The 72,089-nt window shown below is 40.8% G+C and overlaps 4 protein-coding genes and 1 pseudogene across 5 annotated transcripts; 1 reads left to right on the forward strand and 4 right to left on the reverse strand.

The window, feature by feature from the left end:
- Positions 1 to 2,867: 2,867 nt before the first annotated feature.
- Positions 2,868 to 4,091, reverse strand: LOC132212817 (olfactory receptor 1J4-like). Its single transcript, XM_059658807.1, has one exon. The coding sequence runs from the start codon at positions 4,089 to 4,091 to the stop codon at positions 3,156 to 3,158; it is 936 nt and encodes a 311-aa protein (XP_059514790.1). The 3' UTR covers positions 2,868 to 3,155.
- A 10,075-nt stretch (positions 4,092 to 14,166) lies between these two features.
- LOC132211730 (olfactory receptor 1J4-like) lies at positions 14,167 to 14,928 on the reverse strand. Its single transcript, XM_059656228.1, has one exon. It carries the CDS (start codon positions 14,926 to 14,928, stop codon positions 14,167 to 14,169), a length of 762 nt encoding a protein of 253 aa, XP_059512211.1.
- A 12,861-nt stretch (positions 14,929 to 27,789) lies between these two features.
- LOC132212818 (olfactory receptor 1J4-like) lies at positions 27,790 to 35,970 on the reverse strand. Of its 2 annotated transcripts, XM_059658808.1 has the most exons (2): positions 35,080 to 35,970; positions 27,790 to 27,876 (listed from the first exon to the last, which is right to left on the reverse strand). In XM_059658808.1, the coding sequence occupies exons 1-2, from the start codon at positions 35,968 to 35,970 to the stop codon at positions 27,790 to 27,792; spliced, it is 978 nt and encodes a 325-aa protein (XP_059514791.1). The 2 variants fall into 2 exon arrangements, with proteins under 2 accessions (XP_059514791.1, XP_059514792.1); XM_059658809.1 differs by lacking the exon at positions 27,790 to 27,876 and having other exon boundaries at positions 35,035 to 35,970.
- A 9,890-nt stretch (positions 35,971 to 45,860) lies between these two features.
- Positions 45,861 to 54,718, reverse strand: LOC132212819 (olfactory receptor 1J1-like). Its single transcript, XM_059658810.1, has 2 exons — positions 54,222 to 54,718; positions 45,861 to 46,212 (listed from the first exon to the last, which is right to left on the reverse strand). Exons 1-2 carry the CDS (start codon positions 54,716 to 54,718, stop codon positions 45,861 to 45,863), a joined length of 849 nt encoding a protein of 282 aa, XP_059514793.1.
- Positions 54,719 to 67,247: 12,529 nt separating this feature from the next.
- Positions 67,248 to 68,124, forward strand: LOC132212297 (ADP-ribosylation factor 1-like; annotated as a pseudogene).
- Positions 68,125 to 72,089: the final 3,965 nt, after the last annotated feature.

The raw sequence follows: 72,089 nt of genomic DNA on the forward strand, positions 1-72,089 counted from the left end.
GGTGGTCAGGGTGCTCTCACATGGGAGGAGCTCTGCTCAGCCACAAGCCAGGCTGATGGCTGCCAGTACAGCGGTGGTGGTGGGAGCCTCTCTTGCCTCCTCAGCAGTGCAAACGATGTCCGACTGCAGTTTAGGCCTGCTCCCCGCTGGCAAGTGGACATCCCCCGAGGGCTGCCTGGCTGCTAGAGGGATGTTTGATTGCCATCTTAGGCCCAATATCCCGGGGAGCGGGCCTAAGCCAGCAGGTGGTCATCCCCTGAGGCATCCCAGACTGCAAGAGTGCACAGGCCGGGCTGAGGGCCCCCCTTAACCCCCGAGTGCACAAATTTTTGTGCACCGGGACTCTAGTCATACTAATAAAAGGCCAAGAGGTGTCACGACCAAAACAACCAAACAACCGGTCACCATGAGGTGCATGGAGCACCTCTGGGGCCCAGCGCCCCGCAGGGTGCCTCATCATGCAGCTGGAAACAGGAGGCGGGAGGTGGGGCACCTTCTCACAGTGGTAGGAGGCGGGAGGCAGGGCGTCTCCTTACAACTGCAGGAGGCGGGAGGTGGGGCACCTCCTTGAGCGATTTCAATTGCTTGCTGGGCCTCTAGTTGTTTAATAAAACCATACAGATGTCAAGTGTACAGCTAAATAAAACAATGCCTGCATACTGCATTGTGCACTTACCACCCAAACTCATATCTCTTTCCCTGTCCTTTGATCCTCCCTTTGTTCACTTCCACCTCCTCCCAAAAACCCCTTTTCCTCTGGCACTCACCATACAGCTTTTCATGTCTAGATGTGATATATATTTTTTCTTGCTTTATTCCTTCACCATTTTTTCGCCCAGCCCTCCTTAACACCTCCCCTCTGACAGCTGTCAGTTTACTCTATGTATCTGCTTCTGTTTTAATTTTTTTTCATTATTTTGACCATTAGATTACACATATAAGTGAGATTCTATGGTATTTGTCTTTCTCTGACTAGCATTTTTCACTTAGCATAATAATTTCCAGGTCCATCCATGCTATCTCAAAAGCACGTTTTTCCTTTTTTTTTGGCCAAGTAGTATTCCATTGTATAAATGTCCCTTAGGTTTTTTCATTCCTAATCTACTGGTGGGCACGTGGGCTGTTTCCAGATGTTAACTACTTCCTGTGTTTCATTATATTTAAATGGACATTATATGAATATTTTACTTCCCTTTCATTTTTACATGACATGTAGCATGGTATAAATGCTCTTTTACACAGTGCTTTTTATTTATTTATTTTAAAATATATTTCTTTATTGATTTCAGAGAGGAAGGGAGAAGGAGAGAGAGATAGAAACATCAATGATGAGAGAATCATTGATTGGCTGCTTCCTGCACGCCCCTACTGGAGATTGAGCCCGCAACCCAAGCATATGCCCTTGGCCGGAAGCAAACCTGGGACCCTTCAGCCTGCAGGCTGACACTCTTTCCACTAAGCCAAGCCAGCTAGGGCACATTGCTTTTTAAAATTTAACAATATATCCTATTTCTCCATATTGATTCATAAATATCTCTGTTCTTATATTTTTCCCAGTAGCAAAATACTAAATTTCATTGATACTCCATAGAGTTTTCTTTACTGGTCCTAGTATGAGATATTGGTGTTGAGTGTCCTAAATGCCACCCAATTGTATACCTCCAATGGCTAACATGATACATTTTGTCTTGTATATTAAAATATAATTAAAAATTAAAGAGTAAGTAAGAGGTAATCTCTATATATAGCATATAAAAGAATTACAACAACAACAAAAACATAATAATAAGTGATTAATATGTAAATAAGGAGGAATGGAATAAAAATATATATTTGATTAATCAAAAGGGAGGAAGATAAGAGACAATAACTGTAAAGCAGGTATATCAAATAAAATCAGTAATATGCAAAATATAAATTTAGATATATTATGATTATATTAGACTAGAGGCCCAGTGCACAAAATTCTTGCACGAGGGGGCTGGTCCCTCAGCATAGCCTGCGCCCTCTCGCAGTCCAGGACCCATTGGGGGATGACAGCTGCTGGCTTAGGCCCGATCCCTTTGCTTCACTCTCCAGCGGTGAGTCCGGCTTCTGGCTGAGCAGCACTTGCCCTGTGAGAGTGCACTGAACACCTGGGGGCAGCTCCTGCATTGAGCCAGTGCCCATCATTGCAACTAGTCATTCAGCCGGTTGTTCCACTGTTTGGCTTTTGCATATTAGGGTTTTGTTATATAGGATATCAATAGATAAAATTCTACACAAATATAATAATCGTTGCCTTACATAAAAAGAGCAAATCCAACTTTACACGGTTAGTGATGGACACCTCACAGATATAAAGATGTAGCAAACTTTAAAGTGTTAGAAATAATACCATGTAAACACTAACCATGAGTAAGGGGCATCTTTACTACCAATGCTATGCTAGTATCTATATCTCTATCTGTATTTTTATCTGTACCTGTATATATGTGTGTGTGTGTATATATATATATATAGATAGATAGATAGATAGATAGATAGATATAGATATAGATATAGATATAGATTAGATATAGATATAGATAGATAGATTTAGTTATAATATATATGTACTAATATCAGAAGTAGAGGAGGTGTTAAGGTAGGACCCATTGCTAGATGTGTGCTATTAACTTCATTTTAAAAATGCATTTATAAAGTTTTGCTTTGTAGCACATGCTAATTTTCATGGTGTAATTATTCTCATGACTGACTAAAGTCTACCAACATCATATTATTGAATGTGAGTTGGAAAAGATGTGCACAATCAGCTTGAAGCCAATGGGAGATAGCACACAATAATCAGTTTTTTTTAAAAAAGTTCATCAGGAATGGATCATGATGGTAAATCAGTGAGTCTTCAATAACATAGTCTAGAAATATAAACACACAATTATAATTGTGTAACGTATTTTGCAAAAAATTTTGCATAGGTCTTATAAGAGATTATGAACAAGGGAATAAAGAATTAGTAACAACCCAACTAGCAAATTTGACCAAGTTGAATATTAACAGCACTTATACATAACAAGAGAATGCTTATTCTAAGATTATATGAAGATGTCGACCGTACAATAATTATAGAAGATCTGTCTCACTGTGCTCCTGACTGCAACAAGAGGATTTAGTGATTACCAGTTAAAGAACTTAACCCTATTGACACACATCTCTAAGGCCTGTTTTATATCTCTGTTCCTCAGGCTGTAGATGAAGGGGTTCAGCATGGGGGTAACTACCGTATACATGACTGAAGCAATTATGTCTTTAGAACCCCATGATGAGGAGGAAAAATAAACACTTGCAGCTGTCCCATAGTATAAAAACACCACAGAGAGATGGGAGCCACAGGTAGAAAAGGCTTTATAGAGTCTCTTAGTGGAGGGCACCCTCAGGATGATGGTCCCTATACGGATATAAGAGCTCAAAATTATACCAAAAGGCAGGAAGAAAATCATTCCTCCCTCGGTCAAGATGACCAGCTCATTGAGGGAGATGTCTGAGCAGCTCAGCTTCAGGAGAGCAGCCAAGTCACACAAGAAGTGGGAGATGATATTATTGGCACCAAAGGACAGTCGGACCAATAAGAGAGTGTGCAACAAATCATGGAGACAGGAGAGAATCCAGGAGCCAACCACCAGCAGCACACAAAGCCCCTCCCTCATGATGGTGGTGTAGTGTAGAGGGTGACAGATGGCCACGTACCTGTCATATGCCATCACAGCCAGAAGATAATTGTCAAGACCAACAAAAAGTATGTAAAAATACAACTGAGAAATGCACCCCATGTAGGAGATGGATTGTTGCTGAGTCTGCATGTTCATGAGCATCTTTGGGACAATAACAGAGGAGAGAGAGATGTCAGAGAAGGCCAAGTGACTGAGGAAGAAGTACATGGGCGTGTGCAGGCGAGAGTCCAGCCTGATGAGCAGGATGATGAGCAGGTTGCCCAGCACTGTGGTCAGGTACATGCCCAGGAACAGGGTGAAGAACACGCCCTGCTGCCCTGGTGGGATGGGGAGCCCCAGGAGGAGGAACTGGGACACGCTGCTCTGGTTCTCAGGCCTCATGCTGCTCTTCTGTCTGCTGGGGATGAAGAAGGTGTGGGAATCTCACGAACCTAAGAAGGTTAACCGGAATCAGCACATCTCATGATGTCATTCTCTTGGAAAACCATTCATTTTTATATACTTTCATATTTATTTCTCACACCTGTGGATGTATGCATCTTTCCTCTCTCCTAATCTGACTCCAGGAAAACACTGAACCCCAAAGTGGTCAACAAGACCTCATCACACAGTAGCAAGAAGGAGTTCTTTGTTTTGTTCAACCATTACATTTAACATCAAGTCTGTGTTGAGACCTCTTCTAAGGACTGAGATACTTTCTGTACCAGGCCAGAGCGAAATCCTAAAAATTCACTGTGGAAAAAACAGAAGATGAGCCCCAGAAACTCGTATCAGTTGTTAGTTCCTTAACATAACGTGAGACTCCCGGGCTGAGTTGGGCTTCTTGGAGCATTTTCACACTCCTCCTGTGAATCTGCTGGGGTCACTGACCCACAGCTTTAAACTCAGGGAGACTCTCAAATGGTGGCCATTTAAAACCACTTGATGCCAGAACAGCTCCAAAAGCAAAATAGTGCAGAAACTATCTTTCATAATATGGTTGAACATTTAGTACAACTTTTGCATATTGGCCTAAGGACGTACCTACATTTCCTTATTAAATTCAGACGTCAAACTTACATTCCCAGATTTTAAAACCTTGTCACAGCTGCACTAAGAATTTGTGTTCTTTCACCTTTTTTAGTTTTTAAGAAATAGAAACATAAATGATACACCTTCTCCAGACACACAGTAATGCAGTAGGGACTAGAAGGACACACACACATGTGTATGTCTGTAAGTATAATGGATGTAATATGTAATGTATAAAACTTGATATATGTATTATCATTTTTTACATAATAAATAACACTGAGTATTAGCTACTTCATAGGGTTCTATCTAATGTATATTTGTGATCAGCATCCACATGCTCTTAACTATTACACAGGGAAACATCCTCTTTCTTACTTAGAGGAGGCCAGCTGTGAGGACTCAAAGTTGTCCAAAATTCTGAAACCTCTTACTAGATAATTTCATTCACATATATATCTTCCATTGACAATAAAGTCTCAAATATATTAACTGTATTTTGCGCAGTAACTGTTTAATGAGAGCCTCTGTAAGTTTCCCAATAGAAGTGTAATTCTTTTCATTTATAGATGGGGAAACTAAGACCAAAATTTTAGTAACTTTCCCAAGATCTCACCACTATTCGATGGTGAATCAGGCCAAGAACCTCACACAGCCTGCAGGTGATTTTCCCGGGACATTTAATAAAAGTAAAGAGGTGGAAAGGGAAATTTTAAAAAATGACCAAAAAACCTAGAGAAAAGCATTTAAAAAAGAAAAGAAAATGTAAAGAAGAAGTTGCAAAATCTGAGGGGCTCTCACACTCGGATACATGGAAAGGAGAGCAGATTTGTTTCAAGAAACCGGGAGTTGCTTAGCATGTGGCTATCTCAGCTAATGGTGCCAGAGGGGGGACAGGTAAGGACATACTTGAGTTCTGACACCCATAAACACACACACACACACACACACACACACACACACACACTGCTGTGTTGAGGATTCCAGTCACCTGTGACCACGTTCCCGTCCTCAGGGAAGAATAGCCAATATGTGTTTCAACTCAAAAACACTTGTCTACATAAATACAAATCATAAGTAACACACTAAGTGAGACATACACAACACACAATGATGGGAGCACTCACCCACAATAATACTAACACACCTGACTTATGGACTCAGCTGGTATCACTCAACTCACCACATATACATAACTCAAGCACTGTACACACATTACCAAAAGCACACAAGACCACTATTAGAACATCTACATGAGCCTAGTTTGTGTTTCTCAGTGGATGAGTGTCGACCTATCAACTAGGAGGTCATGGTTCAATTCTGATCAGGGTACATGCCTGGTCTGTGGGTTCAATCCCTAGTGGGGTGTGTGCAGGAGGCAGCTGATCAATGATTCTGTCTCATCAAACATAGAGACATATGTTTCTATGTCTCTCTCCCCCTCCCTTCTTCTCTGAAATCAATAAAAAATATTTTTATAAAAAGTCACAAGAAACACATACCACAGCACAAATGCACACCCAGCCACACACTCACCACAACAAGTAGCACACACCCTCCTATTACTGAGAGGCAGGCCTCCAACTTTCTGACCATCCCCTTTCAGGGACAGGTGTCTACTTGGTGCAGTTAAGCCTGTTCAGTCACAGGCAGTCATTAACCAGCAACAACACCCAATCACCTGGTCACATACACATGATAACATACACACAGAGAAAAATCGAACAACACCCGTTCAAGCTCTCCCACACGAGTGTGTCACCCACAGCACAGTGCCCATGTGCACCAGTACGTGCTGCTGAGCAGAGATGTGAGCCCTCTCTGACCTGACCTTGGTTCCTGGTGAGGTTGGGCATCTTCTTGTCCAGCAGCAGAGACAATAGTCTCACTCTTGATGCTCAGCTGTGATGCCAGTGTTTATGCTGACAGGCATGAATCAGGAGTCCCTCACCACACACCAAGAAGTGATAATTGGTTCTACATGCATGAAAACAGGACTTCGAGTCAGATACATAGCTCACACAGACATACACACTTACACATGCAGCTAATAAATACCAAGTACACAAGCATATACAATACATGCAGACACACACACAAATTCATGGACTCAGAGCCTCAGACATGAACCCACTAGCAAACAGGCAGATTCATCACCAAGTGCAGATTTCCAGGTCCTCTCACCTGGGCTCATCATTGGTGAGATCAGACACCTTCTGCTCCAGACTGTTGCCTACCTCCTCAGGTTTTCTATAGGAGACCTAATATGTAGACACAGAGAAGAAATATCTGGAGACTTGACACTTCTACACACTTTCCTTTTCCTTAACTAGCTCTAGAGAAATGAGTCAAATGATAACACTTAATTATTAATGAGAGACTGCCACAGAGTCCAAGTCCACAAGTTTCTGCCTAATTTCTGACTGCCCATTGGAGAGCCGTGTGTCCAAGAGCCTGAGGGACGGGAGCCCTAGGGGACAGTGTCCCTGATTCCACTCATGCCCTGACGCCTTTCTTCTTGGGCATTATTCCAGCTGGGACAAAGGATTTTTCAACTTAACATTTTAAATTATTTTAAACATACACAAAAATTGTAAAATGTCATATAGGGTTGGAAAAAAGGTTTCCAGTTGTGAGTGCACAAAACACAGAGTTTATTCACATATTATTATTTATTATTATTGTATTACTTTCCATGGTAACAAACACACAGAGAAAACCAAACACACTCTCCATCTCTCTAAAGATACTTTTGCCCTAACCTATAATTTGCTAATGTAGTGTCTTCCAGGTTATCTACTGGATAGTTACTATTTTTTATTTTATTTTTATTTTTTTTTGTTTTGTTTTTAATTTTTTTATTGATTAAGTTATTACATATGTGTCCTTATCCCCACATTACCCTCCATTATCCCCACTTATGCCCTCACCTTACTGTTGTCTGTGTCCATTGGTTAGGCCTATATGCTAGTATATAAGTCCTTTGGTTGGTCTCTCCCCCTTACCCCCACCCTCCCCTACCTTCCCTCTGAGGTTTGATGGTCTGATTGATGCTTCTCTGTCTCTGGATCTGTTTTTGTTCATCAGTTTATGTTGTTCATTACATTTCACAAAGGAGTAAGATCATGTGATATTTATCTTTCTCTGACTGGCTTATTTCACTTAGCATAGTGCTATCCGGTTCGATCCATGCTGTTGCAAATGGTAAGAACTCCTTCTTTTTTACCGCCACGTAGTATTCCATTGTGTAGATGTACCACAGTTTTCTAATCCATTCATCTATTGATGGGCACTTAGGCTATTTCCAGATCTTAGCTATGGTGAATTGTGCTGCTATGAACATAGGGGTGCATATATCCTCTCTGATTGGTGTTTCTAGCTTCTTGGGATATATTCCTAGAAGTGGGATTACTGGGTCAAATGGGAGTTCCATTTTTAGTTTTTTGAGGAAACTCCATACTGTTCCCCACAGTGGCTACACCAGTCCGCATTCCTACCAGCAGTTCAGGAGGGTTCCTTTTTCTCCACATCCTCGCCAGCACTTGTTGTTTGTTGATTTGTTGATGATAGCCATTCTGACAGGTGTGAGATGGTACCACATTGTTGTTTTGATTTGCATCTCTTGGATGATTAGTGACTTTGAACATGTTTTCATATGTCTTTTGGCCTTTCTTCTATCTTCTTTGGAAAAGTATCTATTTAGATCCGTTGCCCATTTTTTGACTGGATTGTTTATCTTCCTTTTGTTAAGTTGTATGAGTAGTTACTATTTTTTTAAGTTACTATTCTTACCTTGTAATTAATAGGTATCATTTGGGTAGATATTTTGACACTATACAAACATAACATTTTCTTTACTAAAATTTCCACTCACTATATTTGACATCCATTGGTGATTCTCAATGTAGAAAATTGCAAATGTTGTTAACAAATTGTGATATTACAATTTCACTAGTGGCGGCCAGCTACCAGCCTGGTACTACCTCCTTTTCCCCATCTGCTTTTTGCCACTGCCACTGTCACCAGCCGGAGCTTCCCTCCCTTCCCCTGGTGGCCTGCAGCGGCTGGGGCCCCCTCCCTTCCCCATTGCTTGCTGCTGCCACCGCTGGGCAGGGCTTCCCTCCCTTCCTCTGGCTGGCCCTGCCCCCTGGTCGAACTCCTGGACAAACAATCGGTTGAGGGGACAGTTTGCATTCTGCACTGTTATTATATAGGACTAGAGGCCCGGTGCACAAAAATTTGTGCACTCGGGGGGAGGGCGGGTCCCTCAGCCCGGCCTGTGCCCTCTTGCAGTCTGGGACCCCTTGGGAGATAACAACCTGCTGGCTTAGGCCGTCTCCCGGGTGGCAGAGGGCAGGCCCAATCCCTAGGTGCAGCCCCTGGTCGGGCTCAGAGCAGGGCCGATTGGGGAGTTGGGGCGCCGCCCCCTGTCATGCACAGAGCAGGGTCGATGGGGAGGTTGCAGCACCACCCACTGTCACACAGAGCAGGGCCAATCAGGGAGTTGGGGTGCTGCCCCCTTTCATGCACACAGCAGGGCCCATCAGGGGGGTTGGGGCTCCATACCCTGTCATGCACAGAGCAGGGCCGATCAGGGGGTTGAGGAGCTCCCCCCTGTCACTCACAGAGTAGGGCCGATAGGGGAGTTGTCACACCGCCCCCTGTCACACACAGCAGGGCGGATCAGCGGGTTGGGGCACCACCCTCTATCACCCACAGAGCAGGGCTGATCAGGGGGTTGGGATGCCACCATTCTCACACTCAGGGCAGGGACAATGGGGAGGTTATGGCTCTACCCCATCACACACAGAGCAGGGCCCGTGGGGGGCAGGGTTGGGGTGCCTCACCCTGTCACACACAGAGCAGGGCCGATCAGGGGGTTGGGGCGCCACACCCTGTCACACACAGAGCTGCAGGGCCATCAGGGGGTTTGGGCGCTGCCCCCTGTCACACTGATCCCAGTGCCGGGAGGCCTCGTGGCTCCGCTGATCCCAGTGCTGGGAGGCATATTACCCTTTTACTATATAGGATAGCGGCCTGGTGCATGGGTGGGGCTGGCTGGTTTGCCCTGAAGGGTGTCCTGGATCAGGGTGGGGGTCTCCACTGGGGTGCCTGGCAAGCCTGGGTGAGGGTATGATGGCTTTTTGCAGCTGGTCACAAACCCTTCAGGGTGGGGGTCCCCACTGGGGTGCATGACCAGTCTGGGTGAGCAGCTGAGGGCTGTTTTCTGGCTGGGGGTGACTGAAGCTCCAAACCGCTCCTTTTTTCCTTTTTTTAAAATTCTGGGCCAGCTTTAGCTTGAGGCTTGGCTCCAGCTCTTAGGCCTCTGCAGATGAAAGTAGGTTTCTGGCCTTTGCTTACAATGTTGAGATCCTGCTGGCTGAAGTCCGGCAGTATTTGTTACATAGTTTCTTAAACTGCAGGCTCAGAGGCCTGCAGCCGCAGGCGGGGAACGTTGGTTTCCTCCGTCACTGAGGCAAGCAAGCCTCATGTTAGTTTCAAGCTGCCTGGCTGCCGGATGCCATCTTGGCAGTTATTTAATTTGCATATCTCGCTGATTAGCCAATGGGAAGGGTAGCGGTCGTATGCCAATTACCATGTTTCTCTTTTATTAGTGTAGATTATTTCTTCCAGATTTATTATGTGTACTCTCTTATAAGAAGAAAATTACTCTTTCACCCCAATCATTAGTTTTTTATTTATTCATTTATTAGAGGCCTGGTGCACAAAAACTTGTAGACTGGGGGTAGGGGGTCCCTTAGCCTGGCCTGCACCCTCTGGCAGCCTGGGAGCCCTCGGGTGATGTCCATCTGCCAGCAGTTGGACATCCTTAGTGCTGCTGAGGAGGCAGGAGAGGCTCCTGCCACCACCACTGCTCTTGCAGCCATCAGCCCAGCTTGTGGCTAGGTGGAGCTCCCCCTGTGGAAGCACACTGACCACCAGGGGGAAGCTCCTGCATTGAGTGTCTAACCCCTGATGGTCATTGTGTATCATAGCGACCAGTCGTTCTGCTGTTAGGGTTAATTTGCATATTACCCTTTTATTATATAGGATGTAATGGACTCATAGATTCTTATTCTCTGAGTTATAATCATTTTTCATTTATTATTCATTTTGAAACTTTATTTGTGCTTATTGCCTACAAAGATTCTAAATGCTCTCAGAGAAGCCAACTGAAAAATATATATAAAAGAAACACAAGAAGCAGAAACTAGAAACTGAGTAGCTAAAGGAATGTTTAACCACAAAGGGATGGGTCAGGAGTGGGACAGGAAGAATGGGAGATGGAAACAGCATAGATGTTGATATATGACCTATAAATTGCAATCTATTTATACATTTTAAAGCCCATGATTCCTACTTGATATCTCCAATTCTAGTTTGACACCATAGAGATTTTTCCAGCCTCTCCTTTTTCATATACATAGCTCCCTAGACAGACAGAGAGAGAGAGAGAGAGAGAGAGAGAGAGAGAGAGAGAGAGAGAGAGAGAGAGAGAGAGACTCCCTTTCCCTCAATGTTTACTTATTTGCTGAGTCTTTGGATATATGGTGAGTTGTTTCAGAATCTAGACTCACACCACTGTCAGTGACACACTAAGTACAGCTTAAAACTTTTTTGTAAGGTTTGTTTTTATATTGTGAGAGTATATAGTCAAAATTCTGGATTCAAGAATCACTTAGGGTAGTCATTTCATTTTCCTCTTTGGTGTAATTACAGTGTATAATGGGATTATAGTTAGGTTCACTTATATTGTTTTATTATATTTTCCTTTATTCACCACCTTTTCTATTTATTTTTAGTGGAAAAAGACAACATAGTCAAAAGGACACAAATAATTCTATCCACTCCCCACTGACAGCTGTCAGTCTACTGTAGATTACAATATCATTTATTGACATTGTTTAATAAAACCATACAGATGTCAAGTGTACAGCCAAATAAAACAACACCTGCATACCACATTGTGCACTCACCACCCAAAATCATCTCTCTTTCCCTCTCCTTTGATCCTCCCTTTGTTCACTTTCACCTCCTCCCAAAAACCCGTTTTTCTCTGGCACTCACCATGCTGTTTTCCATGTCTATATGTGATATATATTTTTTCTTGCTTTATTCCTTCACCATTTTTTCGCCCAGCCCTCCTTAACACCTACCCTCTGACAACTGTCAGTCTACTCTATGTATCTATGCTTCTGTTTCTATTTTGTTTTTCATAATTTTGACCATTAGACTAGACAAATAAATGAGATTCTATGGTATTTGTCTTTCTCTGAATAGCATTTTTCACTTGGCACCGTGGTCGGCAAACTGTGGCTCGCAAGCCACATGCGGCTCTTTGCCCCCTTGAGTGTGGCTCTTCCTAAGCCTTAGGAGTACCCTAATTAAGTTAATAACAATGTACCTGCCTATATAGTTTACGTTTAAAAAAGTTTCCTCTCAAAAGAAATTTCAATCATTGTACTGTTGATATTTGGCTCTGTTGACTAATGAGTTTGCTGACCACTGACTTAGCATAATAAATTCCACGTCAATCCATGCTGTCTCAAAAAGGAGATTTTCCTTTTTTTCAGCCAAGTAGTATTCCATTGTGTAAATGTACCATGGGTTTTTTTATTCCTCATCTACTGATGGGCACTTGGGCTGTTTCCAGATCTTAACTACTTCATGTGTTTCTTTATGTTTAAATGGGCATATATATGAATATTTTACTTCCCCTTCATTTTCACATGTCATGTAGAAGGCTATAAATGCTCTTTTACACATTGCTTTTAAAAATTTAACAATGTATCCTATTTCTCCATATTGATTCATAAATATCTCTTTTATTATATTTTTCCCAGTTGCAAAATACTAAATTTCATTGATGTTTTATAGAATTTTCTTTGCTGGTCTTAGTATGAGATATTGGTGTTGAGTGTCCTAAATGCCACCCAATTGTATACCTCCAATGGCTAACATGATAAATTTTATGTTTTGTATATTAAACTATAATAAAAATTAAAGAGTAGATAAGAGGTAATCTCTATATACTGGTATAGCACATAAAAGAATTACAACATAATAATAATAATATATGATCAATATGTAAATAAGGGGGAATGGAATAAAAACATATATTTGATTAATCAAAAGGGAGTAAGATAAGAGACAATAAATGTGAAGCAGGTGTATCAAATAAAAATCAGTAATATGCAAAATATAAATTTAGATATATTAGGATTATATTAGACTAGAGGCTTGATGCATGAAATTCATGCACTGATATGGGGGAATCCCTCAGGCCTGCCTGCACCCTATCAGAGTCCGGGACCCCTTGGGGGATGTCTGCCTGCTGGCTTAGGCCCAATCCCCCCAGATTTTCAGAAGTCAGACATCCCTCTTGCAGTCTCGGCTCTCACAGTATGGCACCCCTCGCTCCTGACTGCTTAATTGGAGCGGAGGCAGGAGAGGCTCCTGCTACTGCCCCTGTGCTTGCCACCCTTGCTCGCCATGTGGGAGCACACTGACCGCCAGGGGGCAGCTCTTGTGTTGAGCATCAGGCCCCTGGTGGTCAGTGTGCATCATAGCGACTATTCCTTCTGCCAGTTGTTCCACCATTCGGTCGATTTGCATATTAGGGTTTAGTATGTAGGATATCAATAGGTAAAATTCCCCACAAATATAATAATTGTTGCTTTACATAAAAAGAGCAAATCCAACTTTACACTGTTAGTGACGGACACCTCGCAGATATAAAGACATAGCAAACCTTAAAATGATGGGAATAATACCATTTAAACACTAACAATGAGTAAGGGGCATCTTTACTACCACTGCAGTACTAGTATCTATTTCTCTATCTGTATCTTTATCTGTTCCTTTATATGTATCTATATCGATAGATGTAGTTGTAATATATCTGTACTAATATCAGAAGTAGACAAGGTGTTAAGGTAGGACCCATTGGTAGATGTGTGCTGTTAAATTCATTTTAAAAATGTATTTATAAGTTAATTTTCATGGTATAATTGTTTTTATCATGGCTGACTGAAGTCTACCAACATGATGTCATTGAAGGTGAGTTGGAAGAGATGTGCACAATTAGCTTTAAGCCAATGGGAGAGGGCAAACAATAATCAGTTTTTTTTAAAAAGTTCATCAGGAATGGATCATGATGGTAAATCAGTGAGTCCTCAATAACATAGTCTAAAAATACAAACTCACAATTATAATTGTGTAACATATTTTACAAAATATTTTGCATAGGTCTTATAAGAGATTATGAACAAGGGAATAAAGAATTAGTAACAACCAAAGTAGCAAACTTGACCAAGTTGAATATCAACAGCACTTGCACATAACAACAGAATGCATATTCTAAGATTATATGGAAATGTCGACTGTACAATAATTTATAGATCTGTCTCACTGTGCTCCTGACTACAACCAGAGGATTTAATGATTACCAGTTAAAGAACTTAACCCTATTGACACACATCTCTAAGGCCTGTTTGATATCTCTGTTCCTCAGGCTGTAGATGAAGGGGTTCAGCATGGGCGTAACTACTGTATAAATGATTGAAGCAATTATGTCTTCTGAACCCCATGATGAGGAGAAAAAGTAAACAGCTGCAGCTGTCCCATAGTATAAAAACACCACAGAGAGATGGGAGCCACAGGTGGAAAAGGCTTTAAAGAGTCTCTTAGTGGAGGGCACCCTCAGGATGATGGTCCCTATACGGATATAGGAGCCTAAAATAACACACAAAAGCAGGAAGAAAAGCATTCCTGCCTCAGTGAATAGGACCAGCTCATTGAGGGAGATGTCAGAGCAGCTCAGCTTCAGCAGCACAGTGAGATCACAGAAGAAGTGGGTGATGATATTGTGGGCACCGAAGGACAGGCGGACCATGAGGAGGGTATGAAAAAGTGCATGGACACAGGCAACCATATAAGACCCAGCCACCAGCAACACGCACAGCCCATTCCTCATGATGGTGGTATAGCGCAGAGGGTGACAGATGGCCACATACCTGTCATATGCCATCCCTGCCAGAAGGAAATTGTTAACACTAGCAAAAAGTATGAAGAAATACAACTGAGAAATGCACCCCACATAGGGGATGGATTGTTGCCGAGTCTGAATGTCCGTGAGCATCTTAGGGACAGTGACAGATGAAAAGCAGACATCAGTGAAGGCCAAGTGACTGAGGAAGAAGTACATGGGCGTGTGCAGGCGAGAGTCCAGCCTGATGAGCAGGATGATGAGCAGGTTGCCCAGCACCGTGGTCAGGTACATGCCCAGGAACAGGGTGAAGAACACGCCCTGCTGCCCTGGCGGGATGGGGAGCCCCAGGAGGAGGAACTGGGACACGCTGCTCTGGTTCTCAGGCCTCATGCTGCTCTTCTGTCTGCTGGGGAGGAAGAAGGCTTGGGATTCTCAGGAACCTAGAAAGGAAGATCAAAACCATCACATCTCATATCATCATTTTTTCTGGGAAAACCATTCATTTTGTAAAGCTTTCCTATTAATTTCTCACACCTGTGGATGTATGCATCTTTCCTCTATTCCAGTCTGGCTCCAGGAAAACAGTGGAACCCCAAGTAGTGAACAAGACCTCATTACAAAGAAGCAAGAGTGTGTGCACTGTGTCATTCACCATGATTTATTGAACATGGAGTCAGTGTCGGGACCTCTATTAAGGACAGAGATGCAGCAGTGAACATGAGAAGCAAGGTCCCACTTCTATGAGTTTAGGTCTTGATGAGCATGGAGGGATCATTTCTACACCAAGCCCACAGCGAAAGCATAATAATTCAGCCTGGCAGAACTAGAAGGTGAGCCCCTGAGAAACTGTCAGTTCTTTCTGCTTTAAATTGCTGAGTGGGCGTTTGTGGAGCATTATCCCATTGAACCTCAGCTGTAAACACAGGGACAAGCTAGAAATGGGTGGCCATTGAAACCACTAGATGCCCGAAAATCTCCAAAACAGTCCATGAACTATGTTTCATAATAATACTGAGAATTTTGGTGGCATAAACACTCTGCTGAACACGAGGTTAAAGGCCTTATCAATTTTCCTAAGTAAATCTAACATCAGCTTTACATTCCCAGGTTAAAAATCTTCACAGGTGCATGAAGAATTCTGTTAGGAAATAGAAATATAAGGGATATAAGTTTTACACCATTTTTGTAGATCAGAAAGTACCAAATATTCTTTCATGGATTTAGTAGTATTGTAATTACTTCGTATGGTGACTTGACTGTTACAAGACCATCACATCTTATACCATGATTTTCTGGGCAAACCATTCATTTTTTAAAACTTTCATATTAATTTCTCTCACATGTGGATGTATGTATCTTTCCTCTATTCTAGTCTGGCTCCTGGAAAACATTGTGACCCTAAGGAGTCAACAAGACCTCATTACAAAGAAGCAAGAGTGTGTTCACTGTGTCATTTACTATTATTTATTGAACATGGAGTCAGTATCAGGACCTCTACTAAGGACTGAGATGCAGCAGTGAACAAGAGAAGCAAGGTCCCCACTTCTATGAGTTTAGGTCTTGATGTGCATAGAGGGATAATTTCTACACCAGGGCAGAGCCAAACCATAATAATTCACTCTGGCAAAAGTAGTTGAGCCCTGAAAAATTGTCAGTTCTTTCTGATTTAATGTAATGTGAGACGCCAGTGCTGAATGGGCGTTTGTGGAGCATTGTCCCATTGAACCTCAGCTGTAAACAGAGGGACAAGCTAGAAATGGGTGGCCATTGAAAATCACCAAAACAGTTCACGAACTATGTTTCATAATAATACTGAGCATTTTGGTGGCATAAACACTGTGCTGAACACGAGGTTAAAGGCTTTTTCTAGTTTCCTAAGTAAATCTAACATCAGCCTTACCTTCCCAGATTAAAAATCTTCACAGGTGCACCAAGAATTCTGTTAGGAAATAGAAATATAAGGGATATAAGTTTTACACCATTTTTAGGTTACAAAGTACCACATGTTCTTTAATGGAGTTAGTAGTATTGTAATAACTTTGTATGGTGACTTGACTGTTACAAGACTTATTGTGGTGATGGGTATATAATTGGTAAATCACCATACTGTACACACCTGAATCTAATATATTGTATGTCCACTTTAAAATAATTGTAAAGGAGGAAAATGATCAAATATTGACTACTTTGTGCAGTTTAGTCTAATATGTCTGCATGATGAGAACCTGTGCTCTTACCCACTCCCCATGAAACTTCCCTCTTCATTGGGAACACCCTTTGATAATTTAGGGTTGACAGTACTTCAGAATTTTCTTAGATCCCTACCTAGAGAGTTCCCTTCATTTATAATGGTCTGTTTTTCAATTAACAAAACAGCCTTACATTCATTATCATTTGCTACAAATACATGTTAGCTGAGGACCTGTGTTTTATGTTTCACTTTGTAGATTGAAAACAGAGGCCAGTGAGTTACACTGAGTGGCCAGATTATTATGACCACCTCATCAGTACAATGAAGTGAATTAATTATGCAAATAATAATAATAATAAAACCTTGAGAGTGTTTGCTTAGGAAGTTTTCAATATTCAGAAATTTTGAAAGTGTCAATGAAATACTGATGGGGTGGTCATAATAACCTGACCACTCAGTGTAAGTGACTTTCTCAAGGTTCACCACACCAATGGGTGGCATTCCTGCACTCTGACTTCACACAGCATGACACCTAATGTTTCTTTGCCTGGACATTAAGTGAAAATGTTACCAAACTCTGAGTGACAAAGTCACACTCAGGTATGTGAGAAGCACAGCAGATCCATTTCAGACACCTGAGTTCTTTGGTGCTGGTTTAGTTCAGCCAATGGGGCCCCAGGAGAAGGTTTCTGAAGGAAATATTTGAGGTCATAGGGGCAAGTTGGAAGTCCCAGACACACATTCAAATCACACACACACACACACACACACACACACACACACACACACTGCCGATTTGAGAATTTCAATGAACTGTGATCATGTTCCTATCCTAAGGGAAGGATAGCCAGTACAGGGTTCAGCTCATAAATACACATAGACACACATACAAGTCATAATAAGCACACAAAGCGAGACATACACACCACTCAGTGATTGACCACTCATGCACAAACACTCTCAATGCACATCAACACACCTGGCTCATGGCACATCTGGCAAAGCCTTCATCCCCACATATACATAGGTCATGCACTATACACATACATCACCAAAATCACACAAAAGCACAAACAATTCAAAAATACCACAGGAAACACACCAACAATACATATGCCCACCCAGCCACACTCATTGCATTAAGCAGCACACACCCTCCTATTAATGAGAGGTATCCTTCCCCCAGTTCTGTCCCATCCCATTCCTGGGGAGGGCAGTCAGCATGGGGCAGTTAAGCGTATTCTGTCACAGGCACCATCATTAAACTACAACCAACACCCCATGCACGTGGTCACATACACAAGGTCAGAGAAAACCCAACGACATAACTTTTTGCTCTCACACACGTGTGTCACCCACAGACAAAACTAGCATGTGCACCAGCACATGCTGTGAGCAAAGGTCTGAGCGACCTCTGATCTGACCTTGGTTCCTGGTGAGGTGGGCATCTTCCTGTCCAGCAGCAGAGACAACAGTCTCACTCCTAATGCTCAGCTGTGATGCCAGTGTTTACTATCACAGACATGAATCAGGAGTCCCTAACCACACGCCAGGAGGCTGGTGACTGGATCTACACGCACTAAAACAGGGCCCAGGTTAGTCTGACTCAGGAAAAGAGTCAGATACATAGTGCATGCACACACACAACTATCAAACAGCACGTACACAAGTGTACATAGTATATTCAGACAGACACACAGACTGACACACACAGTCATGAACACCAAGTCTCACACATGAACCCACTAGCACACAGGCAGGTCCATTGGCAAGGGCAGATTTCCAGCTCCTCTCCCCTGGGCTCGTCATTGGTGAGGTCAGACACCTTCTGCTCCAGACTGTTGCCCATCTCCTCAGCTGTTCTTCAGGAGACCTAACATCAGACACACAGAAGCAATATCTGGGGCCTTGGCACTTCTACAGACTTTCCTTTTCCTTAAGCAGCTCCAGAGAAATGAGTGCAAAGATAGCAGTTAACTGCTAATGAGAGACTGCAACCAAGTCCCCAAGCTTGTGGCTGATTCATGACTGCCCTTTGGGAGCTGTGTGTCCAAGAGCCAGAGGGACTGGAGTCCTAGGGGACAGTGTCCCTGGTTCCAGTCATGCCCTGGACGCCTTTCTTCTTGGGCATTGTTCCAGCTGGGAGAATGGATTTTTCCAATTTATATTTTGAAATTATTTTAAAGATATAGGAAGTTGTAAAAATGATATTAAGAATTTGGACAGGCTTCAAGCAGATTCCCCAATGGTTAACATTTTACTATGTTTACCATATGCTTGTATGTATGTATATTTCAGGCTTAGATTTTCAGCAGATGTACTACAGAGTATATTATAGAATTTATGTTAATTTTTCAAATTACTAGTGTTTTACCCTTATCAGTTGGCTAAGGTGGCGTGTGCCAGGTTCTCTACTGTAAAGTTATCATTTTTTAAAGTTACTATTTTAACCTGGTTATTAATAGGTTTCATTTGGATACATATTCTGAAATAATATAAACATATATGTTTATTAAAATTGCATTGACTTCATTTAACATTCATTGATGATTCTTATATGACAGAATTATTGGAAATGTTGTAGCCAAATGGTGATTTTTCTTTTTTTTTATTGCTTAAAGTATTACAAAGGGTATTACATATGTATCCATTTTATCCCCCCGCCCTAGACAGTCCCCTAGCCTCCCCTATCACCCAGTGTCTTATGTCCATTGGTTATGCTTATATGCATGCATACAAGTCCTTTAGTTGATCTCTTACCCCCCTACCTCCTGCCCCCCAATCCTCCCCGGCCTTCCCGCTGCAGTTTGACAATCTGTTTGAGGCAGCTCTGCCTCTGTATCTATTATTTTTTTATTATTATTGCTTAAAGTATTACAAAGGGTATTACATATGTATCCATTTTATCCCCGCGCCCTAGACAGTCCCCTAGCCTCCCCTATCACCCAGTGTCTTATGTCCATTGGTTATGCTTATATGCATGCATACAAGTCCTTTAGTTGATCTCTTACCCCCCTGCCTCCTGCCCCCCAACCCTCCCCGGCCTTCCCGCTGCAGCTCGACAATCTGTTTGAGGCAGCTCTGCCTCTGTATCTATTATTGTTCAAAAGTTTATAATGGTCTCTATTGTCCATGAATGAATGAGATCATGTGGTATTTTTCCTTTATTGACTGGCTTATTTCACTTAGCATAATGCTCTCCAGTTCCATCCATGCCGTTGCAAATGGTAAGAGTTCCTTCCTTTTTACAGCAGCATAGTATTCCATCGTGTAGATGTACCACAGTTTTCTAATCCATTCATCTACTGATGGGCACTTAGGCTGTTTCCAGATCTTAGCTATGGTGAATTGTGCTGCTATGAACATAGGGGTGCATATATCCTTTCTGATTGGTGTTTCTGGTTTCTTGGGATATATTCCTAGAAGTGGGATCACAGGGTCAAATGGGAGTTCCATTTTCAGTTTTTTAAGGAAACTCCATACTGTCTTCCATAGTGGCTGTACCAGTCTGCATTCCCACCAGCAGTGCACAAGTGTTCCTTTTTCTCCACATCCTCTCCAGCACTTGTCGTTTGTTGATTTGTTGATGATAGCCAGTCTGACAGGTGTGAGATGGTACCTCATTGCTGTTTTGATTTGCATCTCTCGGATGATTAGTGACTTTGAGCATGTTTTCATATGTCTCTTGGCTTTCTGGATGTCCTCTTTTGAAAGGTGTCTATTTAGGTCCTTTGCCCATTTTTTGATTGGATTGTTTATCTTTCTTTTGTTAAGTTGTATGAGTTCCCTATAAATTTTGGAGATTAGGCCCTTATCAGATATGTCATTGGCAAATATGTTTTCCCACACAGTGGGTTTTCTCGTTGTTTTGTTGATGGTTTCTTTTGCTGTGCAGAAGCTTTTTATTTTGATGTAGTCCCATTTGTTCATTTTTTCTTTAGTTTCAAGTGCCCTAGGAGCTGTATCAGTGAAGAAATTGCTTCGGCATATGTCTGAGATTTTGTTGCCTTTGGATTCTTCTAGAATTTTTATGGTTTCCCGTCGTACATTTAAGTCCTTTATCCATTTTGAGTTTATTTTTGTGTATGGTGTAAGTTGGTGGTCTAGTTTCATTTTCTTGCATATATCTGTCCAATTTTCCCAGCACCATTTATTGAAGAGACTATCTTGGCTCCATTGTATGTTCTTGCCTCCTTTGTCAAATATTAATTGAGCATATTGGTTCGGGCCGATTTCTGGGGTCTCTATTCTATTCCATTGATCTATATGCCTATTCTTGTGCCAGTACCAGGCAGTTTTGAGAACAGTGGCTTTGTAATACAACTTGATATCTGGTATTGAGATCCCACCTACTTTGTTCTTTTTCAGGATTGCTGCAGCTATTCGGGGTCTTTTTTTATTCCAGATGAATTTTTGGAGAGTTCGTTCTAGATCTCTGAAGTATGCCATTGGTATTTTAATGGGAAGTGTGTTGAATTTATAGATTGCTTTGGGTAGTATGGACATTTTAATGATGTTGATTCTACCAATCCATGAACACGGTATGTTCTTCCATCTGTTTATGTCTTCCTCTATATCTTTTTTCAACGTCCTGTAGTTTTCTGAGTAGAGGTCTTTTACCTCTTTAGTTAAGTTTATTCCTAGGTAGCTTAATTTTTTTGGTGCAATGGTAAACGCAAATGGTGATTTTTCTAATTCTATTGTATCTTTTATGTTTATTAGTTGTATTCTCCTATGAGAAGGATCTTATTCTTATTTTTTATTCATATTAATTTATTTATATCATTATGTACTTATGGATTCGTATTCTCTGAGTCATAATCCATTATAGTTGTTATTCATTTTGAAGCTCTAGGTATGTTCATTACTTACAAGGATTCTAAATGATCGCAGCGAAGCCAACTGGGAAGTATGCATAAAAGAAACGCAAGAAGTAAAAACTAGAAATTAAGGAACTAAAGAAAATTTTACCCATAGGAGATGGGTCAAGGTAGGGGTAGAAGAATGTTGGATTGAAAAAGTATAGGTGTTTCTCTATAACCTTTAAATTTCAATCTATTTATATATTTTAAAACCCATGAGTTCCACTCAATACCTCTGATTCCAGTTTGCTATCATGGAGTTCTTCCCAGTCTCTCCTTTTCTATGTACATAGCTCTTTTCCCAGAGACTGAGGAGTCACTCCCCTTCTTCAATGTTTACTTACTTCTTGAATCCTTGGATACATGGTGAGTTGTTTCAGATAATCTTGAGCTCAGACCACACTGTTAATGACACACTAAGTACAGCTTAAAACTTTGTTTCTGCTTTTAATTTATGTGTATTGTTGAAAGTATTACAGATGTCCCTTTGTTTTTTTTCCCCTCATTGACCCCTCTACACCATACCTGCCTCTCCCATGCCTTGACCACACTATTATCTGTTTCCCTGGGCTATGCATATATGCATATGAGTTTACCTGTTAGTTCCTCTCCCCCCTACCACCTTTCCTCTAAAATTTGTCAGTCTGTTCCATGCTTCTATGGCTCTGGATCTGTTTTGTTCATAAGTTTATTTTGTTCATTTCATTCCACATATGAGTGGGATCGTGTGATACTTATCTTTCTCTGACTGGCTTATTTCTCTTAGCATAATACTCTCCAGGTCCATCTATGCTGTTGCAAAGGGTAAGATTTCCTTCTTTTTTACAGCTGTGTAAATGCACAACAGCTTTTTTATCTACTCATCTATGGATGGGCACTTGGGCTGTTTTCAGATGTTAGCTATTGCAGATTGAAGTGCTATCAACATGAGGGTGCATACATTCTTTCTGATTTGAGTTTCAGGTTTCTTAGGATATATGCCTAGAAGTGGGATTACTGGGTCAAATGGTAGTTCCATATTTAATTTTCTGATGAAACTCCATAATGTTTTTCCATAATGGCTGCACAAGTCTGCGTTCCCACCGGCAGTGTTCTATGGTTCTCTTTTCTCCATATCCTCATCAGCACTTGCCATTTGTTGATTTGTTAATGGTAATTATTCTGACAAGTGTGAGGTGATTGCCTCATCGTCATTTTAATTCACATTTCTGATGATCAGTGACTTTGAGCATTTTTTCATGCCATTTGGCCACTTTGGAGAAATGTCTATTCCCTTTGCCGTATTTTGATTGAATTGTTTGTCTTTTGTTAAGTTTTATGAGTTCCTTATATATTTTAGAAATTAACCCCTTATCAGATGTATCATTGGCAAATATGTTCGTCCATGTAGTGGGCTCTCTTTTTATTTAGTTGATGGTTTCTTTTGCTGTGTAGAAGCTTTTTATTTTTATATAGTCCCATTTTTATTGGCTCCTGTACGTATTGAGCATATTAAGCACTCTAAGAGCCAAGGTAGCTTCCTGAAACGTGTGAAGGAAAATTATCAGAAAAAGAAGGAAGCCAAAGAGAAAGGTACCTGGGTTCAACTGAAGCGTCAGCCTGCTCCACCCAGAGAAGCACACTTTGTGAGAACCAATGGAAAGGAGCATGAGCTGCTGGAACCCATTCCCTATGAATTCATGGCATGATAAGTGGGGGGGAAAAAAAAGACTTATGTGTTGATTAAAAAAAAAAAGGCAAGTGTTGATGAAGATATGGAGAAAAGAGAAACATAGGACACTGCCAGTGGGAACGCAGACTTCTGCAGCCATTATGGAAAACATTATGGAGTTTCCTCAGAAAATTAAACATGGAACTAGGACATGTATCGGTAAACATATTGCTATGAGAGCTGTATGAGATTTTGCTGCCTATGATTTCTTCTAAGAGTTTTTATTGTTTTACGACTGACATTTAATTATTTTATCCATTTTGAGTTTATTCTTGTCTGTGGTGTAAGTTGGTGGTATAGTTTCAATTTTTTTTCATGTGCCTGTCCAGTTTTCCCACCATTTGTTGAAGAGACTGTCTTGACTCCATTGTTTGCTCTTGCCTCCTTTGTCAAATACTAATTGAGGGTAATGGCTTGGGTCAATTCAATTTCTGAGTTCTCTGTTCTGATCCATTGATCTATATGCCCGTTCTTGAGAATATATAGACATAATTCTGGCTTCAAGAATTACTTAGGTTACTTATTTTATTTTCCCCTTTAGTCTAATTATGGTGTTAATTTGAAATATAGTTAGGTTCCTTTTTTGTATTATTTTATTTTATTTTGTTCACCACCTCTCCTATTTATTTTTAATGACAAAATCAACATGGTCAAACAATACAAATAATTCTACTCATCGCCTATCTTTTCTGCCCCACTTCTTGTAGGTAAACAATCTTATTAGTTTCTGATTAATTCTGCCTGTGTTTCTTTTTGCTCAAAAGGGAAGACACATGTATATTTTATTTCCCCTTTATTTTTACATAGAAAGTAGCATGCTATAAGTGTACTTTTGCACATTGCTTTTTTCCCATTTACCAATATATCCTCATATAGCTAAGATTTGAAAACAGCCTAAGTGCCCATCAGAAGATGAGTGGATTAAAAAACTGTGGTTCATCTACAGAATGGAATACTACATAGCTATAAAAAAGAAAGAACTCTTAGCATTTGCAACACCATGGATGGAACTGGAGAGTATTATGCTAAGAGAGATAAGCCACTCAGAGAAAGATAAGTATCACATGACTCAAAACTCAAAACCATAAAAATTTTTGAAGAAAACATAGGCAGTAAAGTCTCAGAGATTTCTTGTAGCACTGTATTGTAGATTCACTCATATGTGGAATCTAATGAACAACATAAACTGATGAACAAAAATAGACCTAGAGACATAGAAGCATCGAACAGACTATCAAACCTCAGAGGGAAGGTATGGTAGGGTTGGAGGGGAAGAGATCTACCAATGAACTCATATTTGTATATGAATAACCTATGGACACAGACTATAGGGTGGTGAAGAACAGGGGTGGGGTATGTGGGCAGGATGGGAGAAGTCAATGTGGGGGGAAAGGGGACATATGTAATACTTTCAACAATAAATATTATACATATATATGGTTTTTTTATATATACATTATTTTTTTTAAATTACATAGGAAAAATTTAAACAATGATGTAAAAGACCTGAACTAGGAAACTATAAGACACTGAAGAAAGAAATTGGAGATACAAATATGTGGAAGCATGTACTGTGTTTATGGATAGGAGGAATTACCATCATTAAAAGTTTCATAGTACCTAAAAGTATCTATAGATTCAATGCAATTCTTATCAAGGTACCAATAGCCCATTTCACAGAACTGGAACAAATATTAAAAAAATTTATATGGAACCACAAAAGACCCTGAATAGCCATAGCAAACTTGAGAAAGAAGAACACAGTTTGAGGAATCATACTACCTAATATCAAACTATACTACAAGGTCATAGTAATACAAACAGCATGGTACTGGCATAAAAACAGACATATAAATCCATGGTACAGAATAGAAAGTCCAGAAATAAACCTACTATATGTTCAATTAATATTCAACAAAGGAGGCAAGAATGTACAATGGGGTAAAGACAGTTTATTCAATAAATGGTGTTGGAAAAATTGGACAGATATGTTCAAAAGAATGAAATTAAATGACCCACTTACACAATACACAAGAATAAATTCAAAATGGGATTAAAGACTTAAATGTAAAACTCAAAACCATAAAAATTTTAGAAGAAAACATAGGCAGTAAAATCTCAGTGATTTCTTGTAGCACTGTATTTTCTGATATATCTCCACAAGGGAGGGGGAAAAGGAAACAAATGGGATTATATCCAATAAAAGGTTTTTTTCACAGCAAAGAAAACCATCAGAAAAATGAAAAGACAACCCACTGAATGAGAGTAACACATTCACCAATGCTATATTGATAAGGGGTTAATACCCAAAATGTATAAAGAACTTATATAACTCAACACCAAAAAACACAAAATATACAATTAAAAAATGGAAGAAGGACCTGCTTAGACACTCTGCAAAGAGAACATGTAAATGACTTATAGAAATATGAAAAGGTGGTAAATGTCACTAATCATCAGAGAAATGCAAATGAAAACCATAATGAGAGATCACCTCACACCTACCAGAATGGCTATCATCAATGAATCAACAAAGAAGTGCTGGCAAGGACGTAGAGAAAAGGAACGCTTGTGCACTGTTAGTGGGAATGAAGATTGGTGCAACCACTGTGAAAACCAGTATGGAGTTTCTTTAAAAAATTAAAAATAGAGTGGATAAAAATGCTGTGGTACAAAATTTTCTCTGAGTTCCTTATTTCAGCAAAAAAAGAAAACCTAGTAGACACTGACAATCGTATGGTGATTGCTAGGAGGCAGGCTGCATGGAGGGAAATGGAAGAGGATATAAGAGTGATAAATTGTGATGGAAGGAGACTTGTGTTGGTAAACACACAATAGAGTGTACAGATCATGTATTGTGGAATTGTACATCTGAAACCAGTATAATTTTGTTAAACAGTGTCTCCCCAATAAATTCAATGGAAAAGGAAAGAAAGCCATGGCACATTTATACAAAGGAATACTACTTGGCCATTAAAAATAAGAAAATCTTATCTTTTGCAAATTGCATGGATGGAATTTGTGATTATATTGCAAAGCAAAATACTCCAGTTATAGAAAGACAAATATCATATTATTTCACTTATATGTTGACTTTAATAAACAGAATACAAGCACACTCATAGATACAGAAAACAGACTGACAGCTGTTAGAGGGGAAGGGTGTTGGGGGACTGGGTGAAAAAGGTGAAGGGATTAAGCAACCCCCCCCCACACACACACACAATTCATAGTACAGACAAAAGTATAGTTATTGCCAGAATAAAGGGGCGGGGGGAGTAGAAGAAGGTAAAGGGAAGATAAATGGTAATGGAAGGAGACCTGAATTTGGGTGGTGAACACACAATATAATATATAGATGATGTAGTATACCTGAAATCTATATAATTCTATTAACCAACTAGAGGCCCAGTGCACTGATTTGTGCACCAGTGAGTCCCTCAGCCTGGCCTGTAGGGATCAGGCTGAAACTGGCAGTCTGACATCCCCTTAGGGGTCCTGGATTGCAAGAGGGTGCCAATCAGGCTGAGGGACCCCACCAGAATCCGTGCACTGGGCCCCTAGTATGCATATAAGATCTTTGGTTAATCTCTTCCCATGCTCCCACTTGCCCCCTTCCCTCTGAGATTCATCTGTCTGTTCCATGTTTCCATACCTGTGGTTTCTACTCCTGTGTTGAGCTTCTGCCCCCTGGTGCACATCATACTACTGGACGGTTGGCAGGTCGGCCAGTCAGCCGGTTGGCTGGTCACTTAGGCTTTTATATATATATATATATATATATAGATGTTACCACAATGAATTCAATTGGAAAAAACACACACAAGAAGACATGATAATCCGAAATATATAGGTACCTAATGACAGAGCTTTAAAATGCATAAGCAACAAAATAATGTGGATCCACTTAATGCTGTTGAACTGTACACTGAAAAGTTGTTATAATGCAAATTTATATTGTGTATTTTAACACACAAAAAAATTACTTGAAGAAAAAAAATTACCCTAGGAGGGAATCATGTCACAAAATCAGTGTGTCCTCAGTAACATAGTATAAAAAAATACATAAACATAAAAAATACATAAAAATGACATATCTCAAAGGACAAAGAAAAAGCAAATCCACAGGTATAGTTCGGCAGTGTATTTTGCATATATCTTAGATGATGGACAAGCGAAAAATAATAATGAATTATTAACAATCCAAGTAGCAAATGTGACCTAGTTGACATATTAACAACACTTGTACATGACAACAGAATGTATATTTTATTAATGTTATATGGAGATGTCGACCATACATAATTTTAGATCTATTTCCCTGTGCTCCTGACTGCAACCAGAGGATTTATAGATTGCCACTTTAAAAAGTTAAACCTATTCATACACATCTCTAAGGCCTGTTTTATATCTCCGCTCCTCAGGCTGTAGATAAAGGGGTTCAGCATGGGGGTAACTACTGCATACATGACAGAAGCAATTATGTCTTTGGAACCCCATGATGAGGAGAAAAAGTAAACACCAGCAAGTGTCCCGTAGTATAAAGACACCAAAGAGAGATGAGAGCCACAGGTAGAAAAGGCTTTAGAGAGTCTCATTTGTTTATTCTTTTCTTTGTTTCTATTGCCCTAGGAGATATATCAGCAAAAAATTTGCTATGAGAGATGTGTGAGTTTTTAAAAAAATATATTTTATTGGGTTTTATACAGAGAGGAAGGGAGAGGGATAGAGAGTTAGAAACATCGATGAGAGAGAAATATCCATCAGCTGCCTCCTGCACGCCCCGCACTGGGGATTCACCCGCAACCAAGGTACATGCCCTGGACTGGAATCGAATTTGGGACCCTTGAGTCCGCAGGCCGATGCTCTATGCACTGAGCCAAACTGGTTCGGCGAGATGTGTGAGATTTTATTGTCTATGTTTTCTTCTAGGATTTTTATGGTTTTTGGACTTACATTTAAATCTTTTATCCATTTTGAGTTTGTTGTTGTGTCTGGTGTAAGTTGGTGGTATATTTTCATTTTTTTGCATGTACCTGTCCAGTTTTCCCAAAACTATTTATTGAAGAGACTGTCTTTTTTTAAAAAAAAAAATGTTTTATTGCTTAAAGTATTACAAAGAGTATTACATATGTCTCCTTTCCCACCCCTGCCTTGACATTCGCCCGGCCTCCCCTACCCCCCAGTGGCTTGTGTCCATTGGTTATGCTTATATGCATGCATACAGGTACTTCAGTTGATCTCTTACGTCCCCTCCCGCCCCCCAACCCTCCCCGGCCTTCCCGCTGTAGTTTGACAGTCTGTTCGATGCTGCTCTGCCTCTGTATCTATTTTTGTTCATCAGTTTATAATGGTCTTTATTATCCATAAATGAGGGAGATCAGATGGTATTTTTCTTTCATTGACTGGCTTATTTCACCTTACATAATGCTCTCCAGTTCCATTTATGCTGTTGCAAATGGTAAAAAATCCTTCTTTTTTACAGCAACATAGTATTCAATTGTGTAGATAAACCACAGTTTTCTAATCCATTCATCTGCCGATGGGCACTTAGACTGTTCCAGATCTTTGCTATGGTAAATTGTGCTACTATGAACATAGGGATGCATATATCCTTTCTGATTGGTGTTTCTGGTTTCTTCAGATATATTCCTAGAAGTGGGATCACTGGGTCAAATGGGAGTTCCATTTTTAACTTTTTGAGGAAACTCCATACTGTCTTCCATAGTGGCTGCACCAGTCTGCATTCCCACTAGCAGTGCACGAGTGTTCCCTTTTTTCCACATCCTCGCCAGCACTTGTCGTTTTTTGATTTGTTGATGATAGCCATTCTGACAGGTGTGAGATGATACCTCATTGTTGTTTTGATTTGAGGACATTCAGAAAGCCAAGAGACATATGAAAACATGCTCAAAGTCACTAATCATCTGAGAGATGCAAATCAAAAATGAAGAGACTGTCTTTACTCCATTGTATGCTCTTGCCTCCTTTGTTAAATACTAATTGACCATAAAGACATGGGTCAATTTTTGGACTCTCTGTTCTGTTCCATTGATCTATATGCCTGTTCTTATGCGAGTACAGGCTGCTTTGAATACTATGGCCTTGTAGTATAATTTGATATCCAGAATTATGATACCTCCAACTTTGTTCTTCTTTCTCCAGATTGCAGAGGATATTTGGAATCTTTTTTTGTTGCATATAAATTTGGGAATATTTGTATACACCTGTGGAATATGTTATTGGAATTTTAATAGAAACTGCGTTGAACTCATAGATTGCTTTAGGTAATAGGAACATTTTAATAGTGTTAATTATTGCAATCTATGAACATAGTGTATGCTTTCACTTATTTGTGTCTTTCTCAGTTTCTTTCTTCAATGTCCTATAGTTTTCTGACTACAGGTCTTTTACCTCCTTGTTTAATTTTTTCCCCCAGTACCTTATTTTTTGTTGTTGCAATAGTTAATGGGATAGTTTTCTTAGATTCTCTTTTGAATAGTTCTATATCGGTGTATAAAAATGCAACAAATTTCTGGATATTATTTTTGTATTCTGCTACTTTGCTGAATTCATGTATTAGTTCTAGTAGATTACTGGTGAAGTTTTTAGATTTTTCAATGTATAATGTCATGTCACCTGCAAATAATACCAGTTTTGCTTCCTCCTTTCCAATTTTGATGCCTTTTATTTCTTCTTCTTGTCTGAACGAGGACTTCCAGTACTATGTTGAAAAAGAGTGGTGAAAGCAGACATCCTGTTTTATTGCTGATCATAAAGAAAACACATATCATTTTTTCCTATTGAGTATTTTGTTGGCTGTACATTTTTCATGCATTGCCTTACTTATGTTGAGCTATGATCCCCTTATTGCCACTTTTCTGAGAGTTTATATCATAAATGGGTGCTGAGTTTTATCGAATGCTTTTTTCTGCATCTATAGATAAGATCATGTGATTTCTATTTTTCATTTTGTTTGGGTGATGTATTACATTATTGATTTTCAAATATTGCACCAATGTTTCACCCCTGGAGTAAATCCCATTTAATCATGGTGTATGGTCTTTGTAATGCATTGCTAGATCCAGTTGGTAAAATTTTGTGAAAATCTATGTTTAGCAGAGATACTGGCCTATAACTTTTTATTTTATTTTAGTGGCTTTATGTAGTTTTACAATTAAGATAGTGCTGGCCTCATCAGAAGAGCTTGGAAGTCTTTTCTTCTCTTGTATTTTTTGAAATAGTTTTTCTTTGAATGTTTGGTAAAATTTTCCTGTGAAGCCATGCAGTCAAGAACTTTTGTTGGGAGTTTTTTAAATTGCTTATTTAATTTTATTAGTTATTATTGGTGTATTCAGTTTTTCTGATTCTTCCTGGTTGAATTCTGGAAGGTTGTATGTTTCTAAGAATTACTCCATTTCACTTAGGTTGTCCAATTTGTTGGCATTTAATTTTTCATAGTCCTTTCTTACACTCCTTCGTTTTTCTGTGATATCAGTTGTTAATTTCTCTTTCATTTCTCATTTATTTGGGTTCTCTCTCTCTCTCTCTCTCTCTCTCTCTCTCTCTCTCTCTCTTTAATGAGTGTGGTTAATGGTTCACAAATCTAGTTTATGTCTTCAAAGAACTAGCATTTGGTTTCATTGATTTATGCATTGATTTTTTTAGTCTCTTTGTCATTTATTTTCACTAAGATATTTGTTATTTCCTTCCTTCTACTTACTCTTGGCTTCATTGGTTGTTCTTTTTTGTTGTTGTTCATTTAGATGTAGGATTATATTGTTTATTTGAGATTATTCTTGCTTCTTGAGGTAGAGTACTAATGCTATGAACTTCTCTCTCGGGACTGCTTTTGCTATATCCCATAGATTTTGGGTTTTGGGTTTTAATTTTCTTCTGTTTTCAGGTGACTTTTTATTTCTTCCTTGATCTCGTTGGTAACCCATTCATTGTTTAATAACATGCTGTTTGGCTTCCATGTGTTTGAATATTTTTGATATTTTTTTTCCACTGTGGTTGATATTTAGTTTCATACCATTGTTATCTGAGAAGATGCTTGATATGATTGCAATCAGCTTGAATTATTAAGACTTACTTTGTGTCCTCACATGTGGTGTATCTTTGAGAATATTTCCTGTGTAGTGGAAAATAATGCATATTCTGCTTCTTTGGGGTAAAATGTTGTGTAAATATCAATTAAATCCATCCAATCTAGTTTGTTGTTTAAGGTCGTTTTTTTTCTTCTGGATTTTTTGTCTGAAACATCTATCCAGTAATGATAGATCTTAATCTATCCAGTTAAGATCCCCTACTATGACTGTCAATCTCTCCCTGAAAATCCACCAGGAATTTCTTTATATAGTTAGTTGCTCCTACATTAGGTGGGTATATGTTTACAAGGATTATAACCCCTTGTTGGATCAATCCCTTTAGTAATATGTAGTGACCTTCTTTGTCTCTTGTTATGGCCTTTGTTTTGAAGTCTATTTTGTCAGATATAAGTATTGCTACCCCAGCGGGTTTTTTGTTTGTTTCCATTGCATGAATTATTTTTTCCACCACTTTACTTACAATCTGTGTGAATCTTTTGTTTTGAGGTGGGTCTCTTGTAGACAGCATATATGTGGCTCATGTTTTCTTATCCTTTCAGCTACCCTATGTCTTTTTTGAACATAAGATGTATTAACATCTTTATTTATTTTTAAATACTTCTTTATTGTTGAAAGTATTATATATATCCCCCTTTTTCCTCCATTGACTTCCTCCAGCCCTCCCCCCAACCCCCTTGTCTCCCCACCCACCGGTTCCCCAGCTCCAGGCCATCACTACCCCATTACCTGTGTCCATGGGTAATGCATATATGCATACAATGTCTTGGGTTGATTACCTCCCATGCAACCACCCTTTCTGTACCCTATGACTTTTGATTGGAGCCAATAATCCATTTACATTTAAGGTATTATTGATAGCTACTTGTTTCTTGCCATTTTTTTTCTTTTACCTATATTCCTCTCTACAATATGTATTTTCTTCTTCTTAAAGCAATCCCTTTAACATTTTTTGCAGTGCTGGTTTGGTGGTAATGAATAAAGACTGGGAAGTTTTTATTTTGCTCTCCCTGGAATAGTGTGGTCCAAATCTCTCCAGTGGACAGAATCCCTACTGATTCCCAACACCAGATGCTATGCAGGCTCCTCCTCACTTCTCTGTTGCTCTGGGTTGGGATCCCGGCGTGGGGTTGAGACCTGATGCTTCTAGGGGGAGGGAGCTCCATGCCTGTGATATCCCGCGGGCTTTTCAGCACAACCACACATTTATGTGGAGGCTCTCTCTTTTACCATCTTCCACCCTCCTACCACCCCCCATGTGATTTCTACTGTACTCTTTGGTTATAAGTTTTCAGATTACCTATCCTTGAGTTGATTTTAAATTGATTGCTCTGCAATTTAGTTGCAAATCTGGTTTGGGGCTGGGAGCTAGTAGGTGAAGCTTTCAGCTAATCTGCAGATATCTTGAAATCTCTAGTGTTTTTATCCTTGATCAGTTGGCTAAGGTGGTGTCTGCCAAGTTCTCTACAGAAAAATCACAATGTCCTTCAAGTTACTATTTTAACCTTGTAATTAATAGGTATCATTTGGGTAGATATCTTGATATTATGTAATCATAACTTTTTCTTTATTAAAATTTCACCCACTATAGTTAACATCCATTGGTAATTCTTATATGACAAAATTATTGAAAACATTGAGGCCAAATGGTAATTCTTTTAATTCTATCATATCTTTCTTATTAGTTGTATTCTCCTATAAGAAAACACTTACCTTCACTCCTCAGTCATTGGTTTTTTATTTATTCATTTATATCATTATGGACTCCTGGATTCTTATTCTCTGAGTGGTAATCCATTACCATTGTTCGTCATTTTGAAGCTTTGGGTGTGTGTACTCATAGGATGTAGGTCAGGACTGTGACAGAAAGAATGGGGAATAGCCCTGGCCAGTGTCTCTAAGTGGTTACAGCTTCAGCTGGCACACTGAATGGTTGAGGGTTCAATTCCAGGCCATGGGCATCTTTGTTACCTATACTACACTAGTATCTACATCTGTGTCTATATTTATATCTGTATATGTACCTATACTCATATGAGAAGTAGATGAGGTGTTAAGGTAGGATCCATTACTAGAAAAATTCTCCCAATTATAAATGAAGTGGTATGCTGTTAAATGCATTTTTGAAAAATCTCTAGACTTTTAACAGCCTTGCTTTGTAGAACATACCAATTTTCATATGTAATTACTCATCATGGCTGATTGCAGTCTGCCAACATGATGTAATTGATTGTGCAGTGGGAAGAGATGTGCACAATCAACTTGAAGCCAAATAAACCCGGCATAAAGCAATTAGTTCAAAAGTAAGTAAGTAAGTAAGTATGTAAATAAATAAATAAATAAAGTTCATCTAGGCAGAATATGATGCTAAATAAGTTAGTCTTGTATAACACAAAATAAAAAAATACATAAGCAAAAAATTAAATATAGCAAAACAGAAAGAGACAAATCCACAAATTATAAATGTGCAACATGTTCTGCATAGGATTTTGCATATCCTATACTAATAAAAGAGAAAAATGGTAATTGGCGTACAACCGATACCTTTTTCATTGGCTAATCAGTGAGATATGCAAATTAACTGCCAACTAAGATGGCAGTTAACCGCCAAAAAAGATGGCGGCTAATTTGCATATTGCAGGCAGGATGGTACAGCGCCATCAGAGAGCGGGTTGGCGGCGTGAGTGCCAGTGGTCGCCCAGAACCCGATCTGGCCGGCAAACCCGGACGCGAGCTGGCGGGGCGGCTGCGGTGGTCACCCGGGACCCGATCACGCGGGGCCGGCGGGGTGGCTGCAGCATCCGCCCGCACTCACGTGGCCAACCCGCGAGAGTGGGTTGGGGGCGTGAGTGCCAGCAGTCGCCCGGGACCCGATCCGGCCGGCAGTCTTGGATGCGAGCCGGCGGGGCGGCTGTGGCGTCTGCCTGCACTCACGCCCTCAACCCAGGAGAGCGGGTTGGGGGCGTGAGTGCCAGTGGTCGCCCGGGACCCGATCACAGGGGCCGGCAGGGCAACTCGCCCCCAACCCGCTCTCCCGCCCAGCAGGGGACCCTCATTTCCCCCCATCACTGGTTCTGCCCCCAGCCCAGGCCTGATGCCTCTGTCAGAGGCGTCAGGCCTGGGCTGGGGTCAACGCCTGAGGGCTCCCAGTATGTGAGAGGGGGCAGGCTGGGCTGAGGGACACTCACCCCCCACACACACCCAGTGCACAAATTTCGTGCACTGGGCCCCTAGTTTCTTATAAGAGATGATGAACAAATGAAAAACATCAATTAGGAATAATGAATTATTAACAAGCCAGGTAGCAAACATGACCTAGTTGAAATATTAACAACACGTGTACCAGAAAACAGAATTCATGTTCTATTAAAGATATATAGAGATGTTGATCGTTCAATATTTTTAGATCTACCTCACTGTGTTTCTGACAGCATCAAGTGGATTTTGTGATTACCAGTTAAAGAACTTAAACCTATTGACATACATCTCTAAGGCCTGTTTGATATCTCTATTCCTCAGGCTGTAGATGAAGGGGTTCAGCATGGGGGTAACTACTGTATACATGACAGAAGCAATTATGTCTTTGGAACCCCATGATGAGGAGAAAAAGTAAACACCGGCAGCTGTCCCATAGTATAAAGACACCACAGAGAGATGGGAGCCACAGGTAGAAAAGGCTTTAAAGAGTCTCTTAGTGGAGGGCACCCTCAGGATGATGTTTCCTATACGGATATAAGAGCCCAAAATAACACCAAAAGGCAGGAAGAAAATCATTCCTCCCTCAGTGAATAGGACCAGCTCATTAAGGAAGATGTCTGAGCAGCTCAGCTTCAGGAGAGCAGCCAAGTCACAGAAGAAGTGGGAGATGATATTATCCTCACCGAAGGACAGTCGGACCAAGAGGAGAGTGTGCAGCAAATCATGGACACAGGAGAGAATCCAGGAGCCAGCCACCAGCAGCACACACAGCCCCTCCCTCATGATGGTGGTATAGTGCAGGGGGTGACAGATGGCCACGTACCTGTCATATGCCATCACAGCCAGAAGAAAATTGTCAAGACTAGCAAAAAGTATGAAAAAATACAACTGAGAAATGCATCCCACATAGGAGATGGATTGTTGCTGAGTCTGCATGTTCAAGGCCATCTTAGGGACAGTGACAGAGGAGAGAGAAAGGTCAGAGAAGGCCAAGTGGCTGAGGAAGAAGTACATGGGCGTGTGCAGGCGAGAGTCCAGCCTGATGAGCAGGATGATGAGCAGGTTGCCCAGCACCGTGGTCAGGTACATGCCCAGGAACAGGGTGAAGAACACGCCCTTCTGCCCTGGCGGGATGGGGAGCCCCAGGAGGAGGAACTGGGACACGCTGCTCTGGTTCTCAGGCCTCATGCTGCTCTTCTGTCTGCTGGGGAGGAAGAAGGGTTGGGAATCTCAGGAACCTAAGAAGGGTGACCAGAGCCATCACATCTCATGCTTTCATTCTCTGGGAAAACCATTCACTTTAAAATACTTCCATATTAATTTCTCACACCTGTGGATGTATGCATCTTTCCTTTTTCCCAGTCTGGCTCCAGGAACACATTGAGCCCCCAAAGTGGTCAATAGGACCTCAACACAGTAGCAAGAAGGGGTTCTCTGTTTTATTCAACCATTTTTTAATATCAAGTCTGTGTCAGGACCTCTTCTAAGAATTCAGATGCAGCAGTGAACAAGAAAAGCAAGGAGCCCACTTGTATGAGATTAGATCTTCATGAGCATGGAGGGATCATTTCTACAACAGCACAGAGCGAAACCATAATAATTCACTGTGGCAGAAACAGAAAATGAGCCCTGGAAACTAGTATCAGTTATTAGTGTCTTAAAATAAAGTGAGAATTCAAGGCTTCCTGGAGCATTTTCACTCTCCTGTGAATATTCTGAGTCTCACTGACCCACAGCTGTAAACTCAGGGACACTCTCAAATGGTGGCCTTTTAAAACCACTTGATGCCAGAATAGCTCCAAAACCAAAAAATAGTGCAAAAACTATCTTTCATAATATGGTTGAACATTTAGTGCAAAATTTGCATATTGGCCTAAGGACCTACCTACATATCCTAATTAAATCCGCAAGTCAAACTTACATTTCCAGATTTTAATACCTTATCACAGCTGCACTAAGAATTTTTGTTCTTTCACCTTTTTTAGTTTTTAAGAAATAGAAACATAAATGACACAAATTCGCTAGGCACACAGCAATGTAGTAGGGAATAGAAGGACACACACGTATGCATAGCTGTATGTATAATATATGTAATGTATAAAACTTGATATATGTATTATCATTTTTTTAGGTAATAAAAATAACCAAGTAATAGCTACTTCATGGGGTTCTCTCTAATGTATCTTTGTGATCAGAATCCATGCTCTTAACCATTATACAGGGAAACATCCTTATTCTTTTTTAGGGGAGACCAGCAAAATGTATTACATTAGAGCTGTGAGGACTCAAAGTTGTCCAAAATTCTGAAACATCTTACTAGATAATTTCATTCCTTTATATTTATATACCTTCCAACTGACAGTAAATTCTCAAATATATTAACTTTATTTTACGCAATAACTGTTTACTGAGAACCTCTGTAAGATTCACAATAGAAGTGTAATTCTTTTCATTTATAGATGGGGAAACTAAGACCAAAATTCAAGTAACTTTCCCAAGGTCTCACCACTATTTGATGGTGAACCAGCCCAATAACCTCACACAGCATGATGTCTGCAGGATATTTTCCTGGGATGTTTAATGAAAGTAAAGAGAAAAGGAAAATTTTAAAAAATGACCAAAACAAACGAACAAACAAACAAAAAACACACACAGAGAAACACATTTCAAAAAAAGAAAAGAAAATGTAAAGAAAAGTTGCAATATCTGAGGAGCTCTCACACTCTGGTACATGGAAAGGAGAGCAGATTTATTTCAAGAAACCAGGAGTTGCTTAGAGTGTGGCTTTCTCAGCTAATGGTGCCAGAAAAGGACACACACACGCACACACACACACACACACACACACACACACACAAGACACGCTGAGCTGAGGATTCTAGTCTCCAGTGACCCCATTCCCATCCTCAGGGAAAAATAGTCAATATGTGGTTCAGCTCAAAAACATTTGTCTACATACATGCAAACCATAAGTAACACACTAAGTGAGACATACACAACACAGAATGATGGACCACTCACCCACAAAAATACTAACACACCTGACTCATGGACTCATGTGGTAACATTCAACTCACCACATATATATATACCTCAAGCGCTGTACACACATCACCAAAGCACACAAGACGACTATTAGAACATCTTACATGAGCCCGGCCAGTGTTGCTCAGTGGTTGAATATCGACCTATCAACCAGGAGGTCACGGTTCGATTCTGATCAGGATACATGCCTGGTCTGTGGGTTCAATCCCTAGTGGGGTGTGTGCAGGAGGCAGCTGATCAATGATTCTGTCTCATCAAACAGAGACATATGTTTCTATGTCTCTCTCCCTCTCCCTTCCACTCTGAAATCAATAAAAAATACTTTTGTAAAAAAATCTCACAAGAAACACACACCACAGCACATATGCACACCCAGCCACACACCACTCACCACAACAAGTAGCACACACCCTCCTATTACTGAGAGGCAGTCTTCAAGCCTTTTGTCCATCCGCTTCCAGGGGACAGGTGTCTACCTGGTGCAGTTAAGCCTATTCAGTCACAGGCACCCATTAAACCAGCAACAACATCCAATCACCTGGTCACATACACACACAGAAAATCAAACAACACCCCTTCCAGCTCTCACACATGAGTGTGTCACCCACAGCACAGCTCCCATGTGCACCACTACATGCTGCTGAGCAGAGGTGTGAGCGCTCTCTGACCTGACCTTGGTACCTGGTGAGGTCGGGCATCTTCTTGTCCAGCACAGAGACAATAGTCTCACTCCCTATGCTCAGCTGTGATGCCAGTGGTTATGACAGGCATGAATCAGGAGTCCCTCACCACACACAAATAAGGAACAACTTGTTCTATATGCATGAAAACAGGACTTTGAGTCAGATACAGAGCTCCCACAGACACACACACTTACATATGTAGCTATTAAATACCAGGTACACAAGCATATACAATACATGCAGACACACACAGACAAATTCATGGATTCAGAGTCTCAGACATGAACCCAGTAGCACAGCCAGATCCAGGGCAAAGTGCAGATTTCCAGCTCCTCTCACCTGGGCTCGTCATTGGTGAGTTCAGACACCTTCTGCTCCAGACTGTTGCCCATCTCTTCAGCTTTTCTTCAGGAGACCTAATATACACTCACAGAAGAAATATCCGGAGACTTGGCACTTCTACAGACTTTCATTTTCCTTAACCAGCTCCAGAGAAATGAGTCCAAAGATGACACTTAACTGCTAATGAGAGACTGCAACCAAGTCCCCAAGCTTGTGGTTAATTTCTGACTGCCCTTTGGGGAGCTGAGTGTCCAAGAGCCAGAGGGACCGGAGTCCTAGGGGACAGTGTCCCTGATTCCAGCCATGCCCTGGACACCTTCTTCTTGGGCATTGTTCCAGCTGAGACAAAGGATTTTTCAACTTAACGTTTTAAATAATTTTAAACATAGAGAAAAATTGTAAAATGCCATATAGAGTTGGAGAAAAGTAGGTTTCCAGTTGTGAGTACGCAAAACACAGAGTTTATTCACATATTATTATTTATTATTATTGTATTATTTTTCATGGTAACATACACACAGAGAAAACCAAACATGCTCTCCATCTCTCGAAACATACTTTTGCCCTAACCTATAATTTTCTAATATAGTGTCTGCCAGGTTATCTGCTGGGAAGTTACAATTTTTTAAAGTTACTATTCTAACATTGTCATAAATAGATATCATTTAGGTAGATATTTTGATACTATACAAACATAACTTTTCCTTTACTAAAATTTCAATTCATTATATTTGACATACATTGGTGATTCTTATATTAGAAAATTATTGCAAATGTTGTTGCCAAATTGTGATATTATAATTCCTATAGAGGCCCAGTGCATGAAATGCGTGCACTGGTAGGGTTCCTAGCAGCTGCCGGCCGGGGCTCCCTCCCTTCTCCTGGCTGCCAGCTGCAGGTGGGGCCTCTCTCCCTTCCCTGGTCACCTGCCACCTCAACCAGGCAGGCCCTCTCTCATCCCCCCACTGGCCCCGCCCCCTGGTTGAACTGCAGGACAAACTCCCTGTCGAGGGGACAATTTGCATACTACACTTTTATTATACAAGATTATTTCTTCTAGATTTATTACTTGTATTCTCTTATAAGAAGAAAATAAATCTTTCCCCCTCTCCTTGTTTTTTTATTTTTTCATTTATGTCATTATGGACTCATAGATTCTTTTTTTTTTTACTCATAGATTTTTATTCTGGGAGTTATAAACTTTTATCATTTCATATTCATTTTGAAGCTTTAGTTGTGCTTATTTTGCCTATGAGGATTCTAAATGATCTCTGAGAAGCCAACTGGAAAATATATGTAAAAGAAACACAAATAGCAGAAACTAGAAACTGAGAAGCTAATGGAATATTCACCCACAGCAGGTGGGTCAGGAGTGGGACAGGAAGAATGGGAGATGGAAACAGCATAGATGTTGATATATGACCCATAACTTGCAATCTATTTATACATTTTAAAGCCCATAATTTCTAACTGATATCTCCAAATCTAGTTTTGCACCATATTCTTTCTTTCCAGCCTCTCCTTTTCCATGTACAGAGCTCCTTAGGGAGTGAGGTACTCCCTTTTCCTCCATGTTTACTTATTTGCTGAGTCTTTGGATACATGGTGAGCTATTTCAGAATCTTGACTCACACCACTGTGAATGACACACTAAGTATAGCTTAAAACTTTTTTTCCAGGCATTTTTTGTTTGTTTGTTTTTATTGATTTCAGAAAGGGAGAGGGAGAGGGAGAGGGAGAGGGAGAGAGAGAGAGAGAGAGAGAGAGAGAGAGAGAGAGAGAGAGAAGCGCTGATTGGCTGCCTCCTGCACACACCACACTGGGGATGGAGCCCGCAACCTGGGCATGTGCCCTGACCGGGAATCGAACCTATGACCTCCTGGTTCATAGGTCAACACTAACCACTGAGCCACGGCAGCTGGGCCCAGGTTTGGTTTTATTATTGTGAGAGTATATAGTCAAATTGTAGGTTAAAGAATTACTTAGGGTACTTATTTTATTTTCCTCTTTGGTATAATTACAGTGTATATTAGGATTATAATTAGTTTCACTTGTATTGTTTTATTCTATTTTGCTTTATTCACCAACTCATCTATTTATTTTTAGTGGCAAAAGACAACAGAGTCAAAACTACACAAATAATTCTCCCCATCTCTTCTGCCCTACCTCCTGTAGGTAAACTATCTCATTAGTTTCTTTTTTATTTAATTTCTTGGGGTGATATTATTTAATAAAACCATACAGATGTCAAGTGTACAGCTAAATAAAACAACACCTGCACACTGCATCATGCATTCGCCACCCAAAGTCATATCTCTTTCCCTCTCCTTTGATCCCACTTTGTTTACTTCCACCTCCTCCCCAAAACCCCTTTTCCTCTGGCACTCACCGTACTGTTTTCTGTGTCTACATATGATATATATTTTTTCTTGTTTTATTCCTTCACCATTTTTTCGATCTGACAGTTGTCAGTCTACTCTACTGTATGCTTTTGTTTCTATTTTGTGTGGTTTTTATTACTTTGAACATTAGATTACACACATAAGTGAGATCATATGGCATTTGTCTTTCTCTGACTAGCTTATTTCACTTAGCATAATAATTTCCAGGTCCATCCATGCTGTCTCAAAAGGAAAGATTTTCTTTTTTTCTGCGGAGTAGTATTCCATTGTGTTAATGTACCATGAGTTTTTTATTCACTCATCTGCTGATTGGCACTTAGGCTGTTTTCGGATCTTAACTACTTTCTGTGCTTCTCTATGTTTAAATGAGCAGATATATGAATATTTTACTTACCTTTCATTTTTACATGACATATAGCATGCTATAAATGCTCTTTTACACATTGCTTTTTAAAATTTAACAATATATCCTATTTCCCCATATTGATTCATAAATATCTCTGTTCTTATATTTCTCCCTGTTGCAAAATACTATATTGCATTGATGTTCTATAGAATTTTCTTTATGGATCCTAGTATGAGATATTGGTATTGAGTGTCCTAAATACCACCTAATTGTAGACCTCCGATGGCTAATATGATACATTTTATGTTTTGTATATTACACTACAGTTAAAAATTAAAGAGAAAGTAAGAGGTAATCTCTACACACAGCATGCAAAAGAATTATAAAATAATAATAATAATATATGATCAATAAGTAAGCAAAGGGGAATGAAATAAGAAAATATATTTGATTAATCAAAAGGGAGGAAGATAAGAGAAAATAGAGAAACTCCAATCAGAAAGGATATATGCATCCCTATGTTCATAGCAGCACAATTCACCATAGCTAAGATTTGGAAACAGCCTAAGTGCCCATCAGCAGATGAATGGATTAGAAAACTGTGGTACATCTACACAATGGAATACTATGCTGCTGTAAAAAAAGAAGGAATTTTTACCATTTGCAACAGCATGGATGGAGTTGGAGAGCATTGTGCTAAGCAAAATAAGCCAGATGGAGAAAGATAAATATCACATGGTCTCACTCATTTGTGGAATATAATGAACAACATAAACTGATGAATAAAAATAGAACCAGAGTCATAGAAGCATTGAACAAACTGTCCAACCTATGAGGGTGGGCAGGGAGTGAAGGGGTAAGAGATCAACCAAAGGGCTTATATGCATGCATATGAGCATAACCAATGGACACAGACGTGGGGGAGGTGAGGGCATGTGCTGGGGGGGGGGAACTAAAGGAGAGGTCAATGTGGAATAAAGGAGATTTATGTAATACTTTAAACAATAAAGAATTTAAATAAAATAAAAATAAAAAAGAAATGTGAAGCAGGTGTATCAAATAAAAATTGGTAATATGAAAAATATAAATTTAGATATGTTATTATATTAGATATCAATAGATAAAATTCTGCACAAATATCATAATTGTTGCTTTACATAAAAAAGAGCAAATCCAAATTTACAGTTAGTGATGGACACCTCACAGATATAAAGACATAGCAAAGTTTAGAGTGATGGAAATAATACCATGTAAACACTAACCACGAGTAAGGGGCATCTTTACTACCAATGCTATACTAGTATCTATATCTTTACCTGTATCTTTATCTGTTCTTATATATCTATATCTGTATATGTATCTATATCTATAGATTTAGCTATAATATATCTATACTAATATCAGAACTAGACGAGGTGTTAAGGTAGGACCGATTGCTAGTTGTGTGCTGTTAAATGCATTCTTTTTTAATTTAAATTCTTTATTGTTGAAAATATTATATATGTCTCCTTTTTCCACCCATTGACCTCTCCCCAGCCACTTCCATCCCCCAGCACAGGCCCTCACTCCTCTACTGTCTGTGTCCATTGGGCATGCTTATAAACATCCATACAATTCCTTTGGTTAATCTCTTACCCTACCCCATCCCCTGCCTTCCCTCTGAGGTTGGACAGTCTGTTTGATGCTTCTATGTCTCTGGTTCTATTTTTATTCATCAGTTTATGTTGTTCATTATATTCCACAAATGAGTGAGACCATGTGATCTTTATCTTTCTCCACCTGGCTTATTCTGCTTAGCATAATGCTCTCCAATTCCATCCATGCTGTTGCAAATGGTAAAAATTCCGTCTTTTTTTTACAGCAGCATAGTATTCCATTGTGTAGATGTACCACAGTTTTCTAATCAACTCATCTGCTGATGGGCACTTAGGCTGTTTCCAAATCTTAGCTATGGTGAATTGTGCTGCTATGAACATAGAGATGCATATATCCTCTCTGATTGGTGTTTCTGATTTCTTGGAATATATTGCTAGAAGTGGGATTACTGAGTCAAATGGGAGTTCCATTTTTAGTTTTTTGAGGAAACACCATACTGTTTTCCACAGTGGCTGCACTAGTCTGCATTCCCACCAGCAGTGCACAAGGGTTCTTTTTTTCCCCGCATTCTCACCAGCACTTGTCATTTGTTGATTTGTTGATGATAGCCATTCTGACAGGTGTGAGATGGTACCTCATTGTTGTTTTGATTTGCATCTCTTGGATGATTAGTGACTTTGAGCATGTTTTCATATGTCTCTTGGCCTTCTGTATGTCCACTTTTAGACGTGTCTATTTAGGTTCTTTGCCCATTTTTTGATTGGATTGTTTATCTTCCTTTTAGGTTGTATGAGTTCCCTATAAATTTTGGAGGTTAAACCCTTATCAGATATAACATTAGCAAATATGTTCTCCCATGCAGTGGACTCTCTTCTTGTTTTGTTGATGGTTTCTTTTGCTGTGCAGAAGCTTTTTATTTTGATGTAGTCCCATTTGTTTATTTTTTCCTTAGTTTCCATTGTCCTAGGAGATGTGTTGCTAAACATATTGCTACGAGATATGTCCGATATTTTGCTGCCTATGGATTCTTCTAAGATTTTTATGGTTACCCATCTTACATTGAAGTCTTTTATCCATTTTGCATTTATTTTTTATGTATGGTGTAAGTTGGTGGTCTAATTTCATTTTTTGCATGTATCTGTCCAATTTTCCCAACACCATCTATTGAAGAGGCTGTCTTGACTCCATTGTATGCTATTGCCAAATATTAATTGAGCATAATGGGTTGGGTCTATTTCTGGATTCTCTGTTCTGTTCCATTGGTCTAAATGTCTGTTCTTGTGCCAGTACTGGGCTATTTTGAGAACAGTGGCTTTGTAATATAGCTTGATATCTGATACTTAAATGCATTTTAGAAATATGTCCAAGTTTTTCTTTGTAGCACATGCTAATTTTCATAGTGTAATTATTCTTATCATGGGTGATTGGAGTCTACCAACATGATGTCATTGAATGTGAGTTGGAAGAGATGTGCACAATCATCTTGAAGCCAATGTGAGCCACCAAACAATAATCAGTTTAAACAGAAAAAAATAGAAAGTTCACCAGGAATGGATCATGAGGTAAATCAGTGAGTCTTCAATAACATCGTATAAAAATAAAAATTCACAATTATAATTGTGTAACATGTTTTACAAAAGATTTTGCTGAGATCTTATAAGAGATTATGAATAAGGGAATAAAGAATTATTAACAACTTAATAGCAAATTTGACCAAGTTGAATATTAACAGCACTTGTAGATGACAACAGAATGCATATTCTTTTTTTTTAAATATATTTTATTGATTTTTTACAGAGAGGAAGGGAGAGAGATAGAGAGCTAGAAACATCGATGGGAGAGAAACATCGATCAGCCGCCTCCCGCACATCTCCTACTGGGGATGTGCCCGCAACCCAGGCACATGCCCTTGACCGGAATCGAACCCGGGACCTTTCAGTTCGCAGGCCGACGTTCTATCCACTGAGCCAAACCGGTTTTGGCACATATTCTATTAAGGCTATATGGAGATGTCGACCATACAATAATTTTAAGAGATCTATCTCCCTGTGCCCCTGACTGCAACAAGAGGATTTAGTGATTGCCCCTTAAAGAACTTAACCCTTTTGACACACATCTCTAAGGCCTGTTTTATATCTCTGTTCCTCAGGCTGTAGATGAAGGGGTTCAGCATGGGAGTAACAACCGTATACATGACAGAAGCAATTATGTGCTTGGAACCCCATGATGAGGAGGAAAAGTAAACACCTGCAGCTGTCCCGTAGTATAAAGACACCACAGAGAGATGGGAGCCACAGGTAGAAAAGGCTTTAAACAGTCTCTTAGTGGAGGGGACCCTTAGTATGATGGCCCCTATACGGATATAGGAGCATGAAATAACACCAAAACACAAAAAGAAAATCATTCCTCCCTCGGTGAATATGACCAGCTCATTGAGGTAGATATTGGAACAGCTCAGCTTCAGGAGCACAATGAGGTCACAGAAGAAGTGGGTGATGGTATTGTTGGCACAGAAAGATAATCTGACCAAGAGGAGGGTGTGCAAAAGGGCACTGCCACAGGCAACCATCCAGGAGCCAGCCACCAGCAGTGCACAAAGCTCCTCCATCATTATGGTAGTATAGTGTAGAGGCTGACAGATGGCCATGTACCTGTGATATGCCATCACAGCCAGAAGAAAATTGTCAAGACTACCAAAAATATAAATGCATACAATTGAGAAATGCATCCCACATAGGGGATGGATTGTTGCCAAGTCTGCATGTTCACGAGATTCTTAGGGACAGTGACAGAGGAGAAGGAGACATCAGTCAGAGCCAAGTGGCTGAGGAATAAATACATGGGCGTGTGCAGGCGAGAGTCAAGCCTGATGAGCAGGATGATGAGCAGGTTGTCCAGCACCGTGGTCAGGTACATGCCCAGGAACAGGGTGAAGAACACGCCCTGCTGCCCTGGCGGGATGGGGAGCCCCAGGAGGAGGAACTGGGACACGCTGCTCTGGTTTTCAGGCCTCATGCTGCTCTCCTGTCTGCTGGGGATGAAGAAGGGTTGGGAATCTCAGGAACCTAGAAAGGACAACCAGAACCATCATATCTCATATTGTCATTCTCTGGGAAAATTATTCATATTTAAATACTTTCATATTAATTTCTCACACCTGTGGATGTGTACATCTTCCCTCTCTCCCAGTCTGGCTCCAGGCAAACATTGAGCACCCAAAGTAGTCCAGAAAACCTCATCACACAGTAGCAAAAAGGGGTTCTCAGTTTTATTCATCCATTACTTTTAACATCACCTCTGTGCCGGGACCTCTACTAAGAACTGAGATGCAGCAGCGAACAAGAAAAGCAAGGAGCCTACTTCTATGAGATTAGATCCTGATGAACATGGAGGGATAATTTCTACACCAGCCCAGAGCCAAACTATAATAATTCACTGTGGCAGAAACAGAAGATGAGCCCCGGATACTGGTATCAGTTGTTGGTGCATTGAAGTAACGTGAGACTCCAGAGGTGACTTGGGGTTCTCAGAGCATTTTCACACTCCGCCTGTGAAACCTCCGGTACCTTTAGCCTACAGCTGTAAACTCAGATACTCTCAAATGGGTGGCCATTTAAAACCAATTGGTGCCAGAATAGCTCTGAAACCAGAATAGTCCACAAACTATCTTTCATTATATGGTTGAACATTAAGGAGAACATTTGGGTACTTGCCTAAGGACCTCACCTACGTTTCCTAATTAAATGAACACATCAACCTTACATTCCCAGATTTTAAAACCTCCTCACACCTGCACTAAGAAAAGGTGTTCTTTCACCTATTTTAGTTTTTAAGAAATAAAAACATAAATTATAAAAATTTTATAGGCACACATCAATGTATAAGGAATAGAGGGCACATGTGTGTGTATCTGTATGTTTAATGTATATAATATGTAAGTATGTAACTTGCTATATGTATTATCATTTCCTATATAATAAAAATCACCAAGTATTAGCCACTTCATGGGGTTCGATATAATACATCTGTGTGTTCAGAACCCATGTTTTTAACCATTACACATGGAAACTTCCCTTCTCTTGCTTAGGGAAGCCAAGCACAATGTATTACTTTGGAGCTGTGAGGACTCAAAGTTTTCCAAAATTCTGAAACCTCTTACTAGATAATTTCATTCCTTTAGATTTATATACCTTCCAACTGGCAATAAATCCTCAAATATATTAACTTTATATACACCATAACTGTTTACTGAGAACCTCTGTGCCATTCACAAAACAAGTGAAATTCTTTCCATTTTATAGAAGTGGAAACTAAGACAAAAATTTAAGTGACTTTCCCAAGGTCTCTCTGCTATTTGATGGTGATTCTGCCCAATAACTTCACACAGCATGATGTCCTGACATTTTTTTTTCCTGGAATATTTCATAAAGGTAAAGAAGAGGTTGCAAAACCTCAGGGACTAAGTCACACTCAGATACATGGAAATAAGAGCAGATTTGTTTCAAGAAACCGGGAATTGCTTAGAGTGTGGATATCTCAGCTAATGGTACCCCAGAAGGAGGACAGGTAAGGTCATACTTGATTTCTGACACACATAAGCACGTGCATGTGCACGCGCGCTTGCACACACACACTGCTGATTTGAGGATTCTAGTCACCTGCGACCATGTTCCCATCCTAAGGGAAGAATAGCCAATATGTGGTTCAGCTCAAAAACACTCGTCTACATACATACAAATCCTAAGTAACACACTAAGTGAGACATGCACAACACACAATGATGGATCACTCACTCAAAAACATATACTAACACAATCTGACTCATGACTCGTCTCCTAAACACTCAACTCAATGCATATACATAACTTAGGCACTGCACACACATTACCAAAAGCACACAAGACCACAAAGAATTAAAAAAGCTCACAAGAGCTTGGCCGGTATAGCTCAGTGGTTGAGCATCGACCAATGAACCAGAAGGTCACAGTCAGGGCAAATGCTAGTGTTGTGGGCTCGATACCCAGTCGGGGGACATACAGGAGACAGCTGATCAATGATTCTTTATGTTTCTATGTCTCTCTCCCTCTCCTTTCCTCTCTGAAATCAATAGGATTTATATATATTTTTTAAATATCATCAAAAACACCACAGCACATATGCACACCCAGCCACACACTCACCACAACAAGTAACACACACCCTCCTATTACTGAGAGACAGTCTTCCACCCCTCTGACCATCCCCTTCCAGGGGACAGGTGTCTACTTGGTGCAGTTAAGCCTATTCAGTCACAGGCACCCATTAAACCAGCAACAACATCCAATCACCTGGTCACATACACATGGTCACATACACACAGAGAAAATCAAACAACACTCCTTCCAGCTCTCACACACAAGTGTGTCACCCACAGCACAGCTCCCATGTGCACCAGCACACGCTGCTGAGCAGAGGTGTGAGCCCTCTCTGAGCTGACCTTGGTTCCTTATGAGGTGGGTATCTTCTTGTCCAGCAGCAGAGACCACAGCCTCACTCCCGATGCTCAGCTGTGATGCCATTGTTTATGCTGACAGGCATGAATCAGGAGTCCCTCACCACATGCCAGGAGGCTGATAACTTGTTCTACATGCATTAAAACCAGGCTGTGAGTCAGATATATAGCACACTCACACACACAAACACACACATGCAACTACTAAATAGCATGTACACACACATATACAATACATGCGGACACACACACACAGTCATGGACCCAGAGTCTCATACATGAACCCACTAGCACACAGGCAGGTCCATCGGCAAGTGCAGATTTCCAGCTCCTCTCCCCTGGGCTCGTCATTGGTGAGTTCAGACACCTTCTGCTCCAGACTGTTGCCCATCTCCTCAGGTTTCCTTCAGGAGACCTAACATCAGACACACAGAGGCAATATCTGTGGCCTTGGCACTTCTACAGACTTTCCTTTTCCTTAACCAGCTCCAGAGAAATGAGTCCAAAGATAACACTTAACTACTAATGAGAGACTGCAACCAAGTCCCCAAGCTTGTGGGTAATTTCTGACTGCCCTTTGGGGAGCTGGGTGTCCAAGAGCCAGAGGGACTGGAGTCCTAGGGGACAGTGTCCCTGATTCCAGTCATACACTGGCCACCTTTCTTCTTGGGCATTGCTCCAGCTAGGAAAATGGTTTTTCAACTTTTTATTTTGAAGTGATTTCAAAGATATGTAAAAGTTGTGAAAATGATATTAAGAATTCCTGGACAGGCTTCTGCCAGATTCCCTAATGGTTAATATATTTCATATATATATATATATATATATATATATATATATATATATATATATATATATATATATATATATATATTTCAGGCTTTGATTTTCAGCATATATACCACAAAGCATATAATTAGAAAGCTTATGATATTAATTTTTCCAATTACTAGTGTTTTTATCCTTGATCAATTGGCTAAGGTTGTGTCTGCCAGGTTCTGTACTATAATATTACCATTTTTAAAAGTTACTCTTTTAAGTTTGTAATTAATAGGTACCATTTGGTAGTTATTTTGATACTATAAACAACATTTTTCTTATTAAAATCTCACCCACTATATTTCACATCTACTCCTGATGCTTATATTGCAAATATGGTGACATACTGGTGATTTTTCTAATTCTATCGTTTTTTCTTTATTAGTTGTATTCTTTTCTTTATGAAAAAATCATTTTAATGTTGACATTATTGCAGATTCCCCCTGTCTTCCTCTTTGCCCACCTCTACTATCCTCTCCTCCCCCCTTTTTGCCTTCATTACACTATTGTACACGTCCATGACGTATGCAAATATGTTCCTTAGCTAATACTTTCAGCTTCTTTATCTAGCCACCCTGAGCCTTCTCCCCTCTGGTTTCTGCCTTTCTGTCCTATGTATCCATGTTTCTAATTCCATCTTGCTCATCATTTATTTGTTCATTAGATTCTACATATTAGTGACATCATATGGTATTTGTCTTTCTCTGACTTGCTTATTTTACTTAGCATAATACTCTCCAGGTCCATCTATGCTGTTGCAAAGGGTAAGAGTTCCTTCTTTTATACAGCCGTGTAGTGTTCCATTGTGTAAATGTACCACAGCTTTTTTATCCACTCATCTGCTGATGGGCACGTGGGCTGTTTTCAGATCTTAACAAATGTGAATAGTGTTGCTATGAACATAGAGGTGCATATATTCATTCTGATTGGTGTTTTGGGATTCTTAGGATATATTTCCAGAAGAGGGATCACTGGGTCGAAAGGCAGTTCCATTTTTAATTTTTTGAGGAAACTCCACACTGTTGTTCATAGTGGCTGCTCCAGTTTGCATTCCCAGCAACAGTGCCCTAGGGTTTCCTTGTCTCCACATCCTTGCCAGCAGTTGTGGTTTGTTGATTTATTGATAGGAACCATTCTAGCAGGTGTATGTTGATATTCATTTATAAGAAGGAAATTATTCTCATTCCATAATCATTTTCTTATTTATTCATTTATATCATTACAGATACATGGATTATTATTCTCTGAGTTATAATCCATTACTCATCTTATTTATTTTGAAGCTTTCAGTGTCTTCATTGCTTACAAGGATTCTAAATGGTGTCAGAGAAGCCAACTAAAAAATATGTATAAAAGCAACATCAGGAAAAAACCTAGAAATTAAGAAACTAAAGGAAAGTTTACCCACAGGAGGTGGGTCATGAGTGGGGCCGAAAGAATGGGGAAAGAGAACAGTATAGGTGTTCATATATAACCTATAAATTGTAATCTCTTTATATATTTTAAAACCCAGGAGTTTGAATTGATAGCTCCAATTCTAGTTTGACACCATAGAGACCTTTCCAGCCTCTCCTTTTCCATGTACAGAGCTCCTTTCCCCAAGAGTGAGAGTCACTCTCTTTTCCTCCGTGTTTATTTAATTGTTGAGTCTTTGGATATATGGTGAGCTGTTTCAGAATCTTGAACACATACCATAGTTAATGGCACTCTATAGCTTAAAACTTTGTTTAGAGGTGTGTTTTTTTTAGTTGTGAGAGTATATAGACAAAATTCTGGTTTCAAGAATTGCTTAGGTTACTTATTTTATTTTCCCCTTTAGAGTAATTATGATGTTAATTCGAAATATAATTTAGACTCATTTGTATTGTTTTAATACATTTTGCTTTATTCACCACCTCTCCTATTTATTTTTTTAGTGGCAAAATACAGCATAGTCAAAACTATACAAATAATTCTACTCATCACCCCGTCTCTTCTACCCCACCTCCTGTAGGTAAACAGATTCTAAATGATCTCAGAGAAGCCAACTGTAGAATACATATCAGTTTCTTTCTTTCTTTCTTTCTTTCTTTCTTTCTTTCTTTCTTTCTTTCTTTCTTTCTTTCTTTCTTTCTTTCTTTTTTCTTTCTTTCTTTCTTTCTTTCTTTCTTTCTTTCTTTCTTTCTTTCTTTCTTCCTTTATTGTTTTATTGCTTAAAGTATTACAAAGGGTATTACATATGTGCCCTTTTTTTCCCCCCGCCCCTGGCCTCCTCTACCCCCATATCAGTTTCTGATTCATTCTTCCTGTGCTTCTTTCTGTTCAGATGGGCAGACACATGTATATTTCATTCCCCTTCATTTTTACATAAAAAGAAGCATGCTATAAATGTTCTTTTATACATTGCTTTTTTCATTTAGCAATATATTCTAATATTTCTCCATGTTGGTTCATAGATATCTTTGTTCTTATTTTTCTCACAGTTGAAAAATATTTGGTTGATATTTTATAGAGTTTTTTTATGAGTCATAAAATGAGATTGGTGATATGTGTCCTAAATGCCACTGAATCGCATACCTCAAATGGCTAAAAAGAAAGTAAGAAGTGATCTCTGCATACAGCACAGAAAAGAATAATAAAACAATAATAATGGTGTATGATTAATAAGGTAATAGAGATAATTGAATATTTGAATATGTATTTAATTAAAGTAGAAGGCGACAAGAGAGAATATATGTAAAACAGATGTATCAAATAAAAAACAGAGTAATATGGAAAATATAAATTCAAATGTATTATGATTACATTAGATGAAAATAGACAAAATTCTCCAGAAATATAAGAATAGTTGCTTTGCATAAAATGAGCAAAAGCCAGCATTACATTTTTAACAATGCACACCTCACAGAAGAACAAAGAAAAGTTCAAAATGATAGAAAAGAAATACCATTTAATCACTTACCACAAGAAAGCTGCATCTTGACCAGCTATACTATACTAGTACCTATATCTCTACCTATATCTGTATCTGTATATCTATCTATATCTATATCTATATAGTATCTATATTAATATCAGAAGTAAATGAGGTATTAAGGTAGGACCTATTATTAGAAAAGTTTTCCTAATTATAAATGGAAGTGGTATGATCTTAAATGCATATTTTAAAAGTCTCTTTCTCTCTTTTTCTAACAGCCTGGCTTTGTAGCACATAACGATTTTCATACTGTAATTATTCTTATCATGGCTGATTGCAGTCAGACAAAAACGATGTCAATGATTGTGAATTAGGAAGAGATGTGCACAAGCAGCTTGAAGCCAACAAAAGCCAGCATAAAAAAATCAGGTTATAAAAAAAGAAAGATCACCAGGAGAAAATCATGATGCTAAATAAGTGGCTCTTTGATAACATGAAATTTTAAAAAATGCATAAGGAAAAAATGACATATCACAAAACAGAAAGAGACAAAACCACAATTATGATTGTGCAACATGTTTTGCATAGCCTATAAAATAAAATCCAAGGAACCGAATGGCAGAACGATCAGAACAACCGGTCGACCAGTCACTATGATGCACGCTGACCACCGGGGGCAGATGCTCAATGCAGGAGCTGCCCCCTGGTGGTCAGTGTGCTCCCACAGTGGGAGCGCCTCTTGGCTGACCAGGATGAGCGGCGCTTCCACAGCGGGAGCAGCTGCTCAGAGGGCAGGTCCACAGTTGCTCAGCTGACCAGGATGAGCAGCACTCTCACAGTGGCCAATCACCGCAGGCCACGCCCCACCAGTGCACGAATCCGTGCACAGGACCTGTAGTCTATATATAAAAGCCTAAGTGACCATTACGACCAGACAACCTGCCAGTAGCTATGATGCGCACTTACCACCAGGGGGCAGATGCTCACTGCAGAAGCTGCCCACTGGTGGTCACTGTGCTCCCATGGTTGGCCAATCTCCCATGGTCCCTGCCCCCAGACAGCCGGCCCCCATCAGGATTGGGCAAGACAGCCCCGATCGGCCCTGATCACCGGTCAGGCTGAGGGGCCCCACCCACGCATGAATTTGTGCACCGGGCCTCTAGTATATGATAAGAGATGATGAACAAGCAAAACCTATCAATTAGGAATAAAAAATTACTAACAGTCCTAGAAGCAAACATGACCTAGTGCACATATAACAACACTTATACATGACAAGAACTGGATGTTCTATGAAAGTTATATGGAGGTGTCGATCATACAGTAATTTTAGGAGATATATCTCCCTGTGCTCCTGACTGCAACCAGAGGATTTAGTGATTGCATCTTAAAGAACTTAACCCTATTGACACACATGTCTAAGGCCTGTTTTATATCTCTGTTCCTCAGGCTGTAGATGAAGGGGTTCAGCATGGGGGTAACTACCGTATACATGACTGAAGAAATTATGTCTTTGGAATCCCATGATGAGGAGGAAAAGTAAACACCTGCCAGTGTCCCATAATATAAAGACACCACAGAGAGATGGGAGCCACAGGTAGAAAAGGCTTTAAAGAGTCTCTTAGTGGAGGGCACCCTCAGGATGATGGTCCCTATACGGATATAGGAGCCCAAAATAACACCAAAAGGCATGGAGAAAAGCAATCCACCTTCAGTGAATATGACCAGCTTATTCAGGGAGGTGTCTGGACAGCTCAGCTTCAGAAGTGCAGTGAGGTCACAGAAGAAGTGGGTGATGGTATGGTCTGCACAGAAGGACAGTTGGGCCAATAGGAAGGTGTGTAACAAGGCACTGCCACAGGAGAGAACCCAGGAGCCAGCCACCAGCAGCACACACAGCCCCTCCCTCATGATGGTGGTGTAGTGCAGAGGGTGACAGATGGCCACGTACCTGTCATATGCCATCACAGCCAGAAGAAAATTGTCAATACCTGCAAAAAGTATGAAGAAATACAACTGAGAAATGCATCCCACATAGGAGATGGATTGTTGCCGAGTCTGCATGTTCATGAGCATCTTAGGGACAGTGACAGAGGAGAGAGAAATGTCAGAGAAGGCCAGGTGGCTGAGGAAGAAGTACATGGGCGTGTGCAGGCGCGAGTCCAGCCTGATGAGCAGGATGATGAGCAGGTTGCCCAGCACCGTGGTCAGGTACATGCCCAGGAACAGGGTGAAGAACACGCCCTGCTGCCCTGGCGGGATGGGGAGCCCCAGGAGGAGGAACTGGGACACGCTGCTCTGGTTCTCAGGCCTCATGTTCCTCTTGGGTCTGCTGGGGATGAAAGGACAGTGTAAAAAGGTAAAATACTTCCAAGGTGTGATTATGGCCACCACTGTAGGGTCTTTTACTTTCTCCTGGAGAAAAAGACTATCCTTGCATGCACATAATCAGCTCGAGCTGCCATAGCAAGCAACACACCCTCAATGCCCAGCATTGTTTTTGTCAAATGAAACTAGAGCAAATTCATTCTTCCTAATTTTTTAATTAGACAGGTTCCTGGCACCATGCTACTAATTGGAAATGCATGAATAAATGGGACACACAGGACCTCTTCCCTCAGCCCCCTGACCTCTGGGCACCCCTGACAGAGGACTGAGTAAACGTGAAGCTCTGCAGCCAGATTCCTTGTGCTGCAAGTCTGGCCCCTCCACTTTCTGGGTGGATGAGTTGAGGGGGTGATTGTCTTCGCCTCATGTTGTGCCACAGTAGGTGGTGATACCAATGCCACATATTCCCAGAGGATTAAAATTCAAGACACATTAATATCTAGGAACAGTGTCTTGTATAAAATAAACACAAAATTATACCCATTATTTTTATCTGAGCTCTCACCTTCTCAAGAGGCATTTCGGAGTGCATATCCTGTCCTTGGGTAAATCTTCTGGTGAAACAAGTCTAAATGCACATCCATCTATTTGCCGAGAAATAAACTTACCTCAGTGCATCTATCTCCATCTGTACCGGGTGCTTCATGCTGGCTCAGAAATGAGGATCCATTGGCAGGAAACACCTGAGACCTGAGATCTGGCAGGTGAGACTGGGGACCCTGAAGGATGGGAAGTGTCTATTAGGATTCAGTTACCTGGCTGACCATCACTATTTCTAGTACAGATCTTCACATTTATAATAATTGACATTTAGTGAACACTCTGTCAAACCAATACATTTTTGCATTATTGCCTCATTAAATTTTAAATAATCCCAGAAGATAGCTGTTATAAAACTTCATCATATACATACTCAGAAGGAGTGAGAACTATCATGATCACATAGTTAGTAACTGCTGTAGTCTCAATTCTCTCATGTTTCTTAGATTTATTGGAATCTCTGTTCCTATAACGCTTCTGTTTATCCCTCTCTTTAATTATACAAAAGAGCCAGGACCTTAAGCAATATGGTCTCAGGATTTGAGGGAGTCCTTTTGCTCAGACAGCAGTCATATTCCTACAGCCCAGTAGTTTGCAAATGATTTTCATATACTTCTGGTTTCAGTCCATCCACCAATGTTTCTTCTGAGTCTGCGAAGTAGGGAAGACAGAGATTTTTGTTCTATTACTCACTACGAACAGGAGTAGTGAGATGGCTTACACAATTTCACATAGATACTGCCCAGCAGGGCCTGGTCTCAAAGGTAGATTTTCTGATCATCTTTTCACTGGGAAGAGAATTCACCCATTTCTTCCTATGGGAGGTAGAAAGGTTAAGCTAAAGTTGAATGTCAAAATACCCATACTTTTGGGAGAAGAACTTGGCATTAATGTGTGTGTGTGTGTGTGTGTGTGTGTGTGTGTGTGTGTGTGTAACAAGGTTAAGTAATCCCAGTAAGTAACTAGGATCTCAAACATCTTCTGGAAGAGACCCATTTCAAGGAAAGGGAACAATATAGAAATGGTACCTTGATTCTGTCGGCTCCATGAGTGAAAGAGGTGGCTGGGAGACACTCAGTAATAGAGAGGAGAAGCGGCTGCCTGGAGGTCCAGGGGAGTCTTTGGATGGGCTAAATTTTCCTGTCAGTGTACCAGGTATTGTCTCCTAGCATTCAGGAAATGGAGATTCAGGTGTCATGGCCTCTACAGGCTACAATTTACTAAGTGCTTACAATGTGCTAGAACTTAAGCACCTTTTAGACAAGATTCCATAGTGATTGTCATTATTCCCATTTGACAGTGGAGGCTGCTGAGCATGTACGACCACAAAGCTATTAAGTGGGAAAAAGACAAAGAGTTAAGTGTAGCCATATGTGACCTCAGATATGAGCATTTAGTTTCTAAACTATGTAACAAAGTTGAAGACAAAGTTCAAAAATATTGGGCTTCGGGGATGCTCCTATATTATTCAAATCACTGAAAAATGGCCCCCAACAGATCTTCAAAATGGCCTTTTTTTTTTAAGCTGCCTGTGTGGGTTCTAATCTATAGCTATGGTGAGTCCAAATGTATGAAATTAAGATGGGTTTTCTTTTGTTTGTTTGTTTGGCCTGTTTCAGTATCTTGGTTTTAAGTCTCCATCCTACATATCTTCTGTGTGAAGGAAGTCAAGGTGTGAGTTTGTTACACACAAGAGCACTCACACACTATCACAGCCACAGCCTTGCCAAAGGGAGACTTACAGACTTCCCTGGCTTACACTCAAGCTAAGTAAATACAGACAGAGTGTGAGTCAATGTCACACAAATCTATGCAAAACTCACACAAAACACACTCACACATGTGCAGCACAGTTGCACACACATAGCTATCAAGCATCCTCCACCACACACATTGCAATCACAGGCAGTCACACATTCAAATCACAAGTGATGCACAAGGTCTTCCATGCAGCACACAGGCAACAAACACAAGAGAAATAAGGCAGACATCGCTGAGGAAACTTTCCGCCTTCTGTGACTTATACATGTCCTCAGTGGAGGCATTCAGTGTGTGAGTGACACACACACAAAGTCATACAACACACACACACACACACACACACACACACACACACACACACACACGACTATGGAGATTTCTGGCTCCCTTCTAATCTATACCAGGGCTGTGAGTTCTCATACCTTGTGCTTTGTGCTGTCTCCGGAATCCTCAGTTTCTGTGCAGGAAACCCAGGCTTAAAGGAAAGGGGAATAAACCTTTATGGCCCTAGGACCTTTACAGACTCTCATGTTTGTTCACCAGCTTCAAAACAACAGGCAGAATATCCCCTGTTAGTAACAGAAAGAGACCCCAGAGGGAGACAGCCCCAGGTCCCTGAGTAGAGCAGCAGTCAATTGAGATAACTGCCCAACTTCCTCCTGGCCCCTTGGGATGGAACATGTTTAGGGGCCAGAGGAGCTGAGCTGTATCTGGAGTCCCAGGAGAAAGTGTTCTTAATGCCAGTGATACCTCAGGCCTCTGGTCAAGTCTCTGGATGGGAAGCAGGAGGTTCTCAGTTGCCCGTGGCCTCTGCATCACAATTTCAGCTTCTCTGCACAGCAGTGAATGGCCCAGGAGTGTACGGGCTTCAGCAAGCTGGCAAAACACGACACAGACCTCTGTTCCAACACAGAGCCCCTTCAAATGTACTGGTGTCCCCATCCTCTGTGGGGTCCTATAGGGTAGGGTCTGTGCCAGTGATGGCGAAACTATGACACACGTGTCAGAGGTGACACATGAACTCATTTTTTTTTTGGTTGATTTTTCTTTGTTAAATGGCATTTAAATATATAAAATAAATATCAAAAATATAAATCTTTGTTTTACTATGGTTGCAAGTATCAAAAAATTTCTATATGTGACACAGTACCAGAGTTAAGTTAGGGTTTTTCAAAATGCTGACACGCCGAGCTCAAAAGGTTCGCCATCACTGGTCTGTGCCTTGTTCAGGGGCAATGGGATTGAGTCTATAGGCTCTGGAAAAAAGATTCTGGGCTCCGTCCCCTTACTAAGAGAGCATGTCTGAGAGATTTATCAAAGATCTCTGAGACCTTGGTCCTTCAAAGTAGGAATAATAATAATACTCTTCAGGTGAGTTTGAGGGATGATTAAATGAGTACATAATGGAAGGTTAATAAATGTTTAGAATTATTGTCAATTTCTGTGTAACACTAAGTATCAGCTATGGCTGAAATAGGCATTTTGTAATGTTGAATGATTCATTTGTTCATTCATTGACACATTCTCTTAAATAATTACTAAGGTTCTCACAAAAGTGAGATATATACTCTGGAGACACAGCAGTGAATAAAACAAACAGAAATTCCTCTTGGAGAGCACACATTCAAGCAGGGGGAGCCGAAAACAAATTTTAATTAAAAATATAGTCAGTAAATGGCAAAAAGTGCTGGAGCACAACAAAAATCAGGGGTGAAACTAGGAACAATCTCAAATGTCCATCAACAGATGAATGGGCAAAAAAGCTGTGGTACATCTAAACAATGGAATACTACTTGCCAATAAAAAGCATGACCTAATGAGCTCAAAGAATGTACCATGTATTGATACATATTAAACATAGATGAATCTCAAAATGCTTATGCTGAGTGAAAGAAGGCAGCAATAAAAGAATATATTCTGTATGACCCCATTTAGATAAACTTCTAGAAGGTGCAAACTAGTTTATGTGACAGAAACAGATCAGTGGTTCCCTTGGGGGACAGAGGTGAGGAGCAAAGAGGCAGCAGGAGGTGGGCTTGGGGAAACTCCGTGGTCCTGACAGCTTGTAGTGATAGCTTAATGGGTGTATACATATGTCAAAACTATCCAAATTGTATACTTTCAATATATTAAATTTTTTATTTGTCACTTAAACCTCAAAAAATCTTGGTGTTTTTATTTTTTTAAATGTATCTTTATTAGTTGAAAGCATTACACATATCTCCTTTGTATTTTTTCACATTGACCCCCTCCGTCCCACAACCCTCCTTCCATTCCTTCACCACACTATTGTCTTTGTCCATGGGCTATGCATATAAGGTCCCTGGTTAATCACTTCCCACCCCTGCTTCCCCGCCTTCCCTCTAAGATTTGTCAGTCTGTTCCATGCTTCTATGTCTCTGGATCTATTTTGTTCATCAGTTTTTCTTGTTCATTAGATTCCACATATGAATAAGATCATGTATACTTACTTTTCTTTTTCTCATTTTTTAAATTAAAAAATTAAATTATAGTTTACGTACAATATTATTTTGTATTAGTTTCACATGTACAGCATAGTGGTTAGACAATCATGTACTTTCCAAAGTGTTCATCCTGATATTTCCTGTACCTACTGGGAAACACACAGTTATTACAATATTATTGACTATGTTCCTTATGCCATATTTTATATCTTCATGAGTATTTTGTAACTTCTGTTTTTAAAATTTATCTTTATTGTTGAAAGTATTACAGATGTCCCCATTTTCCCCATTGACCCCCCTCCACCCCACTGCCACCCCCTCCCCATGCCTTCAGTGCTCTCTTGTCTGTGTCCATGGTTATGCATATATGCGTATTAGTTCTTTGGTTAATCTCTCCCTGCCCCCTCACCCCCTTTTCGCTGAAATACGTCAGTCCATTGCATGCTGGGTCTCTTTTGTTCATCAGTTTATTTTGTTCATTAGATTCCAGGTATAAGTGAGATCATGTGTTACTTGTCTTTCTCTGACTGGCATAACACTCTCCAAGTCCCTCCATACTGTCTCAAAGGTTAAGAGACCCTTCTTTTTACAGCTGTATAGTATTCCATTCTGCAAATGCACCACTGTATTTTTTATCAGTTTACATACTTATGGCCATTTGAGTTGTTTCCAAATCTTAGCTATTGTAAATAATGCTGCTATGACCATGGGGGTGCATATATTGTTTCTGGTTGGTGTTTCAGACTTCTTAGGATATATTCTGAGAAGTGGGATCATGGGGTCAAATGACAGCTCCATTTTTTATTTTTTGAGGAAACTTTAACTCTTTTCCATAGTGCTTGTACCAGTTTACATTCCCACTAACAGTGTACTAGGGTTCCTTTTTCTCCACATCTTTGCCAGTACTTGCTGTTTGTTGATTTATTGATTTATTGATGATGTCATGCTGGCAGGTGTGAGGTGACATCTCATAATGGTTTTAATTTGCATATCTCAGATGATTAGTGATATTGAACATTTTTTCATATGTCTGTTGGCCATCTGTGTGTCCTCTTTGGAGAAGTGTCTATTCAGGTCCTTTGCCCATTTTTTAACTGGATTGTTTGTTTTCCTGGTGTTGAGTTGTAGACATTATTTACATATTTGGGAAATTAACCCCTTATCAGATGTATTATTGGCAAATATGTTCTTTCATACAGTGGTTCCCTTTTCATTATGTTGATGATTTCTTTTGCTGTGTAAAAGCATTATATTTTCACTAGAGGCCCATTGCAGGAAGATTCCTGCAAGAATAGGGCTTCCTCAGGCGTATTCCTGCAAGAACAGGGCTTCCTGAGGCCTGAGCGAAGCAGAGAAGGGAGCGAAGCCGGAGGCGGGCTTCACTCCCTCCCGTCTCCGCCGCCTCAGCTCCCTCCCTTCCCCGCCACTTAGCTCCCTCCCTTCGCTGCCACTACAGCTCCCTCCCTTCCCTGCCACTTGGCTTCCTCCCTTCCCTGCTGCCTCAGCTCCCTCCTGTGTCTGCCGCCTCGCCTCCTGCCTTCCCCGCCACCTCAGCTCCCTCCCTTCCCCGCCACCTCAGCTCCCTCCCTTCCCCGCCACCTCAGCTCCCTCCCTTCCCCGCCACCTCGGCTCCCTCCCTTCCCAGCCACCTCGGCTCCCTCCCTTCCCTGCTGCCTCAGCTCCCTCCCATGTCTGCTGCCTCAGCTCCGCTTCCATCTCTGCTACCTCCGATCTGTTCCCTTTTCCGCCACTTGGCTCCCTTCTGCAGTGCTTGGCTTCCTTCTACAGTGTCTTCAGTCTTTGCTGGGCGCCTGTGTATGCAAATTAACTGCCATCTTTGTTGGGTTAATTTGCATACTCTTCTGATTGGCTGGTGAGTGTAGCAAAGGTATGGTCAATTAGCATCTTTGTCTTTTATTAGTTTAGATGTAGCCCCATTGTTTATTTTTTTCCTTTCTTTCCGTTGCCCTAGGACAGTGGTAGGCAAACTGAGGCTCGCGAGCCACATACGGCTCTTTGGCCCCTTGATTGTGGCTTTTCCACAAAATACCACGTGTGGGTGCTCATGTACAGTGCGATTGAAACTTCGTGGCCCATGCGCAGAAGTCGGTATTTTGTGGAAGAGCCACACTCAAGGGGCCAAAGAGCCAAATGTGGCTCATGAGCTGCAGTTTGCCGACCACTGCCCTAGGACATATATCAGCAAAAATATTGCGGCGAGAAATGTGTCAGATTTTATTGCCTGTGTTTTCTTCTAGGATTTTTATGGTTTTTGCGGCTTACATTTATTTATTTTTTTAATATATTTTTTATTGATTAAGATATTACATATGTGTCCTTATCCCCACGTTACCCCCTACCCCCCCCCACTCATCCCGCCCTGCCCCCGTTGTCTGTGTCCATTGGTTAGGCCTATATGCTTGCATGTAAGTCCTTTGGTTGATCCTCCCCCCTTACCCCCACCCTCCCCTACCTTCCCTCCAAGGCCCGACAGTCCAATCAATGCCTCTCCGTCTCTGGATCAGTCCTTGTTCATCAGTTTATGTTGTTCATTATATTCCACAAATGAGTGAGATCATGTGGTATTTATCCGCTCTCCAGTTCCATCCATGCTGTGGCAAATAGTAAGAGTTCCTTTTTCTTCTTCCTCTTCTTAAAGAATACCTTTCAGCATTTCATATAATGCTGGTTTGGTGGTAATGAACTCCTTTAGCTTTTTCTTATCTGTGAAGCTCTTTATCTGACCTTCTATTCTGAATGATAGCTTTGCTGGATAAAGTAATCTTGGTTGTAGGTTCTTGCTATTCATCACTTTGAATATTTCTTGCCATTCCCTTCTGGCCTGCATGGTTTCTGTTGAGAAATCAGCTGACAGTCGTATGGGTACTCCCTTGTAGGTAACTGACTTTCTTTCTCTTGCTGCTTTTAAGATTCTCTCTTTGTCTTTCGCTCTTGGCATTTTAATGATGATGTGTCTTGGTGTGGTCCTCTTTTCGTTCCTTTTGTTTGGGGTTCTCTGCGCTTCCTGGACTTGTAAGTCTATTTCTTTGACCAGGTAGGGGAAGTTTTCTGTCATTATTTCTTCAAATAGGTTTTCAATATCTTGCCCTCTCTCTTCTTCTGGTACCCCTATAATTCTGATGTTGGTACGCTTGAGGTTGTCCCAGAGGCTCCTTACACTATCTTCATATTTTTGGAATCTTTTTTCTTTTTTCTTTTTCGGTTGGGTATTTTTTGTTTCTTTGTATTTCAAATCTTTGACTTGATTCTTGGGATCCTCTTGTCTGCTGTTGGATCTCTGTATATTATTCTTTATTTCAGTCAGTGTATGCTTAATTTCTAGTTGGTCCTTTTTCATATCCTCAAGGGTCTCACTAGATTTCTTGAGGGTCTCACTAAATTTATTGGCGGTTTCCATAAAATTCTTGAAAAACCTTATAAACGTGGTTTTGAACTCTATATCCAGTCATTTGCTTTCCTCCATTTCTGTCATTTGTGACCTGTTTCTTTGTCTCCGCATTTTTTATGCTTCCCTGTGTTGGTAGAGTGGTTTTGTGTGCTAGGTGTCCTGTAGGGCCCAGTGGCTCAGCCTCCCCCGTTACTTGAGGTGGACACTCTTGGTGCACCCCCTTGTGGGCTTTGTGCACAGTCTTGTTGTAGTTATGCCTTGATTGTTGTAGGATCACTGGGAGGAATTGACCTCCAGGCCAATTGGCAGTGAGAATCGGCTGTGTCTACAGTGGGAGAACTTCTGTGCTGAAGACACCCTTCTGGGGCAAGACTTGTTTCAGTGGGTTCTTTGGTGCTCACTGAGTCTGCCCCCTGGGTGTGTCCCTTATGGATCTGAGGAGTTGTAATCCGGATGGTCCCCCTCTGACCACTGGGTACACTGGCTCTTGGAAGTTACCCAGCAGGAGCTATGAAGAGAACTGCAGATTCCCCTTCCTTTTTTGGAGTTTGGAGGTGCCCTGATGAGGCCCAGCTGTGAAGCAATGCAAACTGCTGTGGGGCCTTGGGCCTTCTTGGAAGTTCTGGGTCTGTGGCCCAGCTGCAGTTTGTTAAGTAAATTTCAGGTTGCAAAGGGCCAGGGCATTCATATGCAAAAGCCTCTGCAGCAGTTTGGGTGATTCGGGGTCTCAGGGAATCAAAGGGCGGAGCAAGGAACTATGGTGGATTCTCAGCCCTGCCCTAAGGGGCCGCGCGCATCTCAGTGTCCTGATAATTTAATTGCTGCAAGCACCTCTGAGGGAAAGCTGCCCTCGAGTTCCGAGTTCTCTCTGCTGCCAGACAGTCCAGTTTCTCCCCGTATGAGTCCTGGGTCCCCAGAGACTTCCCAGAACTGGAGTTCAGAGCAGTCGGGAGCTTGTGACTCCCTCCCGATTCATAAAGACAGCCGCGTCCTCAGGTACCAGCCCCTTTCCGCGCACTCTCGAGCCTCCTTACCTTTGCACTTTACTTCTGCAGCCCCTGACCCTCAATGTGCTTTTTTCTTTCCTTCTAGTTGTAGAATTTCCACTCCGCCAGCCTTCCTGTAAGTTCTGGATGATGTCCGTTTTGTCTTTTTATTGTGTTTTGAAGTTGTTGTAGGAGGCAGCAATTTCGGTGTTTCCCTATGCTGCCATCTTAGTTTCTCTCTGCGACTTACATTTAAGTCTTTTACCCATTTTGAGTTTATTCTTGTGTATGGTGTAAGTTGGTGGTCTAGTTAATTTTTTTGCATGTATCTGTCCAATTTTCCCTAAACCACTCATGAAGAGATTGTCTTTACTCCATTCTATGCTCTTCCCTCCTTTGTCAAATACTAATTGAGTAGAAAGCCATGGGTTGACTTCTGGGTTCTCTGTTCAGTTCCATATATTCTATATTCCTGTTCTTATGCCAATGACAGGCTGTTTTGATTATAATGGCCTGATAGTATAGTTTGATATCGAGTATTGTGATGCATCCAACTTTGTTCTTTTTTCTTAAGAATGCTTTGCCCTAACTGGTTTGTCTCAGTGGATAGAGCATCGGCCTGTGAACTGAAAGGTCCCAGGTTTGATTCTGGTCAAGGGCATGTACCTTGGTTGCGGGCACGTCTCCAGTAGGAGGTGTGCAGGAGGCAGCTGATCGATGTTTCTCTCATCGATGTTTCTAACTCTCTATTCCTCTCCCTTCCTCTCTGTAAAAAACCAATAAAATATATATTTTTTAAAAATGCTTAGGTTCTTGGGGACATTTTGGTTCCATATAACTTTTTGGAATATTTGTCCTAGATTGGTTTGGGTACTATGGACATTTTAATAATGTTAATTTTTCAGATCCGTGAACAAGATATATGCTCCCACCTATTTGTATCTTCCTCAATTTCTTTTTTTTTCTTTCTTTTTAAAAAAATCTTTATTGTTTAAAGTATTACATATAGCCTCTTTTTTCCCCATTGACCTTTCCTAGCCCACCTGCACCACCACCACCACCCCCCCCCCCCCGACCCCAGGCCTTCACCACTCTAATGTCTGTGTCCATGGGTTATGCATACAATTTCATTGGTTGATCTTTTTCCACCCACTCCAACTCTCCTGCCTTCCCTCTGAGGTATGACAGTCTGTTTGATGCTTCTGTGTCTCTGGATCTATTTTTGTTCATCATTTTATGTTCATTATATTCCACAAATGAGTGAGATCATGTGATATTTGTCTTTATCTGACTGGCTTATTTAGCTTAGCATAATGCTCTCCAGGTCTATCCATGCTGTTGCGAATGGTAAGAGTTCTTTCTTTTTTAGAGCAGTGTAGCATTCCATTGTGTAGATGTACCACAGCTTTCTAATCCACTCATCTGCTGATGGGCACTTAGGCTGTTTCCAAATCTTAGTTATTGTAAATTGTGCTGTTATAAACATAGGGGTGCATATATCCTTTCTGACTGGTGTTTCTGATTTCTTGGGATATATTCCTAGAAGTGGGATTACTGGGTCAAGTGGGAGCTCCATTTTTAATTTTTTGAGGAAACTCCATACAGTTTTCCACAGTGGCTGCATCAGTCTGCATTTCCACCTGCAATATATGAAAGTTCCCTTTTCTCCATATCCTCACCAACATTTGTCATTTGTTGATTTGTTGATGATAGCCATTTTGACAGGTGTGAGATAGTACCTAATTGTCATTTTGATTTGCATCTCTCAGATAATTAGTGACTTTGAGCATTTTTTCATATGCCTTTTGGCTTTCTGTATATCCTCTTTGGAGAAGTGTCTATTTAGGTCCTTTGCCCATTTTTTAATTCAATTGTTTATCTTCCTTTTGTTAAATTGTATGAGTTCCCTATAAATTCTGCAGATTTAACTCCTTATTGGATGTATCATTGGCAAATATGTTCTCCCATGCAATGGGTTCTCTTGTTATTTTGTTGATGGTTTCTTTTGCTGTGCAGAAACTTTTTATTTTGATGTATTCTCATTTGTTTATTTCTCCTTAGTTTCTATTGTCCTAGGAGATGTATCAGGAAACACATTATTGCTATGAGAGATATCTGAGATTTTGCTGCCTATTGTTTGTTCTAAGATTTTCATGGTTTCACGTCTTACATTTAAGTCTTTTATTCATTTTGAGTTTATTTTTTGTGTATGGTGTAAGTTGGTGGTCTAATTTCATTTTTTTGCATGCATCTATCCAATATTCCTAAAACCATTCATTGAAGAGACTATCTTCACTCCATTGTATGCTCTTGCCTCCTTTGTCAGATATTAATTGAGCACAATAGGCCTTATGTTTTTATTATTTATTTACCACAAGAAAAAGTCAAGAATTTTTATATTTCTTTTGAATTGTTTTTACTGTTTCACTATATTACTGCTGTATATCTGCTCCATGTGAGTGACATAGGTGCTTATGTATATGGGTTCTGACTTACTGCGAAAACCACGTTACATTACGTCGCGCCATAGGAACAGATCTCCAATGTAACCTGAAGACCTACTGTAACCACAAGAAAGCTGCATCTTGACTATACTATATTGTACTGTACTATACTATACTATACTATACTATACTAGTACCTATATCTCTATCTATATCTCTATTTTATCTATTTCTGTATATGTATCTATACTTATCTCTCTATATAAAAGGCTAATATGCACAGTGTCCCCTCGGGAGTTCAACCAGGTGATGGGGAGTTTGATTGCTTCCTATCATGTGTGCTGATCACTAGGGGACGGCGTGGAATGAAGGAAGGACCCGGCCAGCATCTGGTAGGCCCTGATTGGCCCTGATTGCTGGCCAGGCCTCAGGACTTTACCCATGCACGAATTTCATGCACCGGGCCTCTAGTATTGATATAAAGTATTTATATTAATATCAGAAGTAGATGAGGTATTAAGGTAGGAACCAATTACAACAAAATCTTCCTAATTATAAAACTAGTGGTGTGCTCTTAAATGCATTCCTAAAAAGTCTCTTTTTCTAAAAGCCTTGCTTTGTAGCACATACCAATTTTTATAGTGTAATTATTCTTATCATGACTAACTGCAGTCGGCCAACATAAATAGCCAGAAGCCAACAAAAGCCAGCATAAAAACAATCAGTTCAAAAAAAAGAAAGATCGCCAGGCACAGATCATGATGCTAAATAAGTGAGTATTCTACAACATAAAAACATTAAAAATAGGTGGGAGCGAAACCAACGACTGGCTTGGAGTAGCAGGGTCACCACGGCTGCCGAGGGTTTCTCTGGCCAGTGTCTCTCCTTCCAGTCTACAGTGTGAGGAATATCTTTGTGAACCTCTTCAAGGGCCTTTTTGGCAAAAAAGAAATGCGCCTTCTCATGGTGGGCTGGACGCTGCGGGGAAGACCACCACCCTGTACCAACTGAAGCTGGGTGAGATCGTCACCACCATCCCCACCATAGGATTCAGCGTGGAGACTGTGGAGGATAAGAACACCAGCTTCACTGTGTGGGATGTGGATGGCCAGGACAATAATATCTGGCCTCTGTGGCACCACTACCTCCAGAACACACAGGTCTCATCTTTGTGGTTGACACCAATGACTGATAGCATGTGAACAAGGCTCAAGAGAAGCTTATGTGGATGCTGGCAGAGGATGAGCTCAGGGATGCTGTCCTGCTCATGTTCGCAAACAAGCAGGACCTCCCCAATGTCATGAATGCAGGTGAGACCACAGACAAGCTGGGCCTCCACTCAGCTCCACAGGAGCTAGCCCATTGAGGATACCTGTGCCACCAGCGGGGACGGGCTCTATGAGGGACTGGACTGGCTGTGCAATCAGGTCCGAAACCAGAAGTGAGCCGAACTCCTGTCATCCCCCTCACTCCCTCCTTCACCCTGCTTTCCTCTCATGTGGCAGATGTGCCCTGTGGTGTGAGTGCCAGAAGCTGTCTCCATGGTTGGTCCCAGTGTGCTTCATCATGCTATACATGTGCAGACACAGCCTGCAACTGGGTTTGTATTTAATGTAAATAGTTCTTGTTTCCAATGAGGCAGTTTCTGGTACTCCTAAGCAATATTACTTAGATTTTCTTATTGTAAAAAATAAAAATAACAGAATCAACCCACTGTTTATACTGAGAAGGGATTTGGGGCACCTAGGGCAGGGCCTCTAGGAGTTGCTGTGAGATCACCTCAACGCTCCTCCTCTGGGCTTTAAATCTGTGTTGAGATCCATTTTGGTGGTTGGTTTTTAACCCAACCTCAGTACATTTTTTATAGTATAAATACAAGGTAAGGAGACACTTTAACACGGAGAAGGGAGAAATGTTCCTAGTGTAGGTTCTGCAGTAACGGCTTGAGTCCAATCTGCCTTGGTCTGTGTCCCATCTGGAGCGTGCAGTGGGCAGAACCAGCCACAATACATTCCGCATGGTCACTTATGGTCCCTGATTGGCTTTGTCTCGCTGGGTCATCTGCATCCCATAGAATTCGTGCTGTACTTGTGCTTACACCACTCCCTATGGGGGTGGGCTCGGAGGTGCGGCCACCACTCAGACCCCTTTGAGGGACCCTAGCCTTCCCTTCGGTCAGTATGGATCAGTGTAGGTGCTTTGGTGGGACCACTCAGGCCAGAACAAGAGGCCGCCATGGTCCCTACACAAACTCACTTGCGCCAGGTTGTCTGGGTCTCACCAGTAGGAGTGCAGACAGGTGACCAGTCATCTTATAGCCAGCTCCTCAGAGCCCCTGTCCACTTTGTGCTTTCACTCCCTCAGCCTGCAAGGGTCAGATTGACATCAAAAACAACAACCTCTACTTTTTTCTTTTGTACTTTGATAAACACTGAAGAACCTAGAGCTGTTAAAATTTAGCTTGGGGAAAATCTCAGAACTGGTTCATCTGGTGTCCTGGAACCTCTTGCTGCTTTCAATACATGAAAAAAAAATATGTTAAAAATGCATAAGTAAAAAAATGACATATCTCAAAACAGAAAGAGACAACCCTGCAATTATGATTGTGCAACTTGTTTTGCATAGGATTTTGCATTATCTTATATGATGAACAAGCAAAAATTATCAATTGGGAATGAAAAATTATTAACAACGCAAGTAGCAAACATGAGCTAGTGCACTTATAACAATGCTTATACATGAGAAGAGAATGCATATTCTAGGAAAGTTATATGGAGGAGTCGACTATACAATAATTTTAGGAGATCTATCTCCCTATGCTCCTGACTGCAACAAGAGGATTTAGTATTTGCTGCTTAAAAAATTTAACCCTATAGACACACATCACTAGGGCCTGTTTGATATCTCTGTTCCTCAGGCTGTAGATGAAGGGGTTCAGCATGGGGGTAACTACTGTATACATGACAGAAGCAATTATGTCTTTGGAACCCCATGATGAGGAGAAAAAGTTAACACCTGCAGCTGTCCCATAGTATAAAGACACCACAGAGAGATGGGAGCCACAGGTAGAAAAGGTTTTAAAGAGTCTCTTAGCAGAGGGGACCCTCAGCATGACAGTCCCGATACGGACATAAGAGCCCAAAATAATACCAAAAGGCAGGAAGAAAAACATTCCTCCCTCAGTGAAAATCATCAGCTTATTGAGGGAGACATCAGAGGAGCTCAGCTTCAGGAGCGCTGTAAGGTCACAGTAGAAGTGGGGGATGGTATTGTCGGCAGAGAAGGACAGTCGGACCAAGAGGAGAGTATGCAACAAATCATGGACACAGGAGACAATCCAGGAGCCAGCCACCAGCAGCACACACAGCCCCTCCCTCATGATGGTGGTATAGTGCAGGGGGTGACAGATGGCCACATACCTGTCATATGCCATCACAGCCAGAAGGAAATTGTCAAGACCAACAAAAAGTATGAAGAAATACATCTGAGAAATGCATCCCACATAGGGGATGGATTGTTGCCCAGTCTGCATGTTCATGAGCATCTTAGGGACAATGACAGATGAAAGAGAAAGGTCAGAGAAGGCCAGGTGGCTGAGGAAGAAGTACATGGGCGTGTGCAGGCGAGAGTCCAGCCTGATGAGCAGGATGATGAGCAGGTTGCCCAGCACCGTGGTCAGGTACATGCCCAGGAACAGGGTGAAGAACACGCCCTGCTGCCCTGGCGGGATGGGGAGCCCCAGGAGGAGGAACTGGGACATGCTGCTCTGGTTCTCAGGCCTCATGCTGCTCTCTGTCTGCTGGGGATGAAGAAGGTGTGGGAATCTCAGGAAATTAAACATGATGACCAGGATCATCACATCTCATACTCTCATTTTTTGGGGAAAACCATTTTTAAATACGTTCATATTAATTTCTCATATCTGTGAATGTATAAAACTTCCCTTCATTGTAGTCTGGCTCCAGGAAAACATTGAACCCCAAAGTAGTAAATAGACATTATCACACCAGAGCATGAGGGGATACACACACACACACACACACACACACACACACACACACACACACACGGTTGATTTGAGGATTCCAGTCACTGGCACCACTTTTCCATCCTAATGGACGGATGGTCAGTGTGGGGTTCAGCTAATAAATACTCATATACATACACACAAGTCACAAGTAAAACACAAAGTGAGACATACACAACAGACAATGATGCACCACTCACCCACAAACACACTCTCAGTGCACACCAACACAGGTGACTCATGACACACCTGGAAAACACTCAACTCACCACATATACATAACTCTGCACTATACACCTACATCACCAAAACTCACAAGGCCACAAATAATTCAAAAATCCCACAAGAGCCCTAACCGGTTTGTCTCAGTGGATAGGGTGTCGGCCTGTGGACTGAAAGGTCCCAGGTTCGATTCCAGTCAAGGGCATGTACCTTGGTTACGGGCACATCCCCAGTAATGGTAACTCCATGCTGTTGTCCACAGTGGCTGCTCCAGTTTGCATTCCCAGCAACAGTGCCCTAGGGTTTCCTTGTCTCCACATCCTTGCCAGCAGTTGTTGTTTGTTGATTTATTGATAGGAACCATTCTGGCAGGTGTAAGTTGACATTCCTCAATAAGAAGAAACTTATCCTTATTCTGCACTCATTTCTTTCCTTATTCATTGATATCATTATGGATACATGGATTATTATTCTCTGAGTTATAATACATTACCAGTGTTATGAGGGTGTGCAGGAGGCGGCTGATCGATGTTTCTCTCTCATCGATGTTTCTAACTCTCTATCCCTCTCCCTTCCCTTCGTAAAAAATCAATAAAAAATATTTTTTAAAAATCCCACAAGAAACACACACCAGCAACACACATACACACCCAGCCACACTCAGTACAACAAGCAGCACACATCCTCCTCCTTACCATCTCCTTCCTGGGGAAGCAGTCAGCATGGGGCAGTTAAGCCTATTCAGTCATAGGCACATCATTAACTCAGTAACAACACCCCATGCATGTGGTCACACACATGATAACAGACAGAGAAAACCGAAGAACACACCTTCCTGTTCTCACACATGAGTGTGTCCCCTATAAACAGAGCTTGCACATGTACCAGCACATGCTGCTAAGCAGAGATGTGAGCCCTCACTGTGCTGACCTTGATTCCTTGCAAGGTCAGCATCTTCCTGTCCAGTTGCAGAGACAACTGTCTCACTCCCAATGCTCAGCTGTGATGCCAGTGTTTACGATCACAGACATGAATCAGGAGTCCCTCACCACACGCCAGGAGGTGACGTGTCTGTTTCTCTGCCCACCCTAAACAAGACTGTGGATCAGATACCTAGCAAACACACACACGCACACACACAAGTATAAGACAACACGTACCCAAGCATACACAATACATGCACACACACACAGTCATGGACACAGAGCCTCACACATGAACCCGCTAGCACATAGGCAGGTCCATAGCCAAGGGCAGATTTCCAACTCCTCTCACCTGGACTCATTGGTGAGTTCAGACACCTTCTGCTCCAGACTATTGTCCATTCCTCAGGTTTTCTTCAGGAGACCTAACATCCAGACACACAGAAGCAATACCTGGGGCCTTGGAACTTCTACTGACTTTCCTTTACCTTAACCAGCTCCAGAGAAATGAGTCCACAGATG

This window comes from Myotis daubentonii, chromosome 11, assembly GCF_963259705.1.
Source record: "Myotis daubentonii chromosome 11, mMyoDau2.1, whole genome shotgun sequence".
NCBI lineage: Eukaryota > Metazoa > Chordata > Mammalia > Chiroptera > Vespertilionidae > Myotis > Myotis daubentonii.

Bases quoted from the DNA above. Each gene is read 5' to 3' on its own strand.
- LOC132212817 (XM_059658807.1), bottom strand. From the start codon at position 4,091: ATGAGGCCTGAGAACCAGAGCAGCGTGTCCCAGTTCCTCCTCCTGGGG.
- LOC132211730 (XM_059656228.1), bottom strand. From the start codon at position 14,928: ATGTACTTCTTCCTCAGTCACTTGGCCTTCACTGATGTCTGCTTTTCA.
- LOC132212818 (XM_059658808.1), bottom strand. From the start codon at position 35,970: ATGAGGCCTGAGAACCAGAGCAGCGTGTCCCAGTTCCTCCTCCTGGGG. The intron at 27,877-35,079 runs GCCTTAGAGATG...GATATAAAACAG, and splicing joins GGAATAGAGATATCAAACAG to GCCTTAGAGATGTGTATGAA.
- LOC132212819 (XM_059658810.1), bottom strand. From the start codon at position 54,718: ATGAGGCCTGAGAACCAGAGCAGCGTGTCCCAGTTCCTCCTCCTGGGG. The intron at 46,213-54,221 runs GTCCTTCTGTGC...ACAGGAGAGCAG, and splicing joins ACCTTCCTATTGGCCCAACT to CATGAGGCCTGAAAACCAGA.